Raw genomic sequence first — 72,089 nt, forward strand, 5'->3', positions numbered from 1 at the left:
ATTATCACTCTTTGAAGATGATATGATGGTATACCTAGAGAACCCCAGAGATTCTAATAAAAAGCTATTAGAAATAATCCACAACTTTAGTAAAGTTGCAGGATACAAAATAAATTCATAGATAGCTATTATGGAGACAGGGAAGGACAGACTTAAAATCTAGAGTACACTAATGGCAAAATGTCTCCAGATGAAGCCTCAAAAAATTCAAAAGGGTCTCTGGAAAGAATTTTAAAAGGATCTTAAAAGAGAATTAGAAAAAATGAGGAAATCAGATGAGAGCTTTGAAAAATGAAACACAGAAATTATCTGAAGAATAATACTCCTTAAAAAATAGGTGGAGGCAAGATAGGAGGTAAAGGCAGGAATTTGCTGAAACTCCTCCCTGCACCACCCCAAATTCCTGTATAAATGACCTTAAATAAATTTTACCACATTAGAACACTCCAAAATACAGAGTAGAACAATTTCTAACTGAGGACAACTTAGAAGCTCAGCAGAAAAGGAAGTCCAGCATACAGCACTGGTTCTAGTGAAAGATCAGAAGAAAAAGTCTCTGGAACCAGAATGGGAACCCAGTGCACATTCCTAGTGCAGTCCATGTTTTGTCCTCAGCTTTGGCCTGCACCCCAGCATTAGTAAGGTGGGAACTATGAATCAGTAGCAGTGCTAGAGGTTTCTTGTGCCTCTCAGCCTGGAAACACTAGGGAGGACTCTTAAGGTCAGTGGGAAGGATCTGTGGCAACAGGATGAGTGTCTGGTATGCAGTCACAGTGCAGCCCTGGTCAGTGATCAGTGAAGTCCCAGTCTTCATGAGCACACTGATCTTACAGATACAGTGAGGCAGGGACACACCTAACAGTTCCAGGGCAAAAAAAGAATGCTTGTAGTCAGATTTCTAGAAGGATTTCTGAAAACAGCTGCACAAAACCTCTGATGCTAGGTACAGTACACCCTACACTCTGGAAACAGATCCCTACTTTAACAAAAAGTTAAAAGCAGAGTAATGGACAATGAAAATAAGCAGAAAATCAAAAAAAATTCTGACTATTGAAAGTTATTATGGTGACAAGGAGTATCAAAACACACATTCAGAAGGTGATAACAAAATTGAAGCTCTTACATCCAAAGCCTCCAAGAAAAATAAGAAAAATAAATTTGATGAAATGGAAAAAGAAAATAAGTCTTAGACAAAATTGTAAAGTAGGTGAAGTTTGTCTTCACTCTTTTTTTCATTGTGTATCCTATATCTTTTAAATTTGCCTTTGAAACTTTCCTCCTGGTACTCACTCTAAAATGCTCAAAGTCCCCATTGAAGCATCCTCTTCCTCCTTGTTTTTCCCTCTTTTGTTATCAACTCATGCTATCCTTCTTTTCCCTTGTCCTTAAAACTAATTATTTCCATGTTCTCCCTTTCATCAAACTTTCTTGTCATTTGTTGCATCCATTAAGGTCAGGTTCTTTGTGTTTTACAAGGTGATGACTGATTACTCTAGTAAAAGAATTCTTGTTAAATTGCCAATTACTAAATTTAAGTGACTTACGCATGAACACAGAGGTAAGAAACACATCAGAAGCAATGAGGAAAAAGAGGACTAAACATTTTAACTGAATTAACTAAGGTCCCATGACTATTTAAAAAACAGAAGTGGGAATAAAAGCATTAATACCAATAGTTCTGGCTAATATTCTCCAATCCAACACTGATTCTATTTTTTTAATTGATAAGTTATCATAAGGAAAAACCTTTGCTGTTGTAGAAATATCTATTAAATCAGGCAATTTCCAAATCCCTTGAGTTGAATAGGAATCATGAACATTTCATCAGTGGTAAAGACTAGAGGGAGATAATGTCAGAGAGGAAAATTCTATCCCATAAGTTTTATCATTGAGCAAAAGAGAAATAAGTATGGGTATCTCATTTTGCAGTGGGAAGAAAGGCTAGGAACAGAAATGAAGACATTAAGGAAGATAAAGACAATTTTAGTTATGGAAAACTGTGGAGTCATAAAACAAATGCTATGAGGATTTTAATAAGGAAGTTATTCAATGACGTGTAGAGAAAGGAGAAAATCTTTGTTTTCTTCAGTGAAGTTTTTTGGCATTTGGCCAATTGTATTTTTTAATGACTTGTTTTCTTCAATTTTTTTCCTTCCTTTTCCAAGCTGTTGACTTTATCATGCATACCTCTCATTTCTTTTCTCATTTTTTTTTCTACCTTTCCTATTTGTCTTTTAAAGTCTTTTGATGAGTACTTCCAAGAAGCTACTTTGGGATTAAGACCAATTCATATCACTCTTTGAGACTTCTTCTGTGGACATTCTATCCTTGTCTGAGTTTGTGTTTTGGTTTTCCCTGTCCCCATCGTAATTTTTTATGGTAAAAATTCTTTTCTTTTCTTTTCGTATTTCCTCTTTTATTTTTTACTTTTATGGTTAATCTCTGCTCCTGTAGAAAAGGGGGTGCTCTCTCAAGCTTCCTGTGCAGCTCTAAGCCTTGGTTTTGAGAACAGGGGCTCTTGTGTTTGCAGGGAGTAGCTTTGCCTGCTCTTTTCAGGAAATATTCTGGTTTCCCAGAGTTTACCTTCTGAGCTGGGACTGGAAGCTGCCCCCCTGCTGTGCTCCTCTGCTGAGTCAGGCCTAAGGGTCTTAGTTGCTAATTTGCTGTGATTAAGACCCTCTCACCAATTTACCCAAAGTCTGTCTAAGCTGTGCTGAACACCTTTTCACCCCAATGAGACTGACCTTTCTTGAAGTTTTTTTTTAATCTATCTTGAGCTGGAGAGGGGTTTCATTCTGTCAGATTCTGCTCAAAGGCCTGGTTTTCTATAGCTTTTGAAGGAAATCAGGAGAACTCCACCCTTGGATATTCCCCTACAGATATTCTTTGGCACAGATTAGAAAGAGTATGCATCTCACTAATATTTTCCTACATTTTTAAATTGTAGGTCAAATACCTCTAATATTTAAGTTCTATTTGTACTATTATTGGTATAACTATTGTGGAGATGTGTGTGTGTGTGTGTGTGTGTGTGTGTGTGTGTGTGTATGTGTGTGTGTATGAAGAACTATCATAGCTAAGAAGGTTTTTACTTGTTTTGCTTGACTCTAAAAGTTGGAAGTTATAAAGGGACTGATTTCTGTTCAAAATAAAGAAAAACTTTCTTAAAATGAATGCTATATAAAAATACTCTCTCTGAAGACACTAAATCTTTAAGTTTATTTAATAACTGTCATCCATCCTCGCTCATAAACTCCTGTAGGACAAAATGTATATTTTTCTTTTATAATATCATTATCATACTATATGCATAGTCTTAAAACAAATTAATTTTTTTTGTCATCAATGTCACATTGTTGCCTAATCTTGACTTTTCTGTTAATTTATTAAAGTCCCTTATGGCTTTTTCCACACAGAGTGCTTTCTCATTTATCCATTATTTTTTCAATTGAATATTTTTTTTTACCTTAAATGCAGTATTTTATATGTAGTTTTATTAAATTCATCTTAATAGATATGGCCTATAGTTTTCTCTATAATTTAAAAAATTTTATCTGATTAATAACTGTTCCCTTCTACATTTATGCCATGTGAAAATTTGATAATTCTATGAGTTATTATCTATAAGGGTAGAATAAAACATTAATATCAGTTATAATTAGTATTTTCAGAGTTAAAACTTTAGTTTCTAGTAGCTAGGGGGAATGGAATTAACAGGAGGATAAAAACTGGTAAGGAGTTTGTGAAAAGTATAATGTCTTTATCTTTGTGTGATCAAGGTTAGAATAGAGAAAGGTGTTATTGGGTGTTGGAATGGTTGAAAAAAATCAGAGTCATGGTAGATTAGGAAAAAAGGGTTTAGATATCAAAGACTATGAGTCTAGTATCCAATTTATTAGGAAGGAAGTAGAGCAATATAATAAATCATAAATGACAGAAACAACTGGATAGAAATGAGAAAAAAAATGTGCTATGAAGGCAGGTCACATCAGTAATCAGCAAGTGGAGAACACAAATCATTCCAATTTGGTATGTAGCACTTTGGAGAGGTATGTGTACAGTCACAAAATTTTATGGGGGAATGACAGAAAAGTTGGCCATCAGAGTTCATCATTTGGATGAGGAGAATGAACCTTTCTCCTCAGGATAAAGAAAAATATTCTGCCTCTGAGACAAGGCCTCAGCTACTGCACTGGAATTTACTCTCTGAAATTTTTCTGGAAAGAGGGAGATTAGAATGGAGGACAGTTCATCTGAAGAGCATGGCCACAAATTTTGTGGAGATGAAATTCATAAAGGAATAGGGGAATTGTGTTATTGTGTACCATAATAGAATTGGGTCACAGAATAGAATTCCAATAGAATTCCAAGAGGTGGGTAATGTCAGGATTCAACCTAGCAGTGGAGAGGTGAGAATATTATCATAAGGAATTGTACAAGAGATGGTTCAATAAAACTTACTTCACTTATGTTGTGCCATATTACCTCTATCCATTCAAAATTCAAGACTAATTCATATTATCTCCTCTATGAAGTTTTTCCTGATCCTATCATTTAGAAATGATTCTTCTTTCCTCAGAATTCTCATAATATATGAATTCTTTTATACATTATAGATGTTTCCTGATCTTATTTTCTTGACATTATAAGCTTAATGAAGTCATTTTTATCTTTTTTGGCTTTGAAATTTCTTCAGTTCATAGCAAAATGTATTGCATACAGTAGATATTTTAAAAATGTGTGACAAAATGAAAATTTCTAAATAGTTTCAATAGAACATTTAAGATATTCCTTCATAGAGAATATTATTGTGCCATAAGAAATGACAAATAGGAGACAGAGGAAAGATGGCAGAGAAGAGGCAACAATTTGCATAATATCTCTCCAAAAAATTTCTGAACACCTTTAAATAATGTCATAAAAAATTCCTGGAGCATTAGAAGCCATAAAAGAACAGGGTGAAATAATTTTCCAGTCTAAGATCACTTAGAAGGTTAGCAGGAAATCTGTCATATTAGAGTGAGAGTGGATCAAAATCTAGTGCATGCTGAACTAACAAAGTCCAGGTCCCACCAAATCCAGAGCAAGCCTTGGAGGAAGCTTCCAGAATTCTCAGTCCATAACCATGAGGGGCCTCAAACAACTGGGCAGAAAGAGATCATAAGGGTCTCTCTGCTAATACTATGAGCAAGATTTTGTTGCTTTGCCTATGCTCAGAATTGAGTCACAATTCTACATGGAAATTGCAAGACAAGAAGAAGCACTAACATTCCAGAGCTTGTGAACACATTTGAGTAGGAACCCTCATCACAGTTTTAGGGCAGAAAAGAATGCTTGTGGTCACTCACAGAGCAGAGGACAGGCCAGGACAGTGATAAACACACTACTCCTTAAATAACATGACCTTAGAAGAAATGAAAACTTATAGATCTCTAGAAGTATCTCTGAAAATAGTTGCATAAAAATCCTGAATCTTGGGACAGTGCATGCTCTATCCCAGAAGAAAAACCTCTCTGGAACAAAGAGTTAAAAGTCAAAAATTAACTAGGAAAATGTGTAAACAATAGGGAAAAATTGACCACAGAAAGTTACTATAAAAAACACACTCAGAATAAGATAAAGTCAAATGTCCTACATCCAAAGCCTCCAATAAAAATATAAAGTTGGTTTCAGGTTATGGAAAGGTTCAAAAAGAATTATGAAAATCAAGTAGGAGTGATAAAGGAAAAATTGGGAAAAGAAATTAGACCAACACAAGAAAATCATAAAAAGTTAAAAATTTGGTATCTCCTACACATAAAAATGTGTAAAAAATAATGTCTTAAAAAGAGAGTAGGTTAAATGATTAAAAGAGGTAAAAAAAACCAATGAGGAGAAGAATGTGCTGAAAATCATAATTAACTAAATGGAAAAGTTCACTGAAAAAAATATTTTTTTAAATTTTTAACTTTTCTTAATTAATATTTTTTCTAGTTACATTTAAAACAATTTTTAAAAATTTAAAAATTTTAAATTTTAAATAATTTATTTATTATAATTTATATATTTTATATAAATTATGTTTACATAATTTTATATATTTTTAAATTTTATATATAATTTATAAAGTATAAATAAATAAATTAGTTTCAGATTCTATCCCTTACCCTACTCCCAGCTCCCATCAAAAAAACCATACATGAAGTTCTGCCAAAGAGTTCTATTAAAGTTGTGAAAGAAAACATAGATCTGCTACCCTAATAAAAAATCCTCAAGAAAAATAAAATTAAAGGAGAGACAGATAGACAGAAAAACACACACAGAGAAAATATGCTTCAATCTATATTCAAACTCAAGCAGTTTCTTCTCTGAGTATGCATAGGAATTTTCATCAGAAGTCCTTCATAGTAATTGTGGATAACTGTGCTGCTGAGAATAGCAAAGTCATTACAGCTAGTCATCCTAGAACATTGCTATTACATTGTATATAGTCCATTTTATTTTGTTTAAGTTCGTGGGGAAATTTCCAGGGTTTTTTTTTTCTGAGAGAATCCTGCTCATCAAGAAAATAATCTCTTGAAAATAGAATTTTGTAAATAGAGGAGGAGGAGGAAGAGGAGGAGGAGAATAAATGACAAGCAGGATAGTTTCAGAAAAGAAAAACTGAGAAGACATAAGAACTGATGCAAAATGAAGGGAACAGAACCAGAAGAACACTGGACAACAATATTGTAAAGAGAATCAACTATAAAAGACTTAGCTACTTTGAAGTACATATCATGCAGACTAAAGAACTGAAAAACTTGCTAATGATGGTTCTCATCAAGTAATGCACACTTGCATATCCATTCTAATGGTTTCCATGAAATGTCCATTAAAAAAAAAAAAAAACCACTCTTCCAATAAAAATATGAAACAAGTCAGTTTTATTTACTGAACCCATTATTTGCTGTTTATCCTTCATTTCAAAGAGGAATATGATATTCTAGAGGGATATCTTGAATAACAAATGAATTGGATTACTTGAAGCAGAGTTGGACAAAGTTTCGCTTTCTCTTCTAGAATCATTGAAAGCCAGTGGCAAGACATAATTCAAGTTGACTGGTGATGACCAATTTAAGTGATGAATTTTGTATCTTTGATGTTTGACTAAGCTCTAAGTGCTTGCTTCAACCCATTTCATGACCTTTGGAACAAATTGTTCTTTCCCCTCTATTTCATGAGGGAAAAGTCTTCCTATATTTGGAATGGATGTTCCCTTTACTCACCAATAATTTTAAGGCCTGTCAGTTATCTCAATCTGGTTTATCCTTTCTGCAGAGATGATTTTATCAGGCTATGGCTGCACTTGTTACTGCTTTTTGGAGCAGGAGGTGAGCGTTGAGTACCAGGTTGGACACCAAAGGTAAATGAGCAATCTTGAAAAGGCCTTAGAATGTCTTCACACCAGGCTTGACCTCCTTGAACACTTTACATAGCAGCAGAAAAAAAAGAAATATAAAGAAAAGTCTGTCATTCCAACCCAATATTCTATTTCAGTACCTCTATAGGAGTCTGCCAATACATGTATCTGTCTTTATAGGAAAGAATTCATCAAAGAGAAAATGAAAAAGAACACTTTGTTCTACAATCTACCTTACCCTTTGCCATCTTTCCCAAAAGTAGAACTTTAGAGACTTCAACAAATTCTTTTAGATAACTAGGCTACTGTCGTAAGCCACCAAATAATACTGGAAGAAAAGGAATTAAACTAACATGATCTGTTTGATGAAAATAGAGAAGTTTCTTGTGAATCAGCACTTCATTTTTCCCCTGAGGCAATTGGGGTTAAGTGGATCGCACAGCTGGGAAATGTTAAGTGTCTGAGGTCTCAGGCCTTCCTTGACTTCAGGGCTGGTGCTCTATCCACTGAGCCACTTAGCTGCTATAATAATCACTTCTTTTTAAATGTGTTCATAGTCTTGATGACTGAAAAAGGATCAGACTCTGTTCCCACCAGCCACTCCCAATTATATCTTGAAATCATAGAATGTTGGGAATGGAGGAGACCTGACAGGTCTAACAAGGAGATAGAATGATAGTGCAACACTTTCCAATCTGAGGATTTTCAACTTAGGGTAGAGGAAGTAATAGCTTATTGTACAGAATCTCTAAATCCATTTGCATAATAAACATCACTACATTTGCCTTTATTTAGAGATTATAGAATATGACCTATTATAACAAATTACCAAACTGTCTGTAAACTAATTAAAGAACACCTATCACACACTTATTTTTATTCAAATGTATACAGGTGCTGCTGATTTATAAAACAAAATTCATTTAAATATTAAATCAAAATAAATAATAACATAAAGGTTCAAATATATTTAAGTAGATAAATGAGGCAAATATCTAAATAAATAACATTAATATATACATTTATAAAAGATTTTTTGTTATCCTATATTTTCTTAGTCAAAACATACAAATAATACAGCTATGATTACATAGTTTACAATAAATGCTTTTATGGTAAAAAAAAAAAGAGGTATTTTTATACTTATAAAAATATTGGGAACTGTTGTGTTGCACTACATTTAGAGTCTGATGTCTCGGATTATAATTCTGGACACCATCTATGTGATTTCAGGGAAGGGACATGCTCTTTGAATCTCAGTGACCTTATTTAAAAAGGGACACATTAGTTGATCTCTAAGGTCATTTCAACTCCAAAATACTATCATGTATTTTCAGTAAATTGTGACCGTTAAAATTGGCCATCTGGCACAATTGGGACTGGAGCTATGTCTAAAACTGTCAGCTCTATTCAAAAAGAAAAGTAACAGCTCTATTTAAAGCTTATTTATCAAAAAATACATCAATTGACTTACTTTAAGTCACCTAGGCTAATTCAGTGACAGAACCTAGATTCAAGAATGACCCTTTACATTTATATAACAGTAAAAGGTATACAAAACAATTCCTAAACTACACTTGGAGATGGAAAGTACAAGTATTATTATCCCCATTTTACCCAGGACAGGAAAAGGGTTTGGAGAAATTAGTTGGCTTATTCTTATTGATTATAATTTTTGTATCTTCAATTTGAATTCAATGTTTTGACTCCAAATTTCATGTTCTTCCATCACATCACTTCCCTTAACTTTATATTTTTGTTACATCATCTATCTTTCATTAATTCTGCTCTGCTTATTTATAATTTTTGATGTATTCCTTAAGCATATACTTCTTAATGGCTGATGGAGGCAGCATTTGGGTGACTAAGAAATTAAAAGTAGTTGAATAAAATTTTGTGGTATTTTAGACCGAAGTAAATTTCCAAATCATCTTGATTTTTTCTCATTATTTCTTATAGCCTCCTTCTATGATATTGTAGCTAAATGATATTCCTGTCCTCCTAACCTTTCACTGTGATGTAGGGCAAATCATAAGGCAGATCTCTAGTTGTCACCCACAAATTATTATATCAATACCTAGTACCAATATCTAAAGACACAATGGGGAAGAACAGAAATCAGACATATTTTTGTCATCAACACTTTCATCCTTCACTCTCTTGGTCCTTTCCTCTTCTTGCCCCTACTCAAAAAATTCAGAACATGCTGAGGACAGTGTATAGCCAAAAAAATAAAAAAAGTGAAAGATTAATGATTCCTTTTGTGATACAAATGCCCATATCTGAATCCCTAATTCCCCAAATAGCAACTTCCCAATAATGGGCCCTGGAACTGTAAAATTCCCTCAGCTATTCTCTGCTATCTTGGGTGGTAGAATTGTTGCCTTTATTAATGCTACCTGTTCAACAAGGTTTTTGAAAGGTTGAAATTAGCAATTTAGGATCACTTAAAGGTATGTTAGTCTAAGACTTGTTTCACTGGCTGATTAGTAAATTCATTGATAACATGAATTAATGAATGAATGAGGTGAAATGAATGAGGGGAATGGTTTGTTTCAGAAGGTAAAGGGCTTCAACTCATTAATCATTAGTCAGGTATGTTGAAGAGGGTGATCTTTGTTCTGGTTAAGATTGATCTAGATAGCATCTAAGTTATTTTCTGATTCTGCAATTTTATGGATCCCTTCCTTTAAGTCAAGGATGGGGAAACTTTCCTGCCAAAGGTAGTTTGGATATTTACAACATTATTTGCTGGGCATACAAAATTATCAGCTTACTGAACTCAAGCTATGGGCTGTTATTGTAGATTTTGCAAGCTTTATATAGTCCATGGGCCAGGTGTTTCCCATCTCTGCTTTGAGTTGACTTGGAGTAAAGGATACTTTATTTAAATTATTTCTCCAACACCTAATATGTGACCATAGACAAGATATTTAACCACCTAGAACTTGTTTTCTTCATCTGTAAAATGGGATCATAATATAGTACTTATCATTTACTGTTCTCAAGAAGAGTCAAGTTAGGTTATATAAAGTACTTAATATTGCAATATTTCCATTGCAAGTTCATTTAAAATATAAATCTAATACTTTTTAAGTCAAAAAATTGAAAAACTGTTTTATTTTAGGCTGCACCAATTCTACAAAAGACATAACTGAATGTCTACCAGAGATATTGCAAAGGAAATATTTATATTGAGAAGAAAGTTAGTTTAGAAGACCCTTAAAACCCCTTTCAACCTAAATATATTTGAATATTTTAATTTGTTTTAAATTCAGAAAATCTTAAGTCATAGCTGGAAGGACTTAAGAGATCATCTATTTCAGCCTTTTAACTTTTCAATTTAGATAATTAAGATTCAAATAATTTAAGCTTGTTCATGGCTACATGGATAATATATCACAGAGACAAGAATTATTTTATGTTTTTTGCTTCTTTAATATTTCAATATGTCAAAAACTAGGAATTATTTCATCAGTGGGGTTAGTCTTTTCACCAATATAGATTAGAACTTCTCCACTCTTTAGTCAAGATCATCATGAATTACTCTCTCAGAATGTTTACCTGGTGGCCAAACTTGAATTGCTACAAATCTGAATAGATTGTTGCTTAGGTATTAAACATATAATCCACCACAAAAATTGTTATTTTTTTTTACCTTAGAGGGACATACTAGAATCCATGTCTAGTTTTTAGAGAGAGATTTGGAAAATCCAGATTAACTTCCATACCATAAAGATGATAAAACATAATTACTTTAGCCTTCTGAGTTTTCAGGTCAGGTTTTATTGGTTCTAAGGTGGCTTTGGCTCAGAATCCTTTGAAAAGATATAGAGAAAAGACTTCTTCTCTTGTCCTCCTCTACACTACAAATTTATTCTTTGGTTTCACATATTTTCTTTGAAGAATCTTCTTTCTGCCTACCTTTAAATCGATGCTTTATTCTTCAATGTTCTGTCTTTACCTCTCTTTTTCCCTGTCTCTACATTCTCTTAGATGGCAATCTCAGTTTTCTCAGTGCTTTAATTATCATTCCTATGAAGTTGTCTCTGAAATATAAAATTTAATTTTTGCTCTTCTCATGAATTCAGGAAACAATTCAATAAGTATTCATTGAGCTGATTACATACCAGACACAGTGATAAACACATTATATGATTTTTTTTTTAATGAGAAAACTCTTGTACTGTATTTCTATTTAACAAGAATGTGACCAGATATTTTTCACATTTACATTCACCAAATCAGAGTGATCATTCTTGGTCACTATAGAAACAAGTAAAACATAGTATCTTTTTAGAATGATTTAAGATTTACAAAGCATCTTGCAAATATTATCTCCTTTTACCATCAGAACAATGCCAGGAGGCAGATTCTAATCTTGTCCCCAAATAACAGGTAAGAAAAATGAGAAACACATAGAATAACAATGTATACCTACCTGATTGCTTGCATTTAAAGTCCCTAGATTTTACATTAATTTGTCTTGCTGGTCCCTTTCAACAACTTTTCCCTTTGATTTTTCTGTATCCTGTTCCTGGCACAAAATATATCTCTATTTGCCATTATTAAAGACTATGTTGATTCTTAATTTAATCTGACTAAGGTTCTTCAAAATCCCTTACTACAGCATGGTGGAATGGGAGGAAACATGAGAATTCTGTGTTCAAATAAGATCTTTGGCACTTAATACTTGTGTGATCTTAGGTAAGTCACCTGATATTCCAGGGCCGCCCTTTGCTAATTTACAAAATGAGGAATTTGAAGCCAGATAGTATATAGGGTTCCTTTTAGCTCTGTGTTTATGATCTTGTAATCACCTTCCTAATGACATGTTCTGAGATTCATATTCAGGGGACCATTCCTTTAAAATCAAACTGGTTGTTTCTCTATGAAAGAACCCCATCCATTTCCAATCTTATTTGTCCCCAAAATGGATGAATCCATCATCTTTTCCCTACTCAAATCTGATTTCCTAATTTCCCTACTTTTGTTGTTGCTATAATCATTCCATCATGATACTATTATCATTCTCCCATTCACTTAGTCTAAAAATCTTGAGCCACCATTTTCTTTCCTTTACTTCATAGATTCAGTCAATTATCAAGATATATAGGTTCTAAAGTGGCCCTCATTTCTATTATTATTGGCTCTATCCTACCAATTCTAGAACCTCATTATCTATCACATGGATGATTGTAAGAGTTTTTGTAATAGGTTAGCTTAGCTCTACTAGTGCTTAATTTTTCATGGGGAATAAAGTATGAACTTATTCTTTTACTAATTAGGGAGTTCCCATATAAAAAAATCTCTTCCAATATAGGGTTAAATAACTTGTTCAATGTCACAGACTTAGTAGAGAGAGAAAAATGAACCAAAGTCTTCAAAACCAAATCTCTCTTTCCTACCCAGTGGTATTAAAACTTGAAGAGCCATAGGAACAAGCAGATTGCAAACTCTTACATGGACCCTGAACCAGATTGAAATGTAAAGGAGAAAAGTTAAACAAAATAAAAATACAAGACTATATAGCCTATGTTAATTTGTGTGTTTTCAAAATTAATATGCAACCAACAAAGACTGGTTTTTATTTGTTTGATCCCACCATTAATGCCTCATTACCATATCCTTCAAATTACTATCAAAGCAATCTTTTTAAATAAATGAATCAAAGCACATTCTAAAAGCACCTAATATGTTTCTGAACTGAAAAAGACACAGCATACAAAGAAAAAAAAATGAAAGCCTGTTTTTTCAGGAGATTACATTTTATTGGGGGAGATAATATTTGCATATGTAAATATACATGGAATACATTGAAAAACATTTGGGGAGGGAGAGTGCTAGTAGCTGGAGCATTAGGAAAAGTCTCGTGAAGAAAAAATGCTTGAAATGAGTTTTGAAGAAAACAAGGAGTTCTTGGCGGCGAGGCAAGAAATAAATACATTCCAAAAATCAGAGGCAGCTATAAAAAAAGATCCAGAGATGGGAAATGATGAGGTAAGGAAAAACAAGGTCAGTTTGGCTAGAACAGAGAATGTTTGGACAGGAATATAATGTGTAATATAAATACAAAGACAAATTGAGACTAAGTTGTGAAAGTCTTTGCATAGCATAAATCTGATTACATCAATATATTACTGAAGAGCCTTCAGTGGCTGCCGATAGGCTATAAGAAAACAAAGTATAAATTACTCAGTCTAATCTGTAAGGTCCTATGCAATGTGGTTTCACACTAACTTTCCATACTTATTTCACACTATTATCTTTCATACAAAAGATCATCCAACTATTCCCAATAACAACTGTAATGGTACCCTAGGTTAGTCTGTAAACATCAAGAGCATTACTCCCTCAAGCCTTCATAAAAAGGAGGTCTGGCCATATGAAAGTTTGGGGTGCTATGTGATGCAGAATAAAAGATCTTTAAAAAGATTATGAGGAGGAAAATTATGGCTTTATTAAGAGATACATGATAAAATAAAATGAAAGAAGGAATGCTAATCACAAAATGCATTATTGTAAATTTAATGCTATCAATATCTGTGTTGTGATATATACTTATATGTATGTGGAGAATATTATATAAAATGTAAACATAGATAGGTCTATCTATCCATGCATCCATCTATCTGTCTATCTATCTGTCTGTTTGCCTGTCTATCTATCTATATGTTTGCCCATCTTAAAGATTAGATTTGAATTGTGGTAGTCTTTTGTGGGCTAGAGGCTTTTTGGTGGGTGACAAATAGATGATATGAAGAAAATTTGAATAACATGTTTGCATGATTGGTGTGATGAGAGTATACCTTTATAATCTTTTTGTTATAAACTATTTGCTGGAGTGGAATACATAAGATACAGACTATTGTATCCTAGTAAAATCTGAAGCTTATTGCCCAAAGCTAGTAATTTGGTAGCCTATATTGCCCACAGTACACGAGGATGACTTTGACCATCAATGGCAATCTTGGCCATGTTGGTAGTCAGTTGTAGATTACATTGTCTTATATTTTTTTCACCTTCATGTCTTTGTATGCACTAAACTTTCCTTCATATCTCTGCCTAATAATTTGTAGTTTTTTGTTGCCTTTCTTCCCACTTCCCATCCCCAAATGAGTAGATGAACCAGACAAATGCAACTGAAGTTAGAAAGTTTATCCTCCTGGGACTTTCTTCTTCCTCAGAATTACAACTTGTGTTTTTCTTCCTATTCCTGACGGTGTATCTCCTGACCATCCTAGGAAATGGCCTCATTATTATCACAGTGACCTATGATCATCACCTTCGCTCAGCCCCCATGTACTTTCTGCTCTGCAATCTTTCCTTCCAAGATCTTTGCTACTCTACTGTCACTGTACCCAAGATGCTGTCCCACTTGGTCACTCACCACAAAACAATTTCCTTCCAGGGCTGTATGGCCCAGATATTTTTTTTCCATTTCACTGGAAGCACAGAGATATTCATCCTCACCATTATGGCATATGACCGTTACATAGCTATTTGCAGGCCCCTACACTATGAACTCATCATGAGCCAGCGTACTTGCTGGGTTCTGGCAGCAACATCAGTGCTGGGAGGGGTCATCCATTCCATGACACAGATGGTGCTCATCTTACATTTGCCGTTCTGTGGTCCAAATGAGCTAGACAATTTCTACTGTGATATTCCACAGGTCATTAAGCTAGCCTGCACCAATACCTTTGTGGTGGAGATCCTGATGGTTTCCAACAGTGGCCTGGTCACTCTTATGTGTTTTGTACTGCTTCTCATATCCTATACAGTCCTCTTGGTGAGAATAAGGAACCACTTGGCTGAGGGAAAGAGTAAAGCCCTCTCCACTTGTGCCTCCCACCTGATGGTGGTGACTCTGGTGTTTGTGCCCTGTGTTTACATTTATGCCAGGCCCTTTCAGATATTTCCAGCTGACAAGTTGGTGTCCATCCTCTATACAGTCATCACCCCAATGTTAAATCCCCTTATCTACACCTTGAGGAACTCAGAGATGAAAAGTGCCATGAAGAGGATATGCAACTATTCTATGTGAACAGAAAGAAGGTCCAGGAAGTCATTGCTTCCTGACAAAATGCTAGAAAAGAATTCATAAATTGAAATAGAAAAAAAGAAATCTTCTCTGCAAATACCCTTGCTGCATTTTACACTGGATATCAACAATGGAAACTTAGGCAGAGTTAGGGAAAGAGCATGAAAAACAGTCTCATTTATTTTTTATTAAACAGCACTGAATGAGTAGAGCAGAGAAAGAACAGTGAGAACTGCCTCTCCAGTCTTTATGGAATGGTTCATCCCTTCTCAATACCAGAAGACCTAGAACTTAAGAAGACGCTAAAGAACCAAGCTGGGTCAATTGATGCAGAGAATTTTTTTAAAATCCCCAATGCAAAGGAAAAATAATTTTTTATTCCACTGTAAAATTATAATAATTTTTTTTGCATCAACGGGCACATATGATCCTTCTAATCCATATAAGAGTAAATGAGGCAGTCTTCTTATGGATTAAAGGATATGTATGGGTTAGAACACATGAAAATTTGAAATCATGTAATTAAATTATACTCTTGATTCATCACCAATTCATTAGATGGGAAGATACTTGATAGTGACCGAATGTGGTTACAGACATATCCTGTAGAAAGATCCCTAGGAGGATGAGAGCAGCCAAGTAATTAAATGTGTCTTTTTTCAGAACTTCATCCTTTGTTGACCACTTTGTTGTAATAAATACCTCAGAGTGAAAGGACAATGGGATGAACTTTTGCTAGAAGAAACTGTAAAATATCCTTCCTTGGAGAACTTTTATCAGAAAAGATTTTTACCTCTCTCTGGGCAAAATTTGAAGTCACCTAGAGCCTATCACAGTGACTTAGACCTTAAAAACAGCTAATACATGTTTTTTTTTAATTGAATTGAATTGAATCCTATCTAATTTAAGCAAGTAAATGACAAGATTAGTGTATCTGGTTGGATTCAGTATCAGGAAAGGGATGGATTAAAATCTTACTTACACCACCTATTAAGTGTATGCCCAGGGACAAGTCTTTTAGACTGAGACTCAGTTTCCTTGCTTGTATAGTTATACTTACATAAATTAAGGTACCTATAAGGTATTTAATAAAACTTATATGAGTATGATTGAATGGAAAGTGATGATGTATTACCTTCAAGTGTATTCTATTTCTAGCCTGAAATTAGTTCTACAGGGAAAAACTATATTTTGAGAAATATTTATATTTTAACAAGCAGAAAGAACATAAAACAGTTAACATGATCATTAGAATGTAAATTTCTTGAGTATAGGGATTGTTTAGTACTGTTTTTGTATATATAGCATATAGCCCAGTAATCTGATACATAGTAATTTTTTAAATTAAAAATATTTTGATTATAGCTATGATGTTTATAAAGTTCTTTTTATAAAACTCTGTATGAATATTGACACACCTTAAAATCATTTAAGATTATTTTTAGAGCACCTCTGGTTGACTGCAAGAGAATAAAATTGTAAATTGTTAAATGAGCCTCTTCCAAATTTGTTTTGTGACATAGTAGGGAAAAAAGTCTCAGCCTACCCTAAATCCTATATCCAAATGTGAGCCATTAACCATAAGAAAAGAATTTAAATATGTTGTGGCTGCTCCCTCAAATTAAAACAACAATCACTACCATCACCACTATTAAAAAGTTATTTCTGTTCTCTAGTTCTCTAGTAAATATGAATTAAGGGTATCTAATCAACATGTATAATAGATTTTTCAAATTATATAATGTGCAGGTACATGTAAGTATTGTTATGTTTGAAGAACTCATGCTTCATGGATGATCATCATACTGAATTAAAAAAAAAGAACAATTTAAAAGGGATTGTACTAATGATATTGCCTGTACAGTTTGATGTTCCTTGTTATTCTAATACTCACACTGATTAAATTTTTTGCAAAAGAATTTCAAAATCTAACAATCTCATAAGAAAAGAGTAATTATGCCACTGTTACTACACTAATTTATGTATGTATATACACTCATGCTTGTGTGTGTATATGAGTGTGTGTGTGTGTGTGTGTGTGTTTGCTGAGGCAATTGGGGTTAAATGATTTGCCCAGGGTCACGGAGCTAGGAAGTGTTAAGTGTCTGAGGTGAGATTTGAACTCAGGTCCTCCTAACTTTAGTGCTGGTGCTCTATCCACTGAGCCACCTAGCTGCCCCCATGTTTGTATTTATATATATATATATATATATATATATATATATATGTGTGTGTGTATATATATATATATATACATATATATATATACATACATATGTGTGTTGTATACATACACACACATATATAATGCATTCAGTTGTAATCATATACTTATAAATATATATTTATTATAATTACATTTTTATTAAGCAAATATGTATTATATATAGATATTTCATATCTTTTAAACTAATATAAAGTTATGAACTCTAATTATCACAATATTATCCAGATTCTTCAAGCTACAGCACCCAAGGAACTGCCATGGTGCCAAACATTGTCAGTTCTTGATAAATAATCATTGAATTAAAATTTTTGTAGACATAGGGGGATTAAGACATGTGAATTATTGGCTTTAAAAATTAAATTAAATTCAAATATATTAAGCATATACTGTATGTTGTATTTTGTTATCTTAGAGTATTACTCTTGTCTTCATAGAGCTTATAGTTTAAGGGAAGGGGAGATAAGACACATTAAAAACTCTATTACATAATATTTCATAATAAATGTCATACAGGAATGAAATAAAGTGTTGTGTAGTTCAAGATTGGGGGAGATGATGGAGACACATTTCAGCTGACTTCAAGGCTATGGGGGAAATTATCAAGGAAAAGTTAAACAAAAACCTGGAAGCAGTCAATAAATGGGTAAACAAAAACATGATGTAGCTCCGGGTCACATAGTTCATATGTGTCAAAAATGTGACTTGAACACAGGTCTTCCTGGCTTTGAAGCCAACTCTATCCACGCCACATAACATTGGTCCTCTTTTTTTTATTATTCTTTAAATTTGAGAGAAGCAAAATAAAAAAGCTAGGCTCAAAGTTAAGAAATGAGTTCTATACATATCATTGAGATATATTAGCTACATGATCATGAACATGTCATAAAAGCTCTCAGTATCTTAAGGAACTTTCTAAGATTATTAAGTAGTTAGTCTTTATCATCTCTCCTAATTCTGAATCTATAATCCCACAATTCTAAACTGAAGATCAGATTCTAGAAATTTCCTCACTGGGAATTCCCAAACTACTAAATATTACTAGTAATATATAATAAATAATAACTTATTATTTATTATATGCTATGTTTATTGTGTTATATATTATTATATATTAAACAATATATAAATAAAATATGTATATAATAAATAATAAAAATACCAGTAAATTACAAGTTCATTATTATTTTTAATGCACAAAATAACTAAATTAGTTTAACAAAATATTTAATCATAGATTAAAAAAAAAGAAAATACACTTAGAATCTTGCTAATAAAGTTGTGTTCAGAATCTAATTTTTGAAACTGTTTTATAGGAGATGCCACTCCAAAAGATATTGTCACTCCTTTCTTAAAGTCCATGAGAGATTCATCCTGTTTTTTTTAGAAATAGCACATTCATTATTTTAAAATTTATTTTGATAATATTTTACTTTTCCAAATACACGGAGAATGTTCAACATTCATTTTTGTAAAACTTTGTATTCCAAATTTTCCTCCTTTCCTCCCTTACTCCCACCTCCCTCAGACAACAAGCAATTGGATAAATATTGTGCAATTCTTTTAACCATATTTCTACATTTGTCATTTTGTACAAGAAAAATCAAATCAAAAGAGGAAAAACACATGAAAGGAAAAAAACATAAGCAACAACAATTAAAAGATAAAAACACTATGCTTCAATGCTCAGTCAGTCTCCATAATTCTCTCTTTGGATATAGATGGCTCTTTCCATCCCAAGTCTATTAGAATTGCCATGAATCACCTCATTGTTGAAAAGAGTCAATTCCATCACAGCTGATCATCATTTACTCTTGTTGCCGTGTACAATGTTCTCTTGGTTGTGCTCACTTCACTCAGCATCAACTCATATAAGTATTTCCAGGCTTTTCTGAAATCATCTCCTATAGAATAATAATATTCCATTACATTCATATATCTTAACTTATTCAGCCATTCCCCAAATGATGGATATCCACCCAGTTTCTAGTTCCTTACCATGACAAAAAAGGGCTGCCACAAACATTTTGCACACTTGGATCCTTTTGCCTCTTTTATGATCTTTTTGGGATACAGATCCAGTCATCACTAAGATTATTAACAGCTCACATTTAAATAAAACTTCAAGTTTTGCGAAACATTTTCTTCATACAGCCTTGGGAAAAGAAGTTATGTGGCACAGTACTTAGAGTATTAGACCTGAGTTAAAATCCTGTTTCACACACTAACCAGCTATGTCAGTCTGGCCAAGTTGTTTAATCTCTGGTTCAGTTTCCTTATTAGTAAAATGTGGCTAACAAAAGTATTTGCCTTATTTTGTCATGCCCATTTTAGAGATCAAGAAACTTAGTCTCAAAGTTGTTATGCAAGTTTTTGATTCTAGATTTAAATCCATAATTCCTGCCTTCAACTCTCATGTACTTTTATCTGTCTTTTACAATTTGTAATTATTATATTATTTTTATAATTTTTGCCTTTCCAAATCTGTTCTGCTTAAGCCAATGTCAAAAGTTGACTGTATAATTTGTGCAAAACTATTTGATGACAATCTAAGGGAACCTCTAAGAGATAGAATTGGGTTGAACCAAAATTTACCACAGAACTTCTGAGGTAGATTATAAACCATCCTAATTTTTTATGTACTTTATTTCCATTCTTTTCCTTACTTAAACAGGTTCCAGAGAAATAATGCTTTCACTATTCTAGCCTTTCATTTGGGTAAGGAAGAGCATATCAGAGAACGTATATTCCTGGTTGTAATCTCTAACCAACTATATCAAGGCCTTAACCTGCTCACAGACATAGTAGCAGAAAGGAAAGCACAACACCACTTCTTTATAAAAAATGTTTTAAAATTTTTAATTAAAGCTTTTTATTTCAAAAACATACACATAGATGATTTTTTAACACTGACCCTTGCAAAACCTTATGTTCCAAGTTTTCTCCCTCTTCCCCCCCATTGCCTTCCCTAGATGGAAAGTAATCCAATGCATGTTGAACATGATAAAATATGTTAAATCAAATATATGCATACATATTTATATAATTATCTTGCTGCACAAGAAAAATCAGATCAAAAAGAAAAAAATAGAAAGAAAACAAAATGCAAGCAAACAACAAAAAGAGTGAAAATGCTGTGTTGTGATCGGCACTCAGTTCCCACAGACCTTTCTCTGGGTACAGATGGCTCTCTTTATCACAAGATCATTGGAACTGGTCTGAATCATCTCACTGTTGAAGAGAGTCATGTCCATTAGAATTGATCATCGTATAATCTTGTTGTTGCAATGTACAATGATCTGGTTCCAGTCACTTCACTTAGCAACAGTTCATGTAAGTCTCTCCAAGCCTCTCGGAAGTCTTCCTTTTGGTAGTTTCTTACAGAACAATAATATTCCATACCATTCATATACCATAACTTATTCAGTCATTCTCCAACTAATAAATATCCACTTAGCGTCCAGTTTCTTGCCACTACAAAAAGGGCTGCCACAAACATTTTTGCACACATGGGTTCTTTCCCCTCCTTTATGATCTTTTTGGGAATATAAGATCAGTAGAAACACTCCTGGATTAAAGGGTATGCATATTTTGGTAGCCCTTTAGACATAGTTCCAAATTGCTCTAGAGAATGGCTGTATCGATTCACAACTCCACTATCAATGTATTAGTGTCCCAGTTTTCTCACATCCCCTCCAACATTTGTCATTATTTTTTTCCGTCATCTTAGCCAATCTGAGAAGTGTGCTGTGGTATATCAGAGTTGTTTTAGTTTGCATTTCTCTGGTCAATAATGATTTAGAGCATCTTTTCATATGACTAGAAATGTTTTCAATTTTTTCATCTGAAAACTGTCTGTTCATATCCTTTGACCATTTCTCAACTGGAGAATGGCTTTGATTCTTATAAATGTGAGTCAATTCTGTATATATTTTAGAAATGAGGCCTTCATCAGAACCCTTGAATATAATTTGCCCCCAGTTTATTGCTTCCCTTCTAACCTTATCTTAATTTATTTTCTTTGCATAAAAACTTTTTAACTTCATGAAATCAAAATTATCTATTTTGTGTTCAATAATGAACTCCAATTCTTCTTTGGCCACAAATTCCTTTCCTTATCCACAGATTTGAGAGGAAACTATTCTTTGATCTTCTAAATTACTTATAATATCATTCATTATGTCTAAATCATGAACCCATTTTGACCTCATCTTGGTATAGGATGTTAGAGAGGGGTCAATGCCTAGTTTTTACTATACTAATTTCCAATTTTCCCAGCAGTTTTGGTCAAATAGTGAGTTCTTGTCACAAAATCTGGGCTCTCAAACACTAGATTACTATGGCCATTACCTATTTTGTCCTGTTAACCTAACCTATTATATTGATTAACTACTCTGTTTCTTAGTCAGTACCAAATGGTTTTGATGACTGCTGTTTATAATATAGTTTAAGGTCTAATACAGCTAAGCCACCTACATTTGCATTTTTTTCATAAATTCCCTTGAAATTTTTGACTTTTTTTTTTAATCAAACTGTGCATACCCTTTGATCCAGCAGTGTTACTTCTGGGCTTATATCCCAAAGAGATCATAAAGAAGGGAAAGGGACCTGTATGTGCACGAATGTTTGTGGCAGCCCTCTTTGTAGTGGCTAGAAACTGGAAACTGAGTGGATGCCCATCAGTTGGAGAATGGCTGAATAAATTGTGGTATATGAATATTATGGAATATTATTGTTCTGTAAGAAATGACCAACAGGATGATTTCAGAAAGGCCTGGAGAGACTTACACGAACTGATGCTGAGTGAAATGAGCAGGACCAGGAGATCATTATATACTTCAACAACAATACTATATGATGACCAGTTCTGATGGACCTGGCCATCCTCAGCAATGAGATCAACCAAATCATTTCCAATGGAGCAGTAATGAACTGAACCAGCTATGCCCAGAGAAAGAACTCTGGGTGATGACTAAAAACCATTACATTGAATTCCCAGTCCCTATATTTATGCCCACCTGCATTTTTTATTTCCTTCACAAGCTAATTGTACAATATTTCAGAGTCTGATTCTTTCTGTACAGCAAAATAACAGTTTGGTCATGTATACTTGTTCTGTATCTAATTTATATTTTAATATATTTAACATCTACTGATCATCCTGCCACTTGGGGGAGGGGGTGGGGGGTAAAAGGTGAAAAGTTGGAACAAGAGGTTTGGCAATTGTTAATGCTGTAAAGTTACCCATACAAATAACCTGTAAATAAAAGGCTATTAAATAAAAAATAAAATAAAATAATAAAAAAAGGAAAATAAAATAAAATAAAATTACAAATAATACCTAAAAAAAAAAAAAGAAATTCTTGACTTTTTGTTCTTCCAGATGAACTTTATCATTCTTTTTTCTAGATTTATAATTTCTTAGATGTTTGACTGGCATGGCATAGATTAATTTAGGTAGCATTGTTATTTTTATTATATTTGCTCAGTTTACCCATAACCACTTGATATTTTTCAAGTTGATTAGATCTGCATTTATTTGTGTGGAAAATGTTTTGTAGTTGACAACATCCCTTCTTAATGAGAACCAGGCTTTCTTCTACCTACATAGCCTTTGTTCTCTTCTCCACTTTCTCATTCCCTTGCCTCCTCTTCTCCCCCAGGCCCAAGACAACATATTTGATCTTGTGAGAAAAGCATGTGGCTAAAAAGCTAATTTTTTAATGAGTCCCCTTGTGATTCAACTGCCAAGGGCTCAATGCCTAAATCACCTGACCCCAATTTCCCATAATGGTCAGAAGAAACACAGGACTCTTTTGACTTTCATCTTGACTGGCAAAAATTCTACTACAACTATAAGTACTACCTATTCACCATGACCATAATTTCTGAGGGACCAAACTCCGAAATTTAAAGGTAGGTATTTTTTAATACTGATAGATGAAATTACTGGTTGAAAGACACATAAAAGAAAAACATGCTCCATTTTAATGGAGTGTTGGTCTACAGTAAAATTCATATTACCATTTCTCCCAGTGTTGATTATTTTCTGAGGCTTAAATTCATTTGTTTTTAATGTAAAACAATTTTAGCTTACAGAATCTACATTTTTTCTAGGGAAAGATTATTCTGCTAAATATATTTCATAAATTTAAATAAGCACATAGGAAAAAATGACATTTCAAATAACTCCTTAGTCATTAATTTCATGTATGATATGAAAAAATCACTTGCCTTCTCTCAACTTCAGTTTTCTCATCAGTAAAATAAAAAAGGTTTAACTAGACAACATCTATGTTTCTTCTAGCTCTAAATCTGGGATTCCATAGTGACTTCTCATGGATAATTTAAGAGGGAATACTTACATTAGGAAAGAAGTTGAAATAAATATGAAGTTGAAATATGAAGTTGAAATAAAATATGAAGTTGAAAAAATAACAACTAGGGTCACTGGATGATAATAGTATTTTCTCAGTGGTGAGCGGGATCTTAGAGTCAACTGGTTTGACTCCCCATATTTTATAAATGAGAAAACTTAATCCCAAAGAGGTAAAGTGTTTCAATACCTTCTAACCAAAGATATTATAGATACTTTCATGAATACAAATCACAAAGAGTATTAGAATGAGGACAGCTTTGGGATTTTTAAAACTTTTGGAATTTATTTTACAGAATAGGAATTTAAGGTTGAAATAGTTATTTGACTTTCTTATGGTCATCTAAGTTTTAAAATAGTTGATTTCCTTGCTGTGATTACTTCTTCCAAGATCAAGTTACATCCCTTTTGTTCCTTATTAAATAATCTTCAAAAATTGCTGTGGTAAACAAATAACAATCAAGCAACAATACACAAAAATGTGTTGCCTGGTAACTCATCAGCCTTCTGTTGATAGGCTCTTCTATTTTGGCTAGTAATAGGATAATTTACACATAATCCATTATAACACTGGTTCTCTAAAATCTTTTAAATTAAGTAGTAAATGTCAGAGTCTGTGGGCAGTTGGTATAGATTAGTAAAGTCTTTGCATCATATCACAATATGATAAACCACAATAATGATATAAAATAAAAATTTCATTTCAAGTTTACTTTCTGAAAATAAGTCTTGATATAAATAATTGAACAATAACACAAATGTGTATCTTCTAGTTTTAAATAAATTTTAACCATTTTTCTCTAAACTGAAATATACTATTCTTTTTGACATTATTAAATGTCAGTGTACATAGTTGATATAAAATAATTTTTAAAAATTCAGTTAAACATGTGATTTCATTAGTATTTGTAATCCCTAGGTGAGTAAACTCTACTAAGGCAAATCAGTATCTTTATGCAATTTATGTTTTAAGAAAATATTCTAAAACAAAGAGAAATCATATGACTTTCCCACATTCACAAAGTCAGTATGTGCTGAGGATGGGTGGGTTGGGACTCAAATTCTGGTCTTCATGGCCAACTTTCTGCCAATTTTTTAAACTACCTCTTAAAATTGCATTTAGATTTTTAAAAAAAATGCATCTATTACTGAACATTAATTTCTTTCTTGTAATCCTCATTATTCAAAGACATGAAGTGATATGTGCCATGATTATATTAGGCATTCTTTAAACAGAAGCAAGATAATTTTTCACTGAATTGTGCTATACTTCAACCCCTGGAACCCAAGCCACACCAAAGTCTTTCCCTGATGTTCCTTCCCATCATAATCAAAATACATATTCCCCCTTTTCACTGGTACAAATTCTTGACCTTTCCTTCTGATTGTTGCTTTTCACAGTCTAATAAAGACCTAATAAATTTAATATTGGGGAACTACAGTTATTTGTATTTATAAATACAATTAAAGTCTCTGATATTTCTTTAAATGCTTTCATGATATTGGATGCTAAGACTGAAGTTGTTTCCCATATTCCAAAAGTGAGAGGGCATATTAACAACAGCAATAGCAAATAAACACTACCAGTAACACCAGTAATAGTTAATATTTATAGTGCTTATGTTTTAAAAGATGCTTTCCATATTTTTTCTCATTTACACCTTACGATAACTCTGTGAAGTAGATATGAATATTATATATAGCAAATGATGCTTAGAGGGATTGTATCTACATGTATTCATATAACTATTACATGTTGGGTTGGGATTTGAATTCAAGTATTTTTAAGTCCAGCAATCAATCTATCTACTATAACCCACTGCTTTGTCCACTTCTCTGCCCTGTCATATTCCAGCTATTGTTTATATACAATATGATGCAAATTGAGATAAACAAAAGTGATTTTATGTAAGAACCATTTTACAGAAAAGCAGTTTCTGGGATTTGAGATAAATCAAATATTTGCTGCACTTTCATTCCCAATAAGGTAATTACATAAGAGTCAGAGACCTGAACCTTAGGGCTTTACAATTTTGGTGTCTGATATATATATGTGCATCAGAATAACCCAATCTCTAGGAATTTTTTAGCTAGTTTTCATTAGCAGGGGCTCATAACCAAAAAAACATAACAGAGGTAGTTTGGGATTGTTGGTGCAAGTCAGTTAGACATATAAAACACAACATGTACTACATAAAGTGCAAATAAGTAACCTGCTCAGTTTTCTTATCTGAATAATGCGAACAAAGATAGTTATACTTCTTACTTCCCCGGAATGTTTTGTGAAAAGAAAAATCTTAAACTCCTATAGAAATAGGATTGGTCATATGGTTTTGATTAAAGAAGCATCTCCAAAATAAGATCTTTAGGAACTTTATTAATTATAGAACTATATATTCATGGAAGAACTGAAACACCCCCCTAAGAACTAATAACTCTAGTTAAATAAATTTATATTTCATTCTGTTTTTGGCCTTCAAAATATAGCAGAGTGTGAAAGTATTCCTCAATAAATTAATCTTATCATTGCTTTGGTCCTGATAGGATATGTAGATGTGGATGTTAGTCTAAAAGACTGATTCTCCTCTCAAAAACAAATCAACAACTTCTTAAATTTCAAATTCAGTGATTTTTTTCTTCCCATTTCTCATTCTCATAACTTCTCAATGGCATTTGATGCTGTCTTCCCTTAGTGTCAAGAGAACACACTTTTCTTCTCTTCCTATCTTTATAGTAATAGTAATAATAGTTTTCATTAATATGGTGCTAGAAGGTTTGTGAAGGGATTTACATTTATGATCTCATTTTATTCTCATAACAACCCTATATGGTACTTAACTGGCTTTAAACACGAGGATGCATGTCATTCAGAGGGTAAGTAAGCTCAGGGTCATATAACTTAAAAAATGATATGAGTCTATACTTGAACACAGGTTTTTCGGAATCCAAGTTGTGTTTTATTGTGGTTCATAAGTAATGGTAAATATTTAAAATTGGTTTTGACCTCAATTCTTCCTGAGTTTCAGTTCTTTATCTACTGAGTCACCGAGTATCTATCTGTAAGCTGTACTTTGTAAGCATTTCTTCTTTGCCTTCTTCATGGCATCCTCTTCTTACTGACCCCTTAATATGGGTGTTCCCTGTATATCTATCCTAACTCTTTTCGGTGTACATAGTCTTTCTTAAAAATCTGATTCTCTTTCAAGGTATCAGTGATCATATTTATATGATCTGTCACCGACACCAAGATGAACTCCCTCTCTCCATTCTGAAAGTCCAACTATTGACTCTTCTGTCTTCCTTAATTCCCTCTTCTCTTAATTCCCTTCTTCCTTACCAAAGAAATGACAAGATTCACCTATTCTGGAATGTTTTTAATCTATGGGAAAAAATTCAATTTTTTTTTTCCTGTTCAAGGTTCTCTACAGTTTGACATAACTGCATCTTTCCAAACTTTTTGTAGTATTACTTCCCCACTTTTATTTATACTTCTATCTCCCCTGAACATATCCTTTATTCCCTGCCTTCAAACATTTGCTTATATTGTTCTCTATTCCAGAAATGCTCCCCTGTTTCTTCTTCTGTAGCTGACTTTCTAATTGATCTTTTAAATCTTTTTAAATTCCACCAGCTACATCAACCCTTCCCTATTTTCCTCATCAATAATAAATTTTGCCTTTTTCTGTATTTGGCATAGCACTGAATTATATACTTCTATAATGCATTGATATGTATTATTATGGTATCAAAAGTATCTTTATACATGTTGATCTGAAAATGAGACTTGAAAACTCCACCATGGAATAGACTGTGCCATTTGTAATTTTTCTCCATGTGTTTGTGATCAGCAAACACATTAAAAATTTTATGAAGAGAATTTCCCAAGTCAAAAAAGAGAAGTATCATGAAGGAATGACTTCTGAGAAAATCTCTAGAATCAATAATTGATGTTATTCATGACATTGATGTTACTTTACAGAACAGAAATTTGACTCTGAAAAGTATTATTTTTTTTTGCAATAATGAGTCAAATCTGTCCCTACCAGTTCATAGGTGCCTCATCTTTTATCATAAGCTTTCTACCTTTAGCTTTGGACCATGATCTCTATTAAAATACAACCCTTCCTGAAAACAGTAATATTTCTTTAGCACATTAGTAAAATATATTTCTGATACTTTCTTTCTTTCTTTTTCCTGATACTTTCTTGAGACTAGGCAGAAATAGGGAAAACACTAGACTCCCAAGGAAGGAGGGGGATCACAGAATGATCAAATGAGATCTCTATAATCTCTCTCATATCTCTCATTCTACTCACAAGGCTACTATATTAACTTAAACTCCCATTATTTCTCACTTGGACTATTGCAATAACCTCCCACTTGACCTCTCTGTTTCTAACCTTGCTCCCCTCTGATCCATCATATATTCAGATACCAAAGGAAATTTTTGTAGTGTGCATTGGCCTATGTCACTCCTTTGTGCAAAAGAATTCTACTGAATCTCTATTGCCTCCTGTATTCAAAGCATATCCCTCTATTTTATATTGTACTACATTTGACCATCTGATTCCATTTATGTTTTCTAGGACTATTGAAGTTGACCTTTATTCCTCTACATTCTAGTCAGACTTGCAGTTCTCTGTGTATGGTATTCCATCTCTGTTCTTGGTAATTTTGAACTTTATGATCAGCCTTTACGTCAGGAAAGCACTCCATCTGAATCCCTATTTCTTAGAATCTCTAACTTCCTTCATTACTAAATTCAAGTGCTACCTACTACACAAGATCTACCTATTCTGACCCCTCCAGTAGCTAGAACCTTTTAAAGCCCCTCAGAAATATTTTTTTATTTATACATAGCCAACGTGGTATAGTGGATAGAGAGTGGACTCCAGTCCCATGTTTGGTACAATGTGGTCTCTCATGGTAGACAAATCACTAATAGTTAATGTTTTAGATAACCCTCTAAGATGATGCAGACTATGCAGATTGTCTAAGATTATGCAGAGATGCCACCCTGCATTTGCAAAAAGATTTTATTTTTGGGTTCCCTATATCCAATGAAATGACACATTTAGTCCCTCTCTATATATTCCATATTTATATGTGGTTTCATCAGAATAAAATGTAAATTCTATGAGAGAAGTGACCATTGCATTTTGTATGTGTGTGTGTGAATCAATATTTCTTATGAAAACTTAAGGTGCTCTATAAATGTCACTTAGTATTGTATATATTATATTAAACTTATATTATTCTATAATATACAAATAGATTATACATATAATATAGGATGCACTGTATTCAATATACCAGTATAAACATACTATATACTAATAGACCATACCTATTATAAGACAACATCATATTAATATATTATGCTAATAGACTATATTATAATATATTATATATTAACATGTTATATTTATTACAATATACTATAACTATATTTCTATTAGGAAAAATGTCCAGATTGAAAGGCCAGAAATCAAAATCTAAACTTTGCATATTCAGTGTTTTACTTGTGGAAAACAATACTAAGAGGGGAAAATATCATAGGCACCATGGACAAATGAGGCTACTTCTGGGACAGCAGATTATAGACTTGATATTCCCTATTTGTCCTCCTTTTATGTTTCTGATTTCTAATTTTTAAATTTTTCTTTATAGGTGGATCCAACTGGAATGGGGCAGGGAAACCAAACAGTGGTTAAAGAATTTGTCTTAGCAGGACTATCACAGACACCTGTAGGACAAGAAGGGCTCTTTGTGTTGTTCTTCTTCTTCTATATATTTACTTGGGTGGGCAATGTACTCATCATGGTCACAGTGGCTTCTGAAGCCCGTCTGCATTCATCCCCAATGTATTTCCTGCTTGGCAACCTCTCCTTCCTGGACTTGTGCTATTCTTCAGTGACTACTCCCAAACTTCTAGTTGATTTCCTGGCAGAAGAGAAGCTCATCTCCTATGGACAATGCATTGTACAGCTCTTTTTCTTGCATGTCATTGGTGCAGCTGAGATGTTCTTGCTTACAGTTATGGCTTATGACCGCTATGTTGCTATCTGTCGACCTCTTCACTATACCACCATCATGAACCGGGGAATATGTTGTGTATTAGTGATTGCCTCCTGGATGGGTGGCTTTGTACATTCTACAGTCCAGACAGTCCTGACTGTCCGCCTGCCTTTCTGTGGACCAAATCAGGTAGACAACTTCTTCTGTGATGTTCCTCCAGTCATCAAACTTGCCTGCACAGATACCTTTGTCATTGAGTTGCTGATGGTATCCAACAGTGGCTTGATCTCCACCAGTTGTTTTATAGTCTTAATTTCTTCTTATGCTGCCATTTTGTTGAAGATACGTTCCAAGGAGGGAAGGAGCAAAGCACTTTCCACTTGTGGCTCCCACCTCATGGTAGTGACACTCTTTTTTGGGCCATGCATCTTCATTTATGCTAGACCTTTCTCCACTTTCTCAGTGGACAAGTTAGTTTCTGTGTCATACAATGTCATCACCCCCATGTTGAATCCACTCATCTATACCCTAAGGAACAAAGAAGTTAAGTCAGCAATGAGGAAAGTGTGGATGAAGTGTTGAGTTACCTAAGAATAGAGGATAATAATCCTAATGTTGGGAATATAAATTTTGAGTCTTTCTTAAGTCAACACTAAGATAGTAAATTAGTTTTCTCATTTTCCTGCATCGTTGTACTCTATTGCTATTAGAATTAAAATGGGAAACTTATTCCCTATTACTGTCCTTTATAAATTATGTCAGTCTGTCAACTATAGTTTCTTTTTTAATGTAAGAATCTAATCCTTGTGTTGCTCAGAACACACACATATACACACACACACTCACACACACATACATGCACACAGAGTTTAAGGTTTTCCATTATCCAACAAAGCCCAAACCTAGCTTGAAGTTAAAAGACAAACCTATCATCATAGTTTTATTCCCTTTATATTCCCTCAGCCACTTTATCCTTCAGTCAAGATGGGTTTAATCACTCTTCCCCACAGGTCATTCCTTTCTTTCCTTTTGCCTTTTCTATGCACAATTGTCTAAATTCTCTCTCCCCCATACCCCAATTTCTTAAGATTTCATTTTGTCTAGTGGATAGAGAATTATCTTTGGGCTCAGAAAGATCTATGTTCAAGCCTTCCCTTTGCTAAGGCTTACTATTTCTGGGCTAATCATTTTTTCTCTATTTTAATCATCTTTAATGATTGTTTTTCCAATTATTCTCAATATCTTCCATTACTTCCTTCCTTCTCTCTCTTTCTCTCCCTACTTACCATCCTCCAAAAATCCCACTTTAGCATAATGTTTATGTATATTGACTGAGCTTTCTCCTTTCATTTTTTGAGATTTATCTCCAATCTTAACCTCTTAATAAAATTTATAATTGCAATGACATATATTACCTGCACTATACAAGTAACAAAAATACCAGTTAAATTAAAATACTATTTGGAAATTTGATATGTTTGTGTTTTCATTTTAGCATATAAATTTTTAGAGGCCACTGACAATAAACTTTCCATACTCTATAGCACATTATGGTTACCCTGTAATAAATCTGGAGTACATGATGATGGTGATGTTTAGGGTGAATGATGATGCTAGTGATAGTTGTGATTCTACAGATTAATTAGGACAATATCTTAGCATGGATAATGGGAAAGTTTCTGTTCTTCCCAAGATTATAATAAAGACTACTCTTGAAATCATTGAGAGTGAACTAATTAGGACTTGTACCTTTACTCTTATAGTCAAAAATCATTTAGAAATAACCTGATTGATATTGATTCTATTTTTGACTCTATATATAGAGGCAAATTTGTAGGCTTAGAGAAGCACATTGATTGGGATATTAATGTTTATATAAGATTAAACTGAACAGATTAAAACTTTAAGTTTTAGGGAATATGCACATTTATTATAGATAAGATAGGGCAAATTAAGTACATAACTGGTGTAAATAAAGAGAACTGGAAGTCCTCTCTCCTTACTGAGCATAAAGGAAGTAGAAATCTCTTATTTTCTCAGAATTCTTCTTGAAAGAGGTGGAATTTCAGAAACAATTTACATTATGGAAAAGACCATATATTGAGTTGGGATATATAGACAAAATTTTGAGGCCCATATTACTACCCTGATGAAAATTCAGAAAAGGATGGAACAAGAAATCATACTTTCTTTAGGCATATAAAAATAAGTCAGATACTTCACTACTAAACAATCTCATTGGCATTTGCTTTGTGAGTTCTATTTTTGAAATATATAACTTCTATCTAGACTCAGGAGAAGGATAAAGCATGAAGCATGAAAATATAATACAGCTGCCCTAGCCTGTAGACCAAGATATAGCAAGAGATAGACAAGAAACTGTAAAACACAGCTTCCAAAAGATATCTTTTCCCAGCCTCATCCTCATTCCCAAAGCTTCCTACATTATTGGGAAGACTGACGTTCTTTTGTAGGAGTTTGGTAGTTGGGCAAGAAGAGTGTAAAAGAAAACATACTACAATTAGAGAGAAAGCTGAAGGAGAGATATTTGTTCAATCAAATACTTACCTTCTCTCTTATATTAATCTCCTCATTTATATTAGCTAATTCCCTCCAGCCTGTAAGCAAGTCAAGTTTCCCATTTATTAAACAAATAAATAAATGGCTTTTCCTTAACTCTTCTGACCAATAAAGCTATTACATTATATTTTTCTTCTTTACTTTCAGAGTTTTAAAAATGAATCTATATTTAGTGATTAAATTTGTTGACTATCCATTCACTCTTTAACCCTGATAATCTGCTTTCTGTCCCTATCAGAATATTGAAATTATTCCCTCAATAACTTTTTAATTATTAAATTCAATTGTGATTTCTTAGTCAGACCTTATTAGGTCTTAGAAAAGGATATCTTTCTATGATTACAATAATAAAGTTATATTCATACAAAACATCCCACTAGAAAAGTATGAGATGTATTATTTTCAAGCACAGAGTCCACAGGAAAATGGACCCAAGTTGAAAGATCACATATGACAAAAGAATACATTTCTGGAAATTCCTCTGCTGACTCTTATAGGAAGGTTCAAATCATTCAGTTTATTTAACTCTAAATCACACTTTATTCTTTTTTTTTTTTTTATCCCTCATATGTAATTAATTATAGATTCTACCTTCAATCTCTTTGTCTTCTTATCTAGTTTGAGTCCAGACTGACTCAGATTGAATGTAAGTAGCATTCATTTCTCCTTTAGCCAGAGGATCTTCCCCTCCCAGATTCATTTATTTATTTAGGGTGGAGATTATTTGCCTCAATTACTACCTAACCTTAATCAATAAATAGGTACAGCCCCTGTCAAACTGAGACCTGTTGAAGACCTTAGCTTAAAAAGGCCAAAGTCTTCCATTTCATCCAGGGCCATCTTCAATCTTCTTGATCTATATCTAGCCACTGGATCCAGATGGCTTTAAAGGACAAAGTTAGTCAGGTGATCTTGCACAGTCCTCCCTCATTTAAATCCAATTCATTTGCATGTCATGGTATTATCTCCCTGATGTCATGTTCTTCCAGACCTAAGGAAAAATGACAATATCTTATATGGCCTATACCTTAATTCAGGCTTTTGCCACATCTCTACTTGAAAATAAATTCCTTTATTTGGCATCTAAAGCCTTTAGACTCCTTCCTGCATGTGCAGGATAGATTAGAAAACATGAAAACTATTATCTTTTATGCACTCTATATTTCAGTCTCTTGTTCCTTTCCATACATTGCATGGATCAATATTTTTTTTCCTTAATTGTACTTATTTGTTACAAGAAATGGTTATATTGGGTGGAGAAAGTATTAGCAAATGACAGTGATCTTTTTTCTAAGTATCAGCAAATCACTTTTAAAGGGAAAAAAAAAAGCAGAAATGTCTATAGGCAGAGCTATTTAACCTGGGAAATGTAGTTCTAAGTAACATGACTTTTATTGCTTATCTGGACTCCATTTACTAATTGACAAAGAAGGGTTGAAAAAGTAAATTCAAACTTAAGTTTGAATAGTTAAGAGTGTAAGCTACATTCTTAAAGTTTTTTGAAATGAGGCCTTAGAATATTTAAGGACAATCTACTTTTCCAGAAGACCTTTATCGTAAACTACCTATGAAGGGTGGCAAAAAATATAGGGATGAAGTTGATTCTGATCTCCACTCCCATGGTTGCTAACTTGGTGCAGGTTCTCATCATCTTATGCCTGGACTACAGCATTATTCTTTTATTAGCCTCCTTATAGTCACCTATAACTCTAATCCATTGTCCATTATGCTGCCAAAGTGATTTTCCTAAAGTTTAAGCCTGATCGGGTCAATACTCTACCTTATAAACTCTAATGCTTCCTACTTCCTCTAGGACCAAATATAAAATTCTCTGTTTGACCTTGAAACCCTTCCTATCCTTATAGTCTTCTTATACTTCACTCTCCTTCAAATAATCTAAGCTCTAGAGACATTAACGTTCTTTCTCTTCCTCACATACAGTCTTCCATCTCTCCAATAAAATCTAATAAATATTTTTAGGTATTTACTATATACCAAATATCATGCTAATTACTGGGGATACAACTAATTAAAAGAAAGATAGTTCCTGCCTTCAAGGAGCTTACAATCTAATGAAAGGAAACAATATTTTTAAAAAAAGATTAGGTTGGAATCACCAAAGGGTGCCTGATCCAGAAGTATCTTATTCCATAGAGTAAAACTACCACCACCAGAACAACAAAGACAGGGCAGCAGATACAGAGGGAAGTGAATCCAAAATCCAGTTTCTGTCCTCTATAAAGGAAGCCTTTCAGAGGAATTCAGCATTCTACCCTTCATCCCTCCCTATCAAAGGAAAGAAAGAAGACACTGAAGGAGTTGGTATCAATCAAGGTTTGAATGAACAGATTGGTGATAAAATTAAGAGTGATGAGTTCCTCTTTGCACAGATTGACTCCTCTGCCCAAAATATTCTCCCTTCTCATCTCTACCTCCTAACTTGTGGTAGCTTCCTTCAATATTCAGCTCCAATCCTATCTTCTGTGGGAAGCCTTTTCATATTTTCCCTTAGCTCTCCCCAAATACTGGTAACTGCTTCTCTCACAAATTATCTTGCATTTACAATGTCGATATCTTACTTGACCAATTTCTTTGCATGATTCTCTGCCTTTGGAATATGAACTCCTTGAGGACACATACATTGTTTTTGCCTTTTATCATATCTTTAGCATTTATGATAGTACTTAGCATGGGGTAAGCAACTAATAAATTTTAATTGACTATACATGATTGACAATATGAAAATGATATCTTTTTTAAAAATTAATTTAATTTTCTATTTATTTTTAATACATAGCTTTATGAATCATGTTGGGGGGGGGGAAATCAGAGCAAAAGTGAAAAACCATGGGAGAGATTAAAAAAACAGAAAAAAGAAATGAATATAGCATGTATTTATTTACATTAAGTCTCCTTAATTCTTTTTCTGGATGAAGATGGGATTTTCTGTCCAAAGTCTATTGGATGACTGAAACACTCTGAAAAACCAAGTTTTTCATAGGTTATCATCACACATTCTTGCTGTTATTGTATACAATGTATTTCTGGTTCTGCTTCTTTCACTCAGCATCAGTTCGTGTAAATCTTTCCAGGTCTTTCTAAAATCAGTTTGTTCATCATTTTTTATAGGACAATAATATTCCATTTTCTTCATGTACCACAACTTGTTCAGCTATTCCCCAATTGATTTCTTGCAGCTACAAAAAGGGCTGTCACCTCTTTGTAGTGCTCAGAAATTGGAAACTGAGTGGATACCCATCAATTGGAGAATGGCTGAATAAATTGTGGTATATGAATATTATGGAATATTATTGTTCTTTAAGAAATGACCAGCAGAATGATTTCAGAAAGGCCTGGTGGGACTTACATGAACTGATGCTGAGTGAAATGAGCAGGACCAGGAGATCATTATATACTTCAACAACAATACTATATGATGATCAATTCTGATGGACATGGCCATCTCCAACAATGAGATGAACCAAATCAGTTCCAATAGAGCAATAATGAAATGAACCAGCTACACCTAGTGAAAGAACTCTGGGAGATGACTATGAACCTCTACATAGAATTCCTAATCCCTGCATTTTTGTCCTCCTGCATTTTTGATTTCTTTCACAAGCTAATTGTACACTATTTCAAAATCTGATTCTTTTTGTACAGCAAAATAACTATATGGACATGTATACATATATTGTATTTAACTTATACTTTAACATATTTAACATGTATTGGTCAATCTGCCATCTGGGGAAGGGGGTAGGGGAAGGAAGGGAAAAGTTGGAATAAAAAGTTTTGCAATTGTCAATGCTGAAAAATTACCCTTGCATATATCTTGTAAATAAAAAGCTATTAAAAAAAAAGAGCTGTCACAAACATTTTTGCACATGTGGGTACCTTTCCCTGCTTTATGATTTCCTTGGGATACAGACCTAAGAATGGCACTGTTGGATCAAAGGGTATGCATAGTTTTATAGCTCTTTGGACATAGTTCCAGAATGCTCTCCAGAATGGTTGGATCATCTCACAACTCCACTAATAATGCATTAGTATCCCATTTTTCCCACGTCTCTTCCAATATTTATCATTATTTTTTTCCTGTCATCTTAGCCAATCTGAGAGGTATGAGGTGGAACCTCAAAGTTCTTTTAATTTTCATTTCTCTAATCAATAATGATTTAGAGCATTTTATCATGTAACTATAAATGACTTTCATTATCTGAAAATTGTTCATATCCTTTGATCATTTATTAACTAGAAAATGACTTGTATTTTTTTTAAATTTGGCATAGTTCTTTATAAATTTTAGACATTAGAGAGCTTTATCAGAAATACTGGCTGTAAGGATTCCCCCCACCCCCAGCTTTTTACTTTCCTTTTAATCTTGTTTCTGTTGGTTTTGTTTGTGAAAAAAACTTTTTAATTTAATGTATTCAAAGTTGTCCATTTTTCCTTTAATAATGTTCTCTAGATCTTCTTTGGTTATAAATTCCTTCCTTCTCCAAAGATCTGAGAGGTAAATTGTTTCTTGTTCTCCTAATTCTAATCCTAAATCCTATGCCCAAATCATGTATCCATTTTGACTTTATTTTGGTATGGAATGTGAAATGTAGGTGTATGCTGAGTTTCTGACAAAATCATATCTTCTTTCATATGTGCACTCTTTTTGAAAATCATAGAGATTCAAAAAATATTTTCATATGTCAGTCAACCCACTTTCTAATGATATTAGTAGAAAATGTTTTTTGAAAAGGTCTTTAGGTTTCAGAATTGAGAAAAACAAAGTGAGAAAATATGCTGGAACCAGCTTCAATTGAATAGAAAAAGCTGGTTGTTAAATTTTCAGTGTGAGCATTAATACTTAGAATGCAGTAAAATATACAAATCAGGATTTCAATGACTTTTATTGATTGTCTAAACTTACGAAAGTGGTGTAGAAAATGTTTATAATGCAGATTAAGCTAAAAGCAATTTTAAAACCTTATTTTTAAATAATTATCAATATACCCTTGTCTCATATACACATCATATTAATTTTTTGATGACTGAGTTCTCCATTCTACATAAAAATTTGAATGATTACTAAGTGTTCTATGAATTTGTTACCAAGTCAATCAAACAGCATCTTTCCCTTAGTCAGAGAATAAGATATAGTGGAAAAAGCCTGGAACATGGAGTTATTAGGCCTGGTTTTAAATCTGTCTTCTCATTCTTATTAATTATGTAACAATGGGCAAATCACTTCCCTTCTCTGGACCTCAGTTTCTTCAAATAAACAAACATGAAATGTAGCACATACCAATGCACTAGTATAGGTACTAGATTACAAAATCAAAAATTAAACAGCTCTTGTCCTCAGGGAACTTCCATTTTCTTAAGGACATAATATATAATTCCAAGTCAATTTACCTAGGACATTAAAAGTGAGTCAGAAGAATTTGAATTTAATCCTAGTGACAAAGGAAGGCATTAAACATTTTTGAGTAACACATTGGAATGGTCAGACCTGAGATTTAAAATTATTTTGATAACTATGTGCCATGATCAAAGAATTTATTATCCATCTTATTTGTGTGAGCCTTTTCTTGTTTAAATAGATTGGATCAGTGATTTTCTCCAGAGATCTAACATATCTAGGTTTTCTAGGATCCTATTAATCTTTCTAGTTTCTTTCTTGTTTATTTTCTGGCTAGATTTGTCTGATTACGAGATGGGAAGATTGAGGTCCCCCACCAATATTGTTTTGCTGTCTGTTTCTTTCTGTAACTGGCTTAATATATTCTGTAAAAATTTATATGCTCTATCACTTGGTGCATAGTGATTTAATAGCCTTACTATTTCACTGTTTATTATACCCTTTATCAAGATGTATTTTCCCTCCTTATTTCTTTTTATTAGACCTATTTTTAAGTTGGTTTATTTGAGATCAGAATTGCTACCCATGCTTTTTTTTTTTTTACTTCATTTGAAGCATCATAAATTATTTCTTTACTCATATGTATCTCTCTGTGTCCTCGTAAACAACTTATTTTAGGATTCTGTTTTTAATTCACTTTGCTATTTGTTTCTGTTTTAAGGACGAGTTCATCCTCTTCACATTCACAGTTATGATTTCCAGCTCTGTATTTTTTCCCCTGTATATATTTTTGTTTTTTTCCTCCATCTAGTACTTAGTAGTGTTTTGTTTTTTGACCCATCCTACCCACTACCTTACCTTCTATCATCCTCTCCCTTTCTCTTACCTTTTTTCCTTGTGTTTCTGCTCTCCCTTCTATCTAATCCCTCCTTTTTTCTTTACTCTTTCTCCTCCTACTTCTTTAAGGGGTTAGATAAATTTCTTTGTTTAACTTAATGATTGTTATTCCCTCTTAGAGCCACAACTGATGAGATCAACCTTCAGACTATGCTCATCCCCCTCCCTTCTTCTCTCCATTGTAATAAGCCTTTTGTATCTCTCTCTGTGATCTAATTTGCCCCATTATATGTTCCCTTTCCTCTTCCTCTGGTACAGATCTTTTCCACACCTTAATGTCTTTTTCTCTGATATCATCACATCAGAGTACACTCACAACCATACCATCTGTCCATGTGATGCCCTCTGTCTGTCCTAGTAACAGATTTAGTTCTTAAGAGTTACAGTTATTGTTTTCCAATCTAGGGATATGAACAATTTAACCATTAAATTTTACACACACACACAAACACACACACACACACACACACATATTCCCCTGTTTACCTTTCTATACTTCTTTTGAGTCCTGTGTTTGTAGATTCAAATTTCTGTTTAGTTGAGTTTTTTTTCAGTAGAAATGATTAAAAATTGATCTTTTTTTTTAAATTGCAGGTATTAGTGAAGCAAACATAACAGTCCATTTTTTTTCTATTTAATTATCAAATTGTTCCAAAGGCAATATATTTAACTAGAAAACAAATAGAATTTAACTTGTGTAATAAGTTCTATCTCTTACATCAGTGAGTTTAATGGTTCTGAGTAATTTTTTTTTAACTTTTCTGAGTCTATGCTTCTTCATTTAAGATGGGGATTATAATATCTTGAATACCTGCCTCACTAGGTTACAGTGAAGATCAAATGAAATTATTTATATAAAGTATCTTATATCTATTAAAGCCCTGTATATGTTTATTTGTTTGCCCCAACCTTGTGATTTCATTGTGAACGAGAATTCCTGATGAGGAAGCTCCTTCTACCACTTTAAATTTACAACTGTTCTGCAGGTTGGAATCTTAGAGTTGACTGAAATACTCTATACATGTAAATTGTCATAATCATTATATAGTCAAGTAACAGTGAACTCATTCCCTACAGAAATCTACTTGAAAAATTGACAGTTTTGAAGATAAGACAACATGAACAGTATCTTTGGTTTTGTCTTACTTACAAAAATGTTTCTAAAACAGAAGGCACCTCAAATTTCATTATATCGATAAAATAAAAATCATAGAATGAAATGATCAGTATAGCCTTTAAATAAATATACACTATTCTAAGCTAGGGTGTGAACAGGGGCATCTTCATCAAGAAATTCACTTGGGAATCAATGAAAAGTTATCTTCTGAGTCCTTAATTTTTTCATTGCTGTCTTCATGTCCTCATTTCTTAAAGTATAGATTATAGGGTTTAAAAGAGGGGTAAAAATGGTATAAAATACTGATAAGACTTTATCCACAGAGAACCTATTGAAAGGCCACAAATAAATGAAGATACAGGGACCAAAGAAGAGCATCACCACCATGATATGGGCAGAACAAGTAGAAAGAGCCTTGGATGCACTCTCTGCTGAACGTTGTTGGACTGTAACAAGAATGACTGTATAAGAGATCATAAGAAGTAGGAAGCAGCTCATAGACAGCAACCCACTGTCTGCAATCATCAATATCCCCAGGATATAGGTATCCATGCAAGCAAGCTTGATCACAAGAGGGAGGTCACAAAAGAAACTGTCCACATTATTTGGCCCACAGTAAGGCAAATTTACAGTAAAGGCTACTTGACTGATGGAGTGAATAAAACCAATAGCCCATGAAATGGTTACCAATCCAATGCATGTCCTCCAATTCATGATGGTCATATAATGCAAAGGTTTGCATATTGCTACATATCTGTCATAGGCCATGGAGACCAACAGTACCATCTCAGCACCACCAATGAAATGAAGAAAGAAAATCTGGGCCATGCATCCCTCAAAAGAAATGAGTTTCTTCTCACTAAGGAAATCTCTGATTAACTTGGGGGTAGCAAATGAGGCCAGCCACATATCTAGAAAAGAAAGATTGCCCAGCAGGAAGTACATGGGGGAAGAATAAAGTCGGGGCTCAGAGATTACTGTGATCACAATGAGGAGGTTGCCCAGCACTGTGGCTATGTAGATCAGAGAAAAAAATACAAAGAAGAAAAACTGGAGTTGTAAGGAACTGGAGAGTCCACTCAGTACAAACTCAGATACCACTGAATAGTTTTGCTGATCCATTTACTCCTTAGATGTTGCTCTGAATTTATCTAAAAATAAAAGAATTTGAAATAAAATGAAGAATAATTGGAAGAAAGAGAAAGGAGGTTAACATTTCCAGATCCAATAGATATCTTTCTTCAGGGGTTCTTACAAAAATTTTCCTCCATGATGATTATAACTTTTCTTTTTTCCCTACCCAACAAGGCAAAGAGTTGGAAATAACTATACTAATTTTCCTATTGCAGGATACGGTGGAAAATACAATGACTTGGAGTTAGAAGACTAATTCCAATGACAATTCTAGTATATTATAAGCCACATGAGAATGAAGTCACCGATCTTAATCTCTTCATTTGTAAAATATAAATAAACAAATCAACTAAAACATTTTACTTTAAGGCCTTTTTACCTTTAGATAAAAAATACAGTAATTCATCAGCTTTCATTTTAATTAATACAAAACTTATTCAATGAGTTTGATAATAGTATTCAATAATTTTAGAAATTAATGAAACTATTATGAAATTTACAATTTGATTTTTACTTAGACATTTCATTCTATATTTTTGAGCAATTTCAAGATGCAATTGTCCAGATGAAGGGAATTCATGAGGAAATAGGAAGAAAGAGAGGGTAAGAAAATATGAGACACATTTAGAATGAGACAATTTGGAAAGGTGGAAGGAGATAAAAGTAAAGTAAGGATAGGAAAGATATATAGAGGTGTAATGGTACAGTAGGTACCAATATGCTAAGCAGAGGATTCTTTATTTATATGAGATAGAGACTTGAGTTTTATAGATTGAGACCTGCTATTCACTATTCTTTGATATTCTAATTAGTTTGATTTATTTTTACGAGCTATTGTTCATAGTTCTCTGAGTACCCTGATCTTTCAAGTTTTTAATTATTTTAGTCTCTGTCCTGAATAGGTTAATCAGAACCACTTGCCAATATAGAAATCATTCTTTGCACTTCTGACATCAATGACTCATGTAGAAATACCCTGAAGACTAGATGAGATTCAGATTGAACACTTGATTTTATTTCAAGCTTGAAGTTCTCCATCTCTATTGTTGGGAATATGGATAGGGGTATCAGAGTGGTTGTGTGCAATCATACTTAATCTCCCAGCCTTACACAAAAAATCATATAGAAAAAGGGATTTGTTTGTTTATTTTATCAAATGAGTGTTTATCCTATTCTGCAGCACCAGTGTTTTAAAAGATTCACTAATATATTGTTCCATACCTCAGAGACTGGAAGAAAAAATGAGAAAGGTAAGTGGTACAGGGTAGCTTATCTCCTTGGTATTCCTTTAAGTTTTCTTCAATAAAAAAAGGCAAGAACCCTAGAAAAACAAGAATTTAAATTAAATAAGTGAACTTTCATAAGAACTTAGCAAGTTCAGAGGCTTCCTAAATAATATCATTATTCTCCTAGATTGTGCTCATATTATTTGGGAAGTAAAATTTGTATTTTAATTATAAAGAACTAGAAAACAGATGTAAGCTGAAGATAGAAATTTTGTTTTCCCAGCAAAGGATCCAATTGGTCCTTCCTATCTCCCTCTCATCAATTTAATCTTCTTTTTTTTTTTTTTTGAATTTGCTTACACTGCATAGATTATCTATCTACACTGGGATAAATGTATGAAATAAATGTATAATCTTCTGCATTTTAAAACCATGGATGAGATCAGAGGGATTGAGTTTGTATTTTCATAAGAAAAAAATCCTTTTTCATATAGTTCCTTTTCTTCCTCATAAAAACCCAGTGCAAAATTTAACATTTAAAGATATCTGAAGCAACTGACCCAAGTCAAGGAGCCTGGATTATAGTTGAGCTGATAGAGAGAATATCTAACTATTGTACATTTAAAATCAGTTTGACATAAGTGAAACTCTTATAGAGTTGGTAGAATTATTTTAATGTACTATTAAGTCTCCCAATCATATTTGAATTTGGTGCCCTTAAATATGTATTTTAGGAAATGCCTTCTTACTCTTTATCAATTAAAAACAACAATAATCGATTTTCAACAGACATCTTGCCTGCCTTTCTTCCTCCTCCTTACCCCATGGGTTTCAGTCATCTACTATTTTGGTGATACCTAAAAGCATTAATTTCCTAAATTTCAGATGTGAAATAAATGCCAAAGAGAGAGGAAGAGGGAAAAGATAGGAGGAGAGAAATTTGAGAAAGCAGAAAGCAAAGGGAAAAAGCAAAAGAGGAGAGAGAAATATTGTGAAATGGAAGTAGGCAGATCCTTCAAGCTGATCCCATATTCAAAGTTCTGCCTACTGAATTATAATCAGTATTTTTAGAAGCATTGTTTCCCCGAAATCTGTTAACATTACACAATCAAAAGTGTCTTAGCAGTGAAAATAGGCTGGTAATATTCATCATCTCATGGAATTTAGAGTGGAAAGTAACTTAGAAACAGAGTTCAATCTTTTTTTTTTTTTTTTAACAGATGAGAAAATTGCAACCCAGAGAAGTTTAGTGATTTGTATGGGGTAGCACATATAGAAAGAGTCCCTAATGAGATTTCAGCACAGGTCTTCTTGATTCCAAGTCTAGTGAAAAGTAATATGGTTGTAAATAGTCCACTCATTCTTCCCTGCTTTCCTCTCTTAATAAAAACCTACTTAGGATGTTGCTATCCATACCTCTACATGTATGACACTTAGAAGAGTCTAACATGTCTGAGAACCTTTTGAGCTATACTTCTCCCTCCAGGATCTTTGCTAAACAGGGATCAGTTTGCCAGGATGTCTTTCAAATACCAAAGCAACTAACTGTCCAATTGACTAGCAAACCAATGAATTCAGTAAGAAGGAAAAAAAATTCAAACTGCTGGTTGTTTAATTTAGGCAAAACCAAATCAAAATTCCAAACACACCAGTTGATTTTTTTTTCACTTTTCAATGGAGCAGAAAGATAAGATGCCCCAAGATCTTACATATTTAGAAAATATTTACATATGTGTGTATGAATATATATGTATGTATATATATATGCATACGTATGTATGAAACTCAAAGATAATTTTTTTCTCTCATACTTCAGGAGTTAATAAACATAATATAGATAATTCAAATACATTTAGTGTATTTGCCTCAATGCACCAGTTCTTCTTAGAAAAAGATTTTACATTCTGGGCAATTGTTTTATACAATACACACTCTATGGTGAAAAATGCTTAATATTTCATAGATGTTATTATGTAATTATAAATATCTTTCCTATTTACTGATTCTAGTCAAATATTAAATGATCTCTGCTTTTATTAGAGATGTTTCCTGTCATCAAAAAGAGTTTCACATATCAATGTAAAACTGTCCAGGACAACCTACTTGTATTGGTATTTATAAAGGCAAAATGGAAGTAAAAAGTTGAAGTAATTGATTAATTAAAGATGACATAAGCTTCATAACTTACTAATGAATGAACTAAAAATGAATTTTTGTAAATGAAATACTCTGTTTGGGTAACAGATACAAAACACGAGAAAATACAACTTTCATTGTAGAGAACTGAAAAGAAGAATTACTGTGTTTCCATAGTTTCAGCTCTTAATAGAAGTGTAAGGAGAGCCTCTCAAAAAGTGCATGAAGTTCTCTGCTTCCAAATGTTCACACCATTGTTCCTTTTTCTTCCTTCCCTCTTTCCTACTAAGTCTACCCACACCTTCCATAGTATTTGAAAAACACTCACTTTTATGGAGTTTTAAAATCCTTCCTTCTTATCCATCTACTTCCAATCATCTTTTCACCTAATTCTTAAAAACAACTTGCAGGGGGGAAAAAAAAGCATTTTAAAGGGTTAGAGATCCCTCAGAAATTCTTACCTTTCATGGAATCATGCCCTGAACTTTGCATTAAAGACATATATAACTTTCAAATACATCAAATTAATAAAACTACAATGATTGAACAACTAATATTTCAGAGACTAGGGAATAACAAGTTGTCCTGTTTTAGTGTAGCTTGCCGATAATAAATTAAGTTCCTATTCCCAGGGCAACAATAGGAAGTAATGCTACAAGATTTTTTTTCTCTTGATAATTATCTATATAGATGCAACTCTATGGATAATTAAAATAATTGTTATTATCCAAATAATAGTATTATTTTTTGAAACATCCATTGATAGCCTAATCTGTACAAGTACTAATGTTCTTTTTGTGATATTGACCAATTTTTTTAAAGTGACATAAAGATTATAGCTATAAATGGTATTACCAAATGCCTGAATAATTACAGCTCTCCACAAGATGACTTCATAACTTGCAGTATCAGAATTTACAACTCTGTTCAATAGTAACAACAACAATAGTTATCATTATCCCTTATATTTATATGATATTTTAGAGTTTACATTTTTAACTAGACAATTTTGTTGAATCCTCCTGAGAACTTCCTCAGATAGAGAGGAAAACTGAAGACATTAGGACATAGGAGACTGAGACATTAAATGAATGACCTAAGGTCACACAGCTAGTGAATAACACTAAATTTTGTTCTTTTGAAATCAGGATTGGCGTTTTTTCCCTTCAAGTTTATTATGGGATTATGAATATGGTCATCTTTATGGAGAACCAGAAATTAAATACAAAAGGCATTCGAACCACCAATCCATTTCTTAAAAGTCCCATAGATATAACTCAAATGATATTGAGTCATGCACCTTGAATGTCACAAGATATGAGTGAAGGATCTTTTTTATCCCAAATCCTATTGCCCATTTTATGTGCATGTTGTCTTGTCTCGGCAGGATACTGACACCCTCTCCCTAAACTTCTGCCTTTGCCAGAGGTGACTTGGCGCTCACTCCATGCCAAACTTTGGACCTTCTATTCTGTTGCTATCAGACATGAGTTAGGGACCTTCTATATTATACTTTAAAGTGCATGGGACATTGCCATTTGATCTGTTTCTTTACTTAAAATCCCTTTGGCAGATGATCTTCCCAGGTGCTATGAAACTAAAGTGTTGTCTCTCCTAAGTACAATGTCAGCAATTTAAGACTAGGAATTGTCTGAGTTTTCTATTTGCATTCTTATGGCTTAGCACAATGCTTGGCACATAATATACACCTAATAAATGCTTTTGTATTTATTTATTATATCTTTAATTGTACTGCAAAACAGATGCTATGAAAGTACAAGATGTTTTTGAAGACCAGTCATCACTGTGAATATTACATGGCAATGAGATTTAGCAGGTAGATAGTATAATAGATATAGCATAAAATCTGGAGGCAGAAAGACCTGAGCTGAGAATATGCTTTAAATTAAAATAACTGAATTAAATTAAATTAACATTTACCTTCCCTTTCCTCTTCTCCCAATACAATCCTTTTTTTACCCCTCAAATTTTTTTTTATATCAACATATCAAGTCAACTAATATCTACACCCTCTGTCTATGTATACCTCCTCTCTAATTGTTCTATCAAATATGAAGTCCTCAGGAGTTAAAAATAACTTCTTTCCATATAGGGATATAAACAGTTTAACCTTTAAATAATTTATTTTTTTTTCTTATTTACCTTTTATACTTCTCATGAGTCTTATATTTGAAGATCAAATTCACTCCTTAGTTTTTTGTTTTTTGTTTTTGTTTTGCCCAGGATGTCCAAATTAAAAAAAATGGAGGGACTGAAATATGATATTCTGAAAGGCAAAAGAGCTTTTACTACTACTAAGAATCAACTACACAACAAGATTGAACAAAATTTTTTAGGAGAAAAGATGGAGAATCAGTAAAATAGAGGATTTTCAATAATTTCTGATTAAAAGAACTAAGGAGGAGCAGCTAGGTGGCACAGTGGATAGAACACCAGCTCTGAAGTCAGGAAGACTGAGTTAAAATTATTTTCTTCAGTCAATTTTCATGTTTCCTTTTCCAAACCATAGGCTTTTTTTTTCATAATTCCCTTTATAATTTATTTTCTTTCCTAATTTTTCTTTCATCTGTCATTTGGTTTTTAAAATCATTTAGCTCTTCCAAGAGAGTCTTTTCAACTTGAGATCAATTCATATTTTCCTTTGAAGCTTCACATGTGAGCATTTTGCCATCCCTGTCCTCTTTTGAGTTTGTGTTCTGAACCTTCCTGTCTCCATAATAATTTGCTATGGTCAGAGTTCTTTTTGCATTTTTGCACATTTTTTTAAAAATTAAGCTCTACTTTTTTTTTTTTTTTTTTTTTGGTAATGGCAAGGAACTAGAAATTGAGTGAATGGTCTATCAGTTAGGGAATGGCTGAATAAATTATGGTATGTGAAGGCAATGGAGAATTGATTTTATAAGAAATAATGAGCAGGCTGATTTCAGGAAATCCTAGAAATACTTAAATGAACTGATGCTGAGGGAAGTTAGTAGAACAAGAAGAACTTTGAACAAAATAACAACAAAATTATGTAATTATCAACTGTAATGGACATGGGTCTTTTCTTTTCTTTTTTTTTTTTTTTTGAAATTTCATTTTGTTTCCGCTTTATTTTTCTTTCTTTCTTTCTTTTTTAATAGCTTTTTATTTACAAGTTATATGCACAGGTAATTTTACAGCATTGACAATTGACAAACCTTTGGTTCCAATTTTCCCTCTCCTTCCCCCCACCCCTTCCCCTAGATGGCAGGATGACCAGTAGATGTTAAATATATTAAAGTATAAATTAGATACGCAATAAATATACATGACCAAACCATTATTTTGCTGTACAAAAAGAATTGGACTCTGAAATATTGTACAATTATCCTGTGAAGGAAATCTAAAATGCAGGCAGGCAAAAATATAGGGATTGGGAATTCAATGTAATGGTTCTTAGTTATCTCCCAGAGTTCTCTTGCTGGGTGTAGCTGGTTCAGTTCATTACTGCTCAATTGGAACTGATTTGGTTCATTTCATTGCTGAAGATGGCCAAGTCCATCAGAATTAATCATCATATAGAATTGTTGTTGAAGTAAATAATGATCTCCTGGCCCAGCTCGTTTCACTCAGCATCAGTTCATTTAAGTCTCTCCAGGCCTTTCTGAAATCATTCTGCTGGTCATTTCTTACCAAACAATAATATTCCATAATATTCATATACCACAATTTATTCTCCAATTGATGGGCATCTACTCAGTTTCCAGTTTCTGGCCACTACAAAGAGGGCTGCCACAAACATTTGTGCACGTACAGATCCCTTTCCCTTCTTTATGATCTCTTTGGGATGGATATAAGCCCAGTAGTAACACTGCTGGATCAAAGAGTATGCACAATTTGGTAACTTTTTGAGCATAGTTCCAAATTGCTCTCCAGAATGGTTGGATGTATTCACAGTTCCACCAACAATGTATTAGTGTCCCTGTTTTCTGACATCCCCTCCAACATTCTGCATTATCTTTCCCTGTTATTCTAGCCAATCTGACAGGTATGTAGTGGTATCTTAGAGTTGTCTTAATTTGCATTTCTCTGATTAATAATGACTTGGAGCATCTTTTCATATGGCTAGAAATAGTTTCAATTTCTTCGTCAGAGAATTGTCTGTTCATAGGACATGGCTCTTTTCAACACTGTGGTGATTCATGATAATTCTTGTTATGGGCCAAAACTCTGAACTTGAAACAAAGGATTCTTACAAGGTACTAAGTCAGTGGAATTGATAGAAACAATAGTAATCTAATTTAGCATGGTTCAGTATAACTGATTTAATCCTACAAGGAGATGTTATGGGTCAGAACTTGAAACAAGGGACTAAGTGGAATTGAGGAAACAATGGTTAACTCTAGTTTAGCATTGATTTAATGCTACAACAAATAATGGTTTTCTAGTGATGTAATGATTGGTTTGTACTCAGTGTGTCGCATATAAGCTAGAAGCCTCAGCCAGGGAGATTCAGAGATAGAGAGACAAGCTGACTGAAGGCTGGAGCACAAATCCTTGGACTCAGATTCATCCCATCTCACACCACCTTGGTGGCAGGCTCTCCTCCTTCACTTCTCCACTGAAACCAAGATTTTGGAAGGCCCCCAGAAAAATAGCCAAGTCCCAACTGAAGGAGAAAAGACTTTGAAGGAGACAATAAAGGATTTGGACTTTAACACCTGGCTCTACTTGTGGTAATTACTGAACTAAAAGAAAGGCTGCTCCCAGAGACCCCCAAGAAAACTCAACAAGAGAATATTACATTTTAGAGAGAATATTACAAATTCTAATATACTTGGAGCAGAAAATGACAATCACATCCAGAGAGTAAACATGTTGCTGAATGTAAATCGAAGCATATAGTTTTACCTTTTTTATTCTTTTGTTTCTTCTGTTTTTTTTATCCTTTTGGTCTGATTTTTCTTGCACAAAATGACAACTATGGAAATATGTTTAAAAGAATTGAATATATTAACCTATATCAGATTGCTTGCTATCTTCAAGAGGGGGGAAATAAGGGAAAAAGGTGGAAAATTTTAAATTACAAACTTTCACAGAAATGTATGTTGAAAACTATCTTTACATGTATTTGGAAAAATAAACTATTATTAAAAAAAAATAAAATTGAACTCTATTGTAAGGTCACAGAAGATACTGCCCCACGCTTCTTTTGCTTGGAGACAGGGCCCTCAGCTTTCCACACTGGGGATGGAGTGCTGGCAGCTTTGCCAGTGTCCTGGGTTGTCCTGGACTACTTTTACATATTGTACTGGGGTTAGGGACTTATAATTTTCCTTCTGTGCTGAGACTGAAGGTCTCACAACTGACCAGCTGATCCAGGAATGAGAGGTCTCAGCTACTGATTTAATGGCTTTTAGCCTTCCATTAGAATGCCTATATGTCCCCAACTCTAGGCTGTGCACTTCTTCCATCCACACTAGACAGAACTTGAAATTCTGTTATCTTAAACTGGGAATTTTTTTCACTCTCTTTTTCTGGGTTCTGTCACTTTAGAATCCATTTAGAGGTTTGAGGTTGTTTCTGAGGGAAACTGGGAAAAGCTTAGGTAATAACTTGGTTTCTCTTTGCTATCTTAGCTCTTCCCCTCCCCATTAAGTTTTTCAAATGATAATTACTAAACATTTACTACTGTGGGTCATATACCTAATCTATTCAATTGATCCATCACTCTTTTTCTTAGCCAGTATCAAATAGTTTTGATGACTGCCACTTTATATATAGTTTCAGATCTGGTATGGTTTTTGTATTTTTTTTTTTATTGATTTCCTTGATATTCTTTCTTGGTCTTTCGTCTTCCAGGTGAATTTTGTTGTTATATTTTATAGTTCTATAAAATAATTATTGGTAGTTTAATTGGTATGGTACTGAATAAGTAAAATAACTTATGTAGAATCATCATCTTTATTAGATTAGCTCAGCCTTTCCAAGAGTTTGCTTATATCTGACTTTATTTGTGTGAAAAGCATTGTATTATTGTGTTCATATAGTTCTTGGGCTTGTCTTCACAAGTAGATTCTTAATTTTTATGTTGCCTACAGTTTACATTTCAAATGGAACTTCTCTTTCCATCTCTTCTTTGTTGATAATTTAGAGAAATGCTGATGATTTGTTTGAGTTAATCTAATATTCTGCAACTTTGCTGAAGTCGTTAATTATTTCAAGTAGTTTTTAATTGATTGTCTAAGTATACTATCATATAATCTGCAGAGAGTGATAGGTTTGTCTATTCTAATTCTTTCAATTTCTTGTTCTTCTGTTGTTACTAAAGCTAACATTTTTAGTAAATTATTGAATGACAGTAGTGTTAATGGGCAACCTTGTTCTACCCTTGATCTTACTAAAAAGGTTTCTAGCTAATCCTCATTACAGATAATGCTCATTCAAGATTTTAGATAAACCCTACTTATCATTTTAAGGAATGTTCCCTTTATTCCTTTGTTCTCTAGTATTTTCAGTAGAAATAGGTGCTGTAATTTGTCAAATGTTTTTTCTGCCTCTATTATCATGTGATTTCTGTTAGTTTTGTTATTGATATGGTGAATTATGCTAAAAATTTTCTGAGTATTGAACCAGTTTTGCCTTGATATAAATTCAACCTGAACATGGTATATTATCATCATGATAAATTGTTATAATCTCTGTGAATATTTTATTTAAAATTTTTTGCATCAAAATTCATTAGGGAAATGGGTCTATAATTTTCTTTGCCTTTTTTTGGCTCTTTCTGTTGTGGTTATCAGCACCATATTTCTATCACAATGGAAATTTCGTAGAACTCCTTTGCCATTTTTGCAAATAGTTTATATAGTATTATAAGTCATTGTCCTTTAAATGTTTGGTAGAATTCCCTTGCAAATCCATCTGACTCTTGTAATGTTTTCTTAGGGAGTTTATTGATGGTTTGTTCAACTTCTTTTTCTAAAATGAGGTTATTTAATATTTTTTCTCTTCTTTTAATCTGAACAATAAATATTTTGTAAATATTTATCCATTTAACTATTTTTGTCAGATTTATTGGCATATACTTAGGCAAAGTTGCTCTTAATTATTTCTTGAATTTCCTCTTCATTTATGTTGAATTCATGATTTTATTTTTGATAGTGGCAATTTGATTTTCTCCTTTCTTTTTTTTTTTTTTTTATCAAATTAACCAAAGGTTTATAAATTTCATTTTTTCTTGAAAGCAGCTCTTAGATTATTAATTAGTTCTATAGTTTTCTTACTTTAAATTTTATTCATCTCTCCTTTGACTTAAAAAAAATTTCCAATTTATTATTTAATTAAGGATTTTAATTTGGTCTTTCTCTAGCTTTTTAAATTGCTTGTCCAATTGATTAATCTTTTCTTTATCTTATTTGTGTAAACATTTAGAGATATAAAATTTTCCCTAAATACAACTTTGACTGCATCCCATAAATTTTGGTATATTGTCTCATTATTGTCATTCTGGGGATGAAATTATCTATTGTTTCTAAGATTTGTTGTTTGAGCTACTTATTCTTTAGGATTAGATTATTTAGTTTTCAATTTATTTTAATCTATCTTTTCATGGCCTTTATTATACATAGTTTTTATTGCAGCATAATCTGAAAAGAATGTATTTAATATTTATATTTTTCTGCATGTGATTATGAGGTTTTATGCCCTGTTACATGATCAATTATTATGTAGATGCATTATGATGCTGATAAAAAGATATATCCCTTTCTATCCCCATTCAATTTTCTCCAGAGGTCAATCATATCTTTTCTAAAATTCTATTAACCTCCTTAACTTCTTTCTTGTTTATTTTGCAGTTAGATTTATTTAGTTCTTTGAGGGGAGGTTGAAGTCACCCATTAATATAGTTTTGCTATCTATTTTTTCCTGTAACTAAGTTAATATTTCCTCTAAGAATTTGGATGCTACACCACTTGTTGCATATATATTTAATGTTGATATTCATTCATTGTCTCTTTTTTAAAAAAAGATATAGTTTCTTTCCTTGTCTCTTTTAATTGGATCTATTTTGTCTTTGCTTAATTTGAGATAGGATTGCTACCCCTCATTTTTCTACTTTAGCTGAAGCAAATATAATATGCTCCAGCTTTTTACTTTTACTCTGTATGTTTTTCTCTGCTTCAAATGTGCTTCTTATGAATAATATACTGTAGGATTCTGTTTTTTAATCCACTCTACTATTCATTTTATTTTATGGGAGAGTACATCCCATTCACACTTACAGTTATTATTACTAGCTGTGTAATTACTAGTTCTATACTACTTTCCCTCTTTTTTTTTTCTCTTTCCCCTTTCCTTCCTCACTATTGTTTTGCTTCTGACCACTGCCTCACTCAATCTTTCTTCTCTTCTATTAGCCTCAGCCTCCTTTTTCTTTCCTTTCCCCCTTTTACTTTTTTCAGTAATATTTTATTTCTCCCAGTTATATGTAAAGAAGATTCTTAACATTAATTTTACAAGATTTTGAATTCCAAAATTTCTCCCCTCCCTCCTCTTCCCTCTTTTGAAGAAGGCAAACAGTTTGTTATTCTTTATGTGTGTCCTATCATGTAAATATATATTTCCATGTTAATCATAGTTGTGAAATAAGAAACAGACTAAAAGGGGGAAAAACATAAGAAAGAATAAGGTGAGTGGAAAAAAATATACTTTGATCTGTAATCAACATCAGTTCTTTATCTGGTTCTGGATTGCATTTTCCTCTCTGAGTACTTTGTACTTGTCTACGTCCATTGTGTTGCTGACAAGAGCCAAATCAGTCGTAGCTGATCATCCTACAATGTTGCTGACAGTGGGTACTTTGTTTTCCTGATTCTGCTCATTTCATTTTACATCAATTCATACAAGTCTTTCCAGGTTTTTCTGAGATATTCCTGTTCATCACTTTTTATTGCACATATCATATACCACATCTTGTTCAACCATTTTTCAATTGATGGATATCTCCTCAATTTCTAATATTTTACTATCATGAAAAAGGCTTCTATGAAAAATTTTTACATATGTATGTTCCTTCCCCCTTTTTATAATCTCTTTGTGATATAGATCTAGCAGTGGTATTTCTGGATCAAAGGATATGCATGGGTTGATTATCCTTTGAGTATAGTTCCAAATTGTCTCCAGAATTGTTTGTTCAGTTCACAATTCTGCCAATAGAATATTAGTGTTCCAATTTTCCCACCCCCCTCCAATGTTTATAATTTTCCTTTTTGGTGATATTGGTCAATCTGACAGGTATGAGATTGTATCTCAGAGTTATTTTAATTTTTATTTCTCTAATCAAAACTGAGTTAGAGCTCTTCTTAATATGCCTCTATATAGATGTGATTCATTTAAATACTACCTGTTCATATCATTTGATAATTCATCCATAAGAGGATAGCTTATTTTCTTATAATTTTGACTCCATTCTCTATATATTTGAGAAATGAGGCCTTTATCAGAGTCTTTGCTGTAAGATGGTTTCCCAGCTTTTTGCTATCTATCATTCTAATCTTGATTATATTGTTTTTCTTTGTACCAAAGGTTTTTTTTTAATTTAATATAATCAAAAATATCTATGTGGTTTGTAATAATATGATTACTTCCTTAGTTTCTTTTTTAATTCCTTTTTTGGTTGGATTTATCAAGTTCTGAGAGGGGATATCTAATATAGTTATGGAGGCTATTTCTTCTTGTAACCCAGTTGACTTCTCCTCTAAGAATTTAGGTATTACACCACTTGGTGAGCATGTATTTACTGTTGGTATTACTTCACTGTATATAGGACCTTTTAGTAATATGTAGTTTCCTTGTGTCTTTTCATTAGATCTACTTTTGCTTTTGCTTTGTTTGTGATTAGGTTTGCTACCCCTGCACTTTTTTGTTGCTAGATAATTTGTCTTATGAAATCCTAACCTGTAGTGACTGGAAATCCATAGCAAGGACATGTTTAGAACCTGGACAAAACTTGTTGTGGCTTTTGGAATATCATGAATTATGTAGGATTCAAGCCAAATGAAATAGGCAAACAGGAGTTAATATACAAATCACTTTTGACCAACTAGTAGGTAAAGGTCAGTATGGAGAGAATTCAGCACAGATTAATTACCCCATAACAATTTATGAACAGATCACTGCTGCAGCAATGAAAGCTTGGGATTCTCTCCCAGGGAAAGATGAAGGCAAAGCCTTCACAAAAATAGAGCAAGGTCCCAATGAACCCTTTTTATTGACAGAACCTATGCCTGGGTAATTTTTTTACAACATTTTCCCTTGCACTCACTTCTGTTCCGATTTTTCCCCTCCTTCCCTCCACCCCCTCTCCCAGATGGCAAGCAGTCCTATATATGTTAAATGTGTCACAGTATATCCTAGATACAATATATGTGTGCAGAACCAAACAGTTCTCTTGTTGCACAGGAAGAATTGGATTCCGAAGGTAAAAATAACCTGGGAAGAAAAACAAAAATGCAGACAGTTTACATTCATTTTCCAGTGTTCTTTCTTTGGGTGTAGCTGCTTCTGTCCATCCTTGATCAATTGAAACTGAGTTAGATCTTCTGTTTGTTGAAGAAATCCACTTTCATCAGAATACATCCTCATACAGTATCGTTGTTGAAGTATATAATGATCTCCTGGTTCTGCTCATTTCACTTAGCACCAGTTCATGTAAGTCTCTCCAAGCTTCTCTGTATTCATCCTGCTTGTCATTTCTTACAGAAAAATAATATTCCATAACATTCATATATCACAATTTATCCAACCATTCTCCAATTGATGGGCATCCATTAATTTTCTAGTTTCTAGCCACTACAAACAGGACTGCCACAAACATTTTGGCAATACAGGTCCCTTTCCCTTCTTTAGTATCTCTTTGGGGTATAAGCTCAGTAGTGTGTCTTCGGAAATTGAGTCAGGTCCATTTTCATTGTAGAATTGACATAGTTGCTCTCCTACTAATTTCCACTCATTTGGATCCAATTCTTTTTTCTTAGAGAACCAAGGAGATGTGTACTGTACAATTCTAAAAGTTCAGTGATCTGTTCCCAATTTATAATCAAAGTTTGGCTTTTCATAACTTTGACAATGCTCTCTACACATTTTCCTTGAAGAGGAAAAGCAGGCTGTTCTAAACATCTGTCCCATTTTAGCTGAAATAATATTTTAGCCTTTTAACAAAATTTCCTTGTTTATTTTTGTACTCAACCTAACTTCTGGGTCTAGGAGACTTTCCCACTGAAATCAGGATTGTGTCTGTCCCATGTTCGGATGTCAAAATGTAGTGTCCTTCTCTAAAAATATAATGTTCTCTGGGAGTAGATTTCTTGGGGAGCTTCTGGAAGCAGCCTTAGTTTCAGTTCTGAGTAATCATCCCAAATGCAGCCAGGTTTTTAAAGTCAAAATCCTTTGTCTCCTTCAAAGTCTTATCTCCTTCACTTGGGGCTCAGCTAGTTTTTCTTAGAGTCCTATCTCTCTCCTTGGTTCCAAGAGCTTAAGCTGCCTTCTGTGGTTTGTGAATCTCTTCCACTGAATCCTGGCTGAGGCTCAGTGCTTCTAGTGGGCTTCCATTCTTTGACTATGAGAGCTCCTCCTTATATATGCTCTCTTAAAGGTGCGAATCTTGTGGACTTATAGTAAGTACTAAGTACATGTAAATTAGAGGATAATTATTTCATCAATTCCATTGACTTAGTACCTTGTAAGAATCCTAACATCAGTGTTTTATTTTTGACCACTTTCTCTCCCAATCTGTCTTCCCTTTTACTACTTCCTTCTCCTTTCCCCCCTCCCCCTTTTCCCTACTTCTTTTGCCCTCCCATTTGTTCTCCATTCTATTAGCCTACCTCCCTTTTCTTTTCCCTTCCCTATCCTATTTTCTGATTGGATAAGATAAATTTTTATACCCAACTGAGTGTGTATGCTATTCCCTCCTTGAGCCAACACTAAGGAGAATAAGGTTTAAACTATGCTCATTTCCTTCCTTCTTTTCCTCTACTGTGCTAATTCCTCATGGGATGGAATTTACCCCATTTCTGCCTCCATGTTTCCTCTTCTCCCTGTATAATTCTTTTTTCATTCCTTAATTAATTATTTTAATATCACATCAAAGTCATATTTTTTATTATAGATTTTTATTTACAAGATATATGCATGACTAATTTTTCAGCATTAGCCCTTGCAAAACCTTCTGTTCCAACTTTTCCCCTTCTTCCCCCCACGCCATCCCCCAGATGACAGGTGGACCAATACATATTAAATATGTTAAAGTATATGTTAAATACAATATATTTATACATATCTATACAGTTATTTTGCTGCATAAAAAGAATTGGACTTTGAAATAATGTAAAATTAACCCGAGAAGGAAATCCAAAAATGCAAGTAGACGAAAACAGAAGGATTGGAAATGCTATGTAGTGCTTCACACTCATTTCCCAGAATTCTTTCGCTGGGTATAGCTGCTTCTATTAATTATTGAACAAATGGAATTGATTTGGTTCATCTCATTGTTGAGGAGAGACATATCTATCAAAACTGATCATCATATAGTATTGTTGTTGAAGTATATAATGTTCTCCTGGTCCTGCTCATTTCACTCAGCATCAGTTCATGTAAATCTCTCCAGGCCTTTCTGAAATCCTCCTGCTGGTCATTTCTTACAGAACAATAATATTCCATAACATTTATATACCACAATTTATTCAGCCATTCTCCAATTGATGGGCAGCCATTCAATTTCCAATTTCTAGCCACTACAAAGAGGGCTGCCACAAACATTTTTGCACAAACAGGTCCCTTTCCCTTCTTTAAGATCTCTTTGGGATATAAGCCCAGTAGTAACACTGCTGGATCAAAGGATATGGACAGTTTGATAACTTTTTGAGCATAGTTCCACATCGCTCTCTAGAATGGCTGGATTATCCATAATTGCACCAACAATGTATCAGTGCCCCAGTTTTCCCAAATCCTCTCCAAAATTCAGCATTATCTTTTCCTGACATCCTAGCTAATCTGAGAGGTGTTTTAATTTGCATTTCTCTGATAAATAATGTTTGGAGCATATTTTCATATGGCTAGAAAGAGTTTCATTTTTTTCATCTGAAAATTGTCTATTCATATCCTTTGACCATTTATCAATTAGAGAATGGCTTGATTTCTTATAAATTAGAGTCAATTCTCTATATATTTTGGAAATGAGGCCTTTATCAGAACTTTTGACTGTAAATAAGTTTTCCCAGCTTATTGCTTACCTTCTAATCTTGTCTGCATTAGTTTTGTTTGTACAAAAGCTTTTCAATTTGATATAATCAAAAATTTCTATTTTGTGATCAATAATAATCTCTAGTTCTTCTTTGGTTACAAATTCCTTCCTCCTCCACAGGTCTGAGAAATAAACTATACTATGTTCTTCTAATTTATTTATAATTTCATTCTTTATTTCCAGATCATGAACTCATTTTGACCTTCTCTTGGTGTATGGTGTTAAGTGTGGGTCAATGCCTAATTTCCGTCATACTAATTTCCAATTTTCCTAACATTTTTTGTCAAACAATGAATTCTTATCCCAAAAGCTGGGGTCTTTGTTGACCACTGCTTTATAATATAGTTTTAGATCTGGTATAGCTAGGCCACCTTCATTTGATTTTTTTTTTCATTGTGTTCCCTTGAAAGTCTTGACCTTTTGTTCTTCCAGTTGAATTTTGTTGTTAATTTTTTCTAGGTCATTAAAATAGTTTTTGGGGAGTCTGGTTGGTATAGCACTAAATAAATAGATTAGTTTAGGTAATATTGTCATCTTTATTATATTTGCTCGACCTATCCAAGAGCACTTAATATTTTTCCAGTTGGTTAGATCTGACTTTATTTCTGGAAAGTGTTTTGTGTTTTGCTCATATAGTTCCTGACTTTACCTTGGCAGATAGATTCCCAAATATTTTATACTATCAGCAGTTACTTTAAATGGAATTTCTCTTTGTAACTCTAACTGTTGGATATTGTTAGTGATATATAAGAATGCTGATGATTTATGTGGTTTATTTTATATTAGAATATTTATTGTCTATTTCTTCTTGCAACTTCTCCTTTAGGAAGTTAGATGCTATACCACTTGATGCATATATGTTTAGTATTGATATTGCTTCATTGTCTATGCTACCCTTTAGCAAGATATAGTGCCCTTCCTTATCTCTTTTAATTAGACCATTTTTTTTGCTTTTGTTTGATCTTAGATAAGGATGGTTACCCCTGCTTTTTTGACTTTATCTGAAGCATAATATATTCTGTTCCAGCCTTTCATTGTTATTCTGTATGTATCTCCCTGCTTTAAATGTGTTTCCTCTAAACAGCATATTGTAGGTTCTGATTTTTGATCAAGTCTGCTATCTGCCTCCACTCAATGGGAGAGTTCATCCCATTCACATTTATGGTTAAAATGACTAATTCTGTATTTCCTGCCATCTTATTATCCCCAGATTATGCTTTTCTTTTTCTTGCCCCCCCCACCCTCTTTCCCAGTTTTAAACTTATGGGCCCCATTTGTATCATACCGCTCACCCTCTTTAGGATCCCTCCTTCCCCCCTTTGAATCTCTTCCCCTTTCTTGTAACCTTCCCTTATTACTCTTTTCCTTTTCCTCTCCCCGTTTTAATGAGGTGAGAGAAGATTCTCTGTAAAAAAAAATATGTTAATTATTTTCTCTCTGAGCCAACTCTGATGAGAATAAAATTCACACAATGTTCCTTCCCCTCCCTAAATTTCCTCAGATATAACTGGTTTCCTTTGCCTCTTTGTGGGATGTGATTTCCCTCTTTTTATCTCCCCTTTTCCCTTTTTCTGATACTATTCCCTTTCCACTTCTACTTTCATTTTTTATATTATATCAGTAAAATCAAATTATACATACACTCTTTGTGTATGCCCATAACAGAAATACAGTTCTCAAAAGTTCTTTTTACCTTTTTCTGCTTCTGTTCGGTTTTATGGTTGGAGGTCAAATTTTTTGTAGCTCTGGTTTTTTCATTATAAACAAATGGAATTCACCTGTTTTATTAAATGTTCCTCTTCTTCTCTGGAAGAAAATAGTCAGCTTAACTGGGTAATTTATTCTTTGTTGCATTCCAAGTTCTTTTGCTTTTTGGAATATCAGATTCCAGGCCCTTTGAGCCTTTAATGTGGAAGCAGCTAGATTCTGAATGATTCTTATTGTGGCTCCTCAGTATTTGAATTGTTTTTTCCCTTATCCTTGTAATATTTTTTCCTTAGTCTGATAATTCTGAAATTTAGCCACAATATTCCTTGGAGTTTTTATTTTTAGGTTCTCTTTTAGAAGGTGTTCAATGAATTCTTTCAATGCCTATTTTACCTTCTGATTCTATTGTATCTGAGCAGTTCTCTTTGATGATTTCCTGTAAAATAGTGTCTAGGATCTTTTTTTCATCATAATTTTCAGGAAGCCCAACAATTCTCAGATTATTTCTCCTAGATCTATTTTCCAGGTGTGGTGTTTTAAGAAGTATATATTTAACATTTAGATATTTTTCATTTTTTTCATTTTTTGGGTTTTACTTGATTGATTCTTGATGTCTCAATGAATCATTCATTTCTATTTGTTCAGTTCTGATTTTTAATGAATTATTTTCGTCATTAACTTTTTTAAACTTCTTTTTGTATATGTACAATTGAGTTTTTAAATGAGTTGTTTTGCTCTATGGAATTTCACAATTTTTTAAAACTATTTTCTTTTTCCAATTCACAAATCCTACTTTTCTGGGAGTTCTTTATCTTTTCCAATTCACAAATTCTATTTCCCTAGGAGTTCTTTATCTTTTTCAATTCACATATCAGGAAGTTGTTTTCTTTTTCCACTTTACCAAATTTTTCTTTTAGTGAGTTATATACCTTTTCTATACTCTCTTGCAGAGCTTCTCTTTTCTTTCCCCATTTTTTTTTCTAGCTCTCTTTTAAGATCTTTTATAATTTTTTCTAGGAGAGCCTTTGCGATGGGGACCACAGGTTACATCCCCCTTTGGGGTTTTGTCTGGAGACTGTTATTTGTCTCCTTGGGGTTGAAAACCTGCTCTCTTTATGTAAAAAAGCTACCAATAGTTAGAGTTCCCTTGGCTTTTTTACTCATTTTTTAAAAGCCCTTAGAGTATGCCTTCAGGGCAAGGAAGTTACCAGCTTCCTCTATAGAACAGGGATAGATAGATGGACAGTAGCTGTCCTGTAAATGGGCTGCAAAACACAGCCAAGCTACAGAAGCGCTCTGGGAAGAGCTTTGCAGAAGAATTGTCACTGCCCTGGGAAAGCTGTGTTGCGGAATTTTCACTGGCCCAGGAAGAGCCCCCGGCTGCATAGATTTGTGGCTGCCCTGGGCAGAGCTCTCCCACTGTGCAGAAGTGTGGCTCCCCTGGACAAAAGCCCCAAGCTGCAGAATGCAACTGCACAGCTGTGCTGTGATTTGTGCTAAGTCACTTCCAGTGCTGGATGGGTGTGGCCAGATCCTGTTAAATTCTGGCACTTTTTGGAGTACACTCTACTTTTGGCGTTTGTATAATTTTTCTGCTGATCAACTGCTTTGTACCCAAAACAGAACAGCTAACCTGTGGTAGAGTCCTCCCTGAAAATTCTCCACCTGTGGAGACTGGCCCTGCCCCAGTTCGCTCAGTGTGCTAGTCTCCATGTTCTGCCTCCCTGCCTGAGCTGGTCTGCTCCTGCCAATCAGGAAAGTCTTTTTCTAGTGATCTTCCAGATTATCTTTGGCTGGTAATTTGTTGTACTCCCAATATTTGTGGATTTTACTAGTCAAGCACTATTTCAGAGGCTGAATTTGGTAATTAGTAGTGAAGGTAGTCTAGAGGAGCTTAGAATGAAGTGTGTGTCCTACCTGCCATCTTGGCTCCACCCATAAAATCAAAGCTAATCAATTGGAAAAATATTAAGTGCTCTTGGATAGGTCAAGCAAATATAATAAAGATGACAATACTACCTAAACTAATCTATTTATTTAGTGCTATACCAATCAGACTCCCAAAAATTATTTTAATGACCTAGAAAAATTAACAACAAAATTCAACTGAAAGAACAAAAGGTCAAGACTTTCAAGGGAACTAATGAAAATAAATCAAATGAAGGTGACCTAGCTATACCAGATCTAAAACTATATTATAAAGCAGCAGTCACCAAAACCATTTGGTATTGGCTAAGAAATAACCTAGTTGGTCAGTGGAATAGGTTAGGTTCACAGGACAAAATAGTCAATAACTTTAATAATCTAGTGTTTGTTATAATTATTAAAATAAAAAATTTCCAAAGACACATTTGATTCATACAGTTTAATGCAACTGGCTTTAGGAAATTATATAAGTTATAGAATAAGGAAAAAGACAAAAAAGCAGGAAGGGGAGGAGCCAACTAAACTAGTGAAAAGGATGAAGAATCAGATAAGAATCGTGTTAAGTATAATTTTGAGTGTGATACTTCACAGCAGAAGAAATTAGGTCATTTCACATCCCCTGACCTACTTCCCTCAATTAACCCTTCATAAGTGGAGGGAGGAGGAGGGAGAGAGGCAGTAACACAAACAGAACCATCTATTAAGCAGCCTATGACAAGATTACAAAAAGCATTGTTAAGGCAAAAAATTAAGGACAGGATGTATCTGATTTAATACATGCATACCCTGTGATTGAAGAGCTTGACTCTTCAGGTCAAAAAAGGAGAAGATACACTCCTTTTGATTTGGAAAAAATTAAGGATTTGAAAAAGGATTGCACTCTTTATGTGGATTTTGTGGGACGTTTGCAAACAGCTGTCACAGAAATCATTAGAGAAAATGCAGCTACAAGAATAATGATCAGACAACTGGCTAAGGAAAATGCCAATAAGTTTTGCAGTCCAATTTTTCTTATGCAGCAAAATAACTGTATGGATATGTATTTAACATATACTTTAGGATATTTAACATGTATTGGTCTAACTGCCATCTAGGGGATGGGGTGGGGGGAAGGAGGGGAAAAGTTGGAACAGAACGTTTGGAAGGGCCAGTGCTGAAAAATTACCCATGCATATATCTTGTAAATAAAAAGCTACAATAATAATAAAAAAGCATAAGAGGCCTAAAGAAATAAAATGTCCAGGATAGAAGGGACTTTAAAACAATCATCCCATATGCCTCCCTCACTTTAGGAACCTGAGATCCAGAATGGGGAAATATGTTTTCAAGATCATTTGACTAGCTAATAGAAAAACTGGTGTAAAAATCTTCACTCCCTCCCATTATAGTGCTATTTTCAGTCTAACACCCTAACGATCACTGGTCAGAGGCCTAAATGTTATCTTACTTGAGATTTGTAACATTCATTTCATCTGCTAGCTTTTCATTTCTTTTTATTTTCTTAAGGACATGCACTTATCTGTGGTGGAGTGGAAAAGATGTTGGAGTCATAGAATCTGGATTAGAATCCCAACTCTGCCACTTATGTGCAATAAAATATACAATAATTTTTTTTATAAGTTTATATTTAAATATATATATATATATATATATTATAAAATAAAAAGTTTGAAATAGGTGAACTCTAAGGTCCCTGCCAGTTCAAAGTTTATAATCCTTTGATCTGATTCTTGAAAAAATTATTGACTTCTAAGCATGATCCTGTTATGGGCTCAGATCATTTGCTATCTTAGAAATTTACTTTACCTCTTTAAAACTTAATATCCTCATCTGTAAAATGAGGGCACTGAACGAGGATGATAGGAAGAAACTTTAGAGTCCATTGAACATAATTTCCTAATTTTATATGTAACCTTCCAGAAAATCGGGAGTTTAAATCCTAATCACAGTGATCTAGTGAAGGAAGAACCAAAACAAAGAAAGAAAATTATAGGTCAATCTCTCTAATGAATATGGAGGCAAAAATTTAAAATAAAATATTAGCAAAGAGATTACAATAACTTATTAGTAGGATAATAATACACATGACCAAGTTTGATTTACTTCAGGAATGCACAGCTGGTTCAATATCAGGAAAACTATAATCATAATCAACCATATTAACAACAAAACCAAAAGACATAATATGGTAATCTCAATAGATATAGAAAAAGTTTTTGACCAAATACACCATGAATTCCTCTTCAAAACACTAGAAAGCATAGGGATAAAAGGAGTCTTCCTTAAAATAATAAGCGGTATTTATCTAAAATCAACAGCAAGCCTTGTTGTAATGAGAGAAACTGGATGCATTCCCCCTAAAATTAGGAGTGAAACAAGGATGCCCATTGTCACCACTATTATTCAACATTGTACTAAAAATGTTAGTTTTAGCAATAAGAAAAGAAAAAGAAATTAAAGGAATTACAATAGGCAATGAGGAAATAAAAGTATAACTTTTTTACACATGTTATAATGATAGACTTACAGAATCCTAGAAAATCATCTACAAACATATTCAAAAAATTAAAAGATTTAACAGAGTTGCAGGATATAAAACAACCCCACATAAATCATCATTATATCTATATATTATTGACAAAGCCCATCACAAGGGAAAAAAGAGAAATTCCATTTAAAATAATTGTAATGAAATAAAATATTTGGGTGTCTACATTCCAAGACAAAACCAAAAACAATATGAACACAATTAAAAAACATTTCTGACATAAATAAAGTCATATCTACAAACTTGGAAAAATATCAATTGCTTATGGGTAGGCTAAGCTAATATAATAAAAATGACAATTCTGCCTAACTTGATCTACTTCTTCACTGCCATATCAATCAAACTGACAATTTTTTTTTATAAAATTAGAAAAATAATAACAAAATTCATCTGGAAGAACAAAAGGCAAAGAATATCAAGGGAATTAATTGAAAAAAAATTCAAAGGATAGTGACTTAACAGTACCAAATCTAAAACTATATTATAAAGCATCATCATCAACTATTCAGTACTAACTAAAAAGTAGAGCAGTGAATCAGTGGAATAGAATAGATATGCATTACGCAACAATCAAGGCCTGTAGCAATCTAGTATTTGATGAACCACCAAACTCCAGCTCATGGAATAAGACAAAATTGCTGAGAAAACTGGAAAATAATATATCAGAGACATGACATAGAGGTGTATGAGATGACATAGAGGTCATCTCACACTTCATACCAAAATAAGGTCAAAATGAGTACATCATTTGTTCATAAAGCATTCTTTATACCATCAACAAATTAGGAGAGCAAGGGATAATTTATCTGTTCTATTGTTGGAGAAAGAAGGAATTTATGACCAAAGAACTAGAGAACATTATAAAATGCAAAATGGATAACTTTGATTACATTAAATTATAAAGGGTTTGTACAAACAAAATCAACAGAAACAAAATGAAATGGAAAGTACAAAACTGGGAATTTTTTTACTGCCAGAATTTATGATAAAGGTCTCATTTCTAAAAGAAATGTGTCAAATTCATAAGAATACAAGTCATTCCCCAATTGATAAATGGTCAAAGAATATACAATTTTCAGATGATGAAATTATAACTATTTGTAGTCATATTAAAAATGTTCTAAATCATTATTGATTAGATAAATGCAAATTAAGACAACTCTGAGATACCACCTTATATCTCTCAGATGGGCTAAGATGACAGGAAAAGATAAAGATAAATGTTGGAGGGCATATATTGGAAAACTGGGACACACGCATTATTGGTAGAATTGTGAAATGATTCAACCATTCCTGATAGCAATCTGGAACTATGTCCAAAGGGCTATAAACTTCATACTCCTTGACCCAGCAGAGCCATTAATAGATCTGTATCCCAAGGATACATGAGAGAAAAGGACCTACATGTACAAAATGTTTGTAGCAGCTCTTTTTGGGGTAGCAAAGAATTGGAAAATGAGTAGATACCCATCAATGAAAAATTGTGGTATATCAAGACAATGGAATATTATTGTTTGAAAAAAATGATGACCAAGTTTATTTTAGAAAGACCTAGAAATATTTACATGAATTTATGCTGAGTGAAACAAGCAGAACCAGGAATACATTTTACACAATAACAGCCAAAATGTGAGATGATGAACCATGAAAAACTTGTTTCTTTTCAGTGGTTCAAAGATCCCTGGCAATCCCAATAAACTTTAGTTGGAAAATGCCATCTGCCATCGAGAAAAAGAATTGAGGAGATTGAATGGAAATCCACATATGTTATGTTTACTTCTTTTTTCTGTTTTTTTTCTCTCCCATGGTTCTTCCATTGTGTTCTGATTTTTCTCTCACAATATAATTCATAAAACAATGTGTATTAAACATTAACAAAAAAGATCGATTACTATTGAGGGAAAGTAGAGACAGAATGAGCATTGTTTGAACCTTAATCTCATCAGACTTGGCTCAAAGAGGGAATAATATACATACTTAGTTTGATATAGATATTTGCCTCACCTATAGGAAAGTAAAAGAGGAAAGGGGAAGGATAAGGGAGAGCAGAAGTAAAAGGAAAAAAGGAATAATAAAGGGGGTGGGCTATATAAAAACAGGGCAGATTGAGGGAAATGGGGATCAGAAGCAAATTCCTGGGGAGGAGGGAAAGGGTGAAAGGAAAGAGAAAAATATAACTTAAGAAAAATAGGATGGCAGGAAGTAACAGTTAGTAATCTTAACTGTGAGTGTGAATGGGATGAATTCTTCCAGTAAAATGGAAGAAGATAGCAGAATGGATTAAAAGTCAGAATCTTACAATGTATTGTTTACAAGAAAACACATTTGAAGCAGAGAGATACATGCATCAAAGGCTAGAGCAGAATGCACTATGCTTTAGCTGAATTTAAAAATATGTGGTAGAGATCTTGGTCTCAGATCAAATAAAAGCAAATAAATGTAATTAAAAGAGTTAAGGAAGTTACAGCTTGATAAAAGGGACCATTAATAATGAAGTAATATCAATACTAAAAATACATGCACCAAGTGCTACAGTATCCAACTTCTTAGAAGAAAAGTTAAGTGATTTGCAATAAGAAATAGACTACAAAACTATACTAGTGGAGTATATCAACTTCCCTCTATCAAAAGTAGATAAATTTCACCACAAAATAAACAAGGCCAATGGAAATTTGTGCTTAGGTATTATAGACTTTTGAATAAAACTAAATGTGGGGAAAGAAATATACTTTGTTCTTAGCAGTACATTGTAGCTACACAAAAATTGACCATGTATCAGGGCATAATATTTCACAATCAAATGCAGAAAGGAAGAAATAGTAAATGCTTACTTTTCAGATCATGATATAATAAAATTATGTGTAATAAAGAGCCATGGGAAAATAGACCAAAAATGAACTGGAAACTAAATAATCTAATCCTAATGAAAAAGTGGGCCAAACAACAAATAATAGAAACAATCAATAATTTAATCAAAATGAATGACAATAATTGCCAACTATGTCCAACAGCAAGAGACAGAAAGAGAAATCTCATTTAAAATATGTGTGCATTATAGAAAATATTTGGGAGTCTACCTGTGAAGACAAAGATAGAAACCATATGAGCCCAATTACAAAACAGTTTTCCCCCAATAAATTAGATCTAAATAATTGGAAAAATATAAAATACTCAGCTAAGTTTAGCAAATATAATTAAAATAATAATTCTCCCTAAATTTATCTATTTATTTAGTGCCATGCCAATCAAAATTGCCAAGAAATTACTTTATAGAGCCAGAAAAAATAATATCTCATGTAAAATAATCAAAGGTCAAGATTTTCAAAGGAAGTAATGAAAAAATTTCAAATGGAGGTTGTCTAGCTATATGAGACATAAAAACACATTATATAACAGTAGTCATAAAAATCATTTGGTACTGATTAAGAAATAGAGTGGTGGATCAGTAGAATAGGTTAGTTACAAATGGCACTATAATCAAGGCCTATAGGAAACTAATATTTGATAAACCATAAAACCTTAGCTTCTGGAATAATAACTCAATATTTCACAAAAATTGCTGGGGAACCTAGAAAATAATAGGTTCAAAAGACAGCATAGACCTACATCTCACACAACATACCAAAATAAGGTGAAAATGAGTACATTATTTAGATACAAGGGGTGATAATAAGCAAATTAGGGCATCAAGGGATAGTTTACCTATCAGATCTTTGGAGAAGGGAGGAATTTATGACCAAAGAATTAGAGAACATTATGAAATCTAAAATGGACAACTTTGATTACACTAAATTAAAAAGGTTTTGCACAAAAACACCCAAAAGAAACAAGATGAAAAGGAAACTACAAAGCTGGAAAAATTTTTTACACCCATTGTTTCTAATAAAGAAATAATATTTCTAAAATAAATAAAGAACTGTGTCAAATTTATGAGTACAAGTCATTCCCCAATTGATAAATGGTCAAAATATATAATCAAACAATTTTCAGATGATGAAATTATAGTCATATAGTCTATAATCATGTGAAAAAATGCTCTAAATCATTATTTATTAGAAAAATGTAAATTAAGACAACTCTGAGTTACCACCTTATATCTCTCAGAGGGGCTAAGATGACAGGAAAAAATATGTTGGAGGGGATGTGGGAAAACTGGGACACTAATGCATTTTTGGTGGAGTTGTGAACTGATCTAATCATTCTGGAGACCAGTCTGGAACTATGCCTCAAAACTATAAAACTGTGCATACCCTTTGATTCAGCAGTGTCTCTACTAGGTTTGTATCACAAAGAAATCATAAAAAAGGGAAAATTACCCACATGTGCAAAAATGTAGCTGCTCTTTTTGTGGTAACAAAGAATTGGAAAATGAGTAGATAATCATCAATTGGGGAAATGACTGAAGAAGTTGTAGCATAGGAAAGTAATGGAATATTATTGTTTTATTTTTTAAAAAATGTAAAAATTGATTTTAGAAAGGCTTGAAAAGATTTACATGAAGTGATGTTTAATGAAACAAATAAAACCAGGAATACATTGTGCACAATAGGAGGAAGAATGTGCATGGATCAATTATGAAAGACTTAATTCTCAGAGGTTTAGTGATCCAAGGCAATCCCAATAAACTTTGGATTAAAAAAGGCATCTGCCTTCAGAAAAAGAACTATGAAAATTGAATGTAAATCAACACATGCTATGTTAACATTTTTTCTGTTTTTTTTCTCTCTATTGTGGTTTTCCCTTTTGTTCTGATTTTTCTTTCCCAACATGATTCACAAAGAAATGTGTATTTTAAAAAATTAATTAATTCTTTAAAAAAAGGAATTAATGAAAAAATCCAATCAATGGTGACTTACCTGTACCAGACATAAATCCATATTATAAAGAAGTCATTAAAATCATTTGATACTAATTAAGAAATAGAGTAGTAGATCAGTGGTATAAGTTTAGTTCACAAGACATAATAGTCATTGAGTATTGTAATCTAGTGTTTGACAAAGCCCAAATCTCTAGCTTCTGAGATAAGAACTCAGGGATAAAAATTCCTGGGAAAACTGGAAAAGAATAAGGTAGAAACTAGGCATTGACTAACACCTATTACCTTGCACCAAGATATGGTCAAAATGGCTTCATGATTTAAACACAAAAGGAGAACAAATGATACTTTGCCTGTCAGATCTGTAAAGTCAGAAGGCATTTATGGCCAAAGAAGAAAATAGATAATGTTATGAAATGCAAAATGTATAATTCTGATGACATTAAATTAAGAAGGTTTTTGTATAAATAAAACCAATACAGCCAAAGTTAAATGGAAAGTAGAAGTTTTATGGCCAATGGTTCATTTCTAAAATATATGGAAAATTGATTGAAATTTATTAGACTATAAGCCATTCCTCAATTGATAAATGGTCAAAGTATGTGAACATCCAATTTTCAGATGAAGAAATTAAAGCCATCTATTGTTGTATGAAAAAATGTTCTAAATTACTATTGATTAGAGAAATGCAAATTAAGACAACTTTGAGGTGGAAAAACTGAGACAATAATGCATTATTAGTGGAGTTGTGAAACAATCCAACCATTCTGGAGAGCAATTTGGAACTATGCCTAAAGTGCTATTAAAGTGTGCATACCCTTTGATCCGGCAGTGTTGCTACTGGGTCTGCATCCCAAAGAAATCATAATAAAGGAAAAAGCACTCACATGTGCAAAATATTTATGGCAATTCTTTTTTTTTTTTTAGTGTCAGGGCACTGAACATTAAATAAATATCCTTCACTTGGAGAATGGTTGAATAAGTTAAAGTTTATGAATGTAATGGAGCATTATTGTTCTGTAAGAAATGATAAGCAGGCTAATTTCAGAAAGTTTTGGAAAAACAAACTGATGATAAATGAAGTAAGCAGAACCAAGAGAACATGTACATAGTAACAACATGATTATATGATGACCAATAATAATGAATTTGGTTTTTTTTTCAATAGTGAGGTCATTTAAGGCAATTCCAATAAATTTGGGATATAAGGTACCATCCACATACAGAGAGAGAATTATGGAAACCGAATGTGAATCAAAGCATAGTATTCTCACATTTTATTGTTGCTTGCTTTCCCCCCCTTTCTTATGTTCCCCCCTTTTTGATTTGATATTTTTGAATAGCATGTTGTATATGGAAATAAATTTAGAAGAAATGCATATTTTTAACCTACCTTGGAGTGCTTGCTGTCTTGGGAAGGAAGGAAGGAAAGAGAAAAAAATTTTTGGAACACAATGTTTTATAAATGTCAGTGTTGAAAACTATTTTATCTTGTATTTGGGAAAATAAAATACTATTTTAAAAGACTGTAAAAATAAATAAGTATATTTAGAGTTGAGATTATTTTAGAGTTTGGAGAGGAATTTGGAAAAGTGCTTCTTTACTCCTCCATCTTGTTTCCACCTCTCTGAATTTTCAGTTAAATTTAAACCAACTTGAGTAAAATACACCATCTGACATTTTGATGCTGATGTAGTCCCTTTAGGACTCCTTTCTTTCTGATTCCCAATCCCTCCTAGTTAATGTAATTACCTTTTGATTCACAAATCCTGTTCCCCTTGAATTCCAATAGAAGATTGGACCTGTCCCACCCCCACCCAGATCTGAGCCAACTTTGGGGGCTACACCCATAGACCCCTCTAGCTGAATCTCCCATTATAAAAGGGCCACATTGGGACCCCCTCTTTGCAGAGGTCCCAAACATGCTAGCCATGTCAGGACTTTCTGTCCACTGGACCCTCTGTCCTGTGCCCTTCTTATTTGTACCTTCACATATTTCCTTAACTATACTTTAACCTTACTTCCAAACCCCATAATAAACCTCTCTTATCAATCTAGCTTTTCAGGCCAATAAACGCTTTTATTGGGGACTCGTGCAGCTACTAGACCTCATACAATAAAGTATTCTTGTGACAAATCCAATGGGGTTGCAGGGGATCTCTATTTGACTCCCTGTACCCCAAAACTGCCACTAAACCTCAACTAAACCCTAATTTCATTTAGGTACCCCATATCTATCCCTCATAAATCTCAAGGCAATTTATGCTGCATGTCTAAGAATCATATGACTATATAATTAGAACTAGAGCTAACTTCAAGAGCCATCTCATTCTACCTCCTTATTTATAAAGAACTACTATCCAGTGAGGTTAAGTAATTAACTAAGTTCTCATGGTTAATAAAGGACAGATTGAACCCATGTCTTCTGATACCAAATTCAAAGTAAGGTCTTCTAGCATCAAATCCATCATCATTAATATCATACCATACTGGCTCTCACCTTTGTTAGCTATTGATGATGAACATTTATGGTTTCCTCATCACATATATTGTCATTTTTAATTTAAAATATTTTCTCTGAAGATATCTTTATCTAATTCAATTTTCTTTGGGGGCAAATCTGTTCATCTGGAATAGGTGATAATCTGTTCTTAGAACTTTCTCAATTGTAGAAAAATAAAGTATTTCATAGAAATAGATATGAAATATAGCTAAGTGTGAACTGATCATTTGCTATGTGCCATCATTATAGTATTTTCTATTATTCTTTAACGATAGAAATTTAACAGTTTTACTCTTTTTTTTTAATAACTTTTTATTGACAGAACCTATGCCATGGTAAATTTTTACATTATCCCTTGCACTCACTTCTGTTCTGATTTTTCCCCTCCCTCCCTCCGGCCCCTCCGCCACATGGCAAGCAGTCCTATACATGCTAAATAGGTTACAGTAGATCTTAGATATAATATATGTGTGCAGAACCGAACAATTCTCTTGTTGCTCAGGGAGAATTGGATTTAGAAGGTATAAATAACCCTGGAAGAGGAACAAAAATGCAAGCAGTTTACATTCATTTCCTAGTGTTGTTTCTTTGGGTGTAGCTGCTTCTGTCCATCCTTGATCAATTGAAACTGAGCTAGATCTTCTCTTTGTCGAAGAAATCCACTTCCATCAGAATACATCCTCATACAGTATCATTGTTGAGGTATATAATGATCTCCTGGTTCTGCTCATTTCACTCAGCATCAGTTCATGTAACTCTTGCCAATCCTCTCTGTATTTATCCTGCTGGTCGTTTCTTACAAAACAATAATA

At 33.2% G+C, this 72,089-nt stretch overlaps 3 protein-coding genes across 3 annotated transcripts; 2 read left to right on the forward strand and 1 right to left on the reverse strand.

The window, feature by feature from the left end:
• Nucleotides 1-14,504: 14,504 nt before the first annotated feature.
• On the forward strand, nt 14,505-15,428 carry LOC100927892 (olfactory receptor 4D5-like). The gene has a single exon (XM_012544307.1). It carries the CDS (start codon nt 14,505-14,507, stop codon nt 15,426-15,428), a length of 924 nt encoding a protein of 307 aa, XP_012399761.1.
• A 14,282-nt stretch (nt 15,429-29,710) lies between these two features.
• LOC100927639 (olfactory receptor 4Q2-like) lies at nt 29,711-32,650 on the forward strand. Its single transcript, XM_003755769.1, has 2 exons — nt 29,711-30,618; nt 32,521-32,650. The coding sequence occupies exons 1-2, from the start codon at nt 29,711-29,713 to the stop codon at nt 32,648-32,650; spliced, it is 1,038 nt and encodes a 345-aa protein (XP_003755817.1).
• A 7,532-nt stretch (nt 32,651-40,182) lies between these two features.
• On the reverse strand, nt 40,183-41,115 carry LOC100921201 (olfactory receptor 4K14-like). Its single transcript, XM_003755748.1, has one exon. The coding sequence runs from the start codon at nt 41,113-41,115 to the stop codon at nt 40,183-40,185; it is 933 nt and encodes a 310-aa protein (XP_003755796.1).
• Nucleotides 41,116-72,089: the final 30,974 nt, after the last annotated feature.

Source organism: Sarcophilus harrisii, chromosome 2 (genome assembly GCF_902635505.1).
Source record: "Sarcophilus harrisii chromosome 2, mSarHar1.11, whole genome shotgun sequence".
NCBI lineage: Eukaryota > Metazoa > Chordata > Mammalia > Dasyuromorphia > Dasyuridae > Sarcophilus > Sarcophilus harrisii.

Excerpts from the sequence above, each read along its gene's own strand:
- LOC100927892 (XM_012544307.1), top strand. The coding sequence starts at position 14,505 with ATGAACCAGACAAATGCAACTGAAGTTAGAAAGTTTATCCTCCTGGGA.
- LOC100927639 (XM_003755769.1), top strand. The coding sequence starts at position 29,711 with ATGGGGCAGGGAAACCAAACAGTGGTTAAAGAATTTGTCTTAGCAGGA. Across the intron at positions 30,619-32,520 it reads ATGAGGAAAGTGTGGATGAA|TTTGGTAGTTGGGCAAGAAG; the intron begins GTGTTGAGTTAC and ends CTTTTGTAGGAG.
- LOC100921201 (XM_003755748.1), bottom strand. The coding sequence starts at position 41,115 with ATGGATCAGCAAAACTATTCAGTGGTATCTGAGTTTGTACTGAGTGGA.